At 33.7% G+C, this 61380-nt stretch overlaps 8 protein-coding genes across 19 annotated transcripts; 4 read left to right on the forward strand and 4 right to left on the reverse strand.

The window, feature by feature from the left end:
* The first annotated feature begins 1355 nt into the window (after window positions 1-1355).
* Window positions 1356-5533, forward strand: LOC101210042 (root phototropism protein 2). 3 transcript variants are annotated; one of them, XM_004147682.3, is made up of 7 exons: window positions 1356-1559; window positions 1764-1822; window positions 2694-2801; window positions 2891-2960; window positions 3455-3832; window positions 3986-4729; window positions 4814-5533. In XM_004147682.3, exons 3-7 carry the CDS (start codon window positions 2740-2742, stop codon window positions 5306-5308), a joined length of 1749 nt encoding a protein of 582 aa, XP_004147730.1. In that variant the 5' UTR covers window positions 1356-1559; window positions 1764-1822; window positions 2694-2739; the 3' UTR covers window positions 5309-5533. The 3 variants fall into 3 exon arrangements, with proteins under 3 accessions (XP_004147730.1, XP_031740221.1, XP_011653251.1); XM_031884361.1 differs by having other exon boundaries at window positions 2703-2801; window positions 4814-5308; XM_011654949.2 differs by having other exon boundaries at window positions 2728-2801; window positions 4814-5308.
* Window positions 5534-6440: 907 nt separating this feature from the next.
* On the forward strand, window positions 6441-13182 carry LOC101210292 (cytochrome P450 97B2, chloroplastic). 2 transcript variants are annotated; one of them, XM_004147683.3, is made up of 15 exons: window positions 6442-6730; window positions 6837-7012; window positions 7559-7739; window positions 7913-8020; window positions 8479-8563; window positions 8671-8909; window positions 9548-9721; window positions 10546-10593; window positions 10720-10779; window positions 11052-11138; window positions 11247-11335; window positions 11786-11877; window positions 12293-12354; window positions 12568-12717; window positions 12807-13182. In XM_004147683.3, exons 2-15 carry the CDS (start codon window positions 6870-6872, stop codon window positions 13029-13031), a joined length of 1743 nt encoding a protein of 580 aa, XP_004147731.1. In that variant the 5' UTR covers window positions 6442-6730; window positions 6837-6869; the 3' UTR covers window positions 13032-13182. The 2 variants fall into 2 exon arrangements, with proteins under 2 accessions (XP_031740614.1, XP_004147731.1); XM_031884754.1 differs by having other exon boundaries at window positions 6441-7012; window positions 7486-7739.
* An 853-nt stretch (window positions 13183-14035) lies between these two features.
* Window positions 14036-18767, reverse strand: LOC101210541 (protein FAR-RED IMPAIRED RESPONSE 1). 4 transcript variants are annotated; one of them, XM_004147684.3, is made up of 9 exons: window positions 18433-18766; window positions 15462-17651; window positions 15278-15334; window positions 15119-15187; window positions 14950-15021; window positions 14783-14854; window positions 14649-14690; window positions 14466-14546; window positions 14036-14320 (listed from the first exon to the last, which is right to left on the reverse strand). In XM_004147684.3, the coding sequence occupies exons 2-8, from the start codon at window positions 17517-17519 to the stop codon at window positions 14490-14492; spliced, it is 2427 nt and encodes an 808-aa protein (XP_004147732.1). In that variant the 5' UTR covers window positions 17520-17651; window positions 18433-18766; the 3' UTR covers window positions 14036-14320; window positions 14466-14489. The 4 variants fall into 4 exon arrangements, 3 of the variants coding, with proteins under 3 accessions (XP_004147732.1, XP_011653253.1, XP_031740613.1); XM_011654951.2 differs by having other exon boundaries at window positions 14036-14546; XM_031884753.1 differs by lacking the exon at window positions 18433-18766 and having other exon boundaries at window positions 14036-14546; window positions 15462-17673.
* Window positions 18768-19769: 1002 nt separating this feature from the next.
* On the reverse strand, window positions 19770-26730 carry LOC101210784 (protein FAR-RED ELONGATED HYPOCOTYL 3). Of its 2 annotated transcripts, none has more exons than XM_004147685.3 (9): window positions 26562-26730; window positions 22806-25012; window positions 22670-22726; window positions 21389-21457; window positions 21237-21305; window positions 21046-21114; window positions 20909-20959; window positions 20176-20823; window positions 19770-20031 (listed from the first exon to the last, which is right to left on the reverse strand). In XM_004147685.3, the coding sequence occupies exons 2-8, from the start codon at window positions 24972-24974 to the stop codon at window positions 20767-20769; spliced, it is 2541 nt and encodes an 846-aa protein (XP_004147733.1). In that variant the 5' UTR covers window positions 24975-25012; window positions 26562-26730; the 3' UTR covers window positions 19770-20031; window positions 20176-20766. The 2 variants fall into 2 exon arrangements, with proteins under 2 accessions (XP_004147733.1, XP_011653256.1); XM_011654954.2 differs by lacking the exon at window positions 26562-26730 and adding an exon at window positions 25088-26555.
* Window positions 26731-30870: 4140 nt separating this feature from the next.
* Window positions 30871-37058, forward strand: LOC101211028 (probable protein S-acyltransferase 19). Its single transcript, XM_004147686.3, has 9 exons — window positions 30871-31169; window positions 31807-31920; window positions 32368-32775; window positions 33942-34010; window positions 34111-34182; window positions 34271-34399; window positions 34523-34603; window positions 34826-35026; window positions 35558-37058. The coding sequence occupies exons 1-9, from the start codon at window positions 31125-31127 to the stop codon at window positions 36647-36649; spliced, it is 2211 nt and encodes a 736-aa protein (XP_004147734.1). The 5' UTR covers window positions 30871-31124; the 3' UTR covers window positions 36650-37058.
* Window positions 37059-39860: 2802 nt separating this feature from the next.
* Window positions 39861-41979, reverse strand: LOC101211279. 2 transcript variants are annotated; one of them, XM_004147687.3, is made up of 3 exons: window positions 41738-41969; window positions 41518-41638; window positions 39861-40365 (listed from the first exon to the last, which is right to left on the reverse strand). In XM_004147687.3, the coding sequence occupies exons 1-2, from the start codon at window positions 41831-41833 to the stop codon at window positions 41525-41527; spliced, it is 210 nt and encodes a 69-aa protein (XP_004147735.1). In that variant the 5' UTR covers window positions 41834-41969; the 3' UTR covers window positions 39861-40365; window positions 41518-41524. The 2 variants fall into 2 exon arrangements, with proteins under 2 accessions (XP_004147735.1, XP_011653258.1); XM_011654956.2 differs by lacking the exon at window positions 39861-40365 and adding an exon at window positions 41151-41427 and having other exon boundaries at window positions 41738-41979.
* A 4336-nt stretch (window positions 41980-46315) lies between these two features.
* Window positions 46316-54119, forward strand: LOC101211530 (gamma aminobutyrate transaminase 1, mitochondrial). Of its 3 annotated transcripts, XR_004216101.1 has the most exons (21): window positions 46316-46564; window positions 47373-47494; window positions 47662-47746; window positions 47885-47957; window positions 48478-48575; window positions 48762-48854; window positions 49215-49288; window positions 49382-49420; window positions 49497-49585; window positions 49669-49745; window positions 49829-49903; window positions 50567-50614; window positions 50712-50795; window positions 50876-50963; window positions 51059-51137; window positions 51424-51514; window positions 51597-51675; window positions 51768-51883; window positions 51970-52171; window positions 53542-53855; window positions 53951-54119. XR_004216101.1 is itself a non-coding variant. In XM_004147688.3 (19 exons), exons 1-19 carry the CDS (start codon window positions 46523-46525, stop codon window positions 52039-52041), a joined length of 1524 nt encoding a protein of 507 aa, XP_004147736.1. In that variant the 5' UTR covers window positions 46316-46522; the 3' UTR covers window positions 52042-52396. The 3 variants fall into 3 exon arrangements, 1 of the variants encoding a protein (XP_004147736.1); XR_004216100.1 differs by having other exon boundaries at window positions 53542-54119; XM_004147688.3 differs by lacking the exons at window positions 53542-53855; window positions 53951-54119 and having other exon boundaries at window positions 51970-52396.
* LOC101220932 (gamma aminobutyrate transaminase 2) lies at window positions 53667-61349 on the reverse strand. Of its 2 annotated transcripts, none has more exons than XM_031884307.1 (20): window positions 61247-61349; window positions 58676-58797; window positions 58517-58601; window positions 58359-58431; window positions 57968-58065; window positions 57299-57391; window positions 57074-57147; window positions 56948-56986; window positions 56652-56740; window positions 56485-56561; window positions 56319-56393; window positions 56118-56165; window positions 55937-56020; window positions 55747-55834; window positions 55574-55652; window positions 55264-55354; window positions 55102-55180; window positions 54456-54571; window positions 54250-54356; window positions 53667-53879 (listed from the first exon to the last, which is right to left on the reverse strand). In XM_031884307.1, exons 1-19 carry the CDS (start codon window positions 61295-61297, stop codon window positions 54285-54287), a joined length of 1533 nt encoding a protein of 510 aa, XP_031740167.1. In that variant the 5' UTR covers window positions 61298-61349; the 3' UTR covers window positions 53667-53879; window positions 54250-54284. The 2 variants fall into 2 exon arrangements, with proteins under 2 accessions (XP_031740167.1, XP_004147774.1); XM_004147726.3 differs by having other exon boundaries at window positions 53667-53994.
* Between the last annotated feature and the right edge of the window lie 31 nt (window positions 61350-61380).

A 61380-nucleotide genomic window follows, 5' to 3' on the forward strand; every position in this document is an offset into this window, starting at 1 on the left:
TTGGGGTGTCCATTGGTTTGGAGCGTTTGCCCTCATCCATACTAAGTTAGATTATTTGAAAATAATAGTGTAAGGAAGAGATGGGGGAAGTTGAGACTGTCTCTTTCCCATTTTGTCTAAAGGCATTGATAATGAAAGGGAAAGATAAAGAGAATAAGGCAAAAGCTTTCTTAATCATATTTAACAATGGGGGACTCATTCATATGCCTAAACTTTTTCATTGGTTGTTTTAAATTTTTATTTGGACTGGAATGTCTAAATGGATATATATAATTGGTTTTAGTTACTTCTTTCTTTTATCCTTCAAATTGAAAAGGACCAATTGCCTTTCTATGTCTCCATGAAAATTTTGGTATATACTCTCGTGGATAATGCTAACTCTACCCTACCTCGTATGGATCACAATGCTCTCTTAGATTATTTGTCTATATTCTATACGTACTTGTAATTTTTCACTAAAAAATTATTTTTCGTTAATGTTGGTTCATTAAAATATAATAAAATATCAATAAGTGGTGAACATTGTCTATCACGATCTATCATTGATAGTGTCTATCACAATTTCTATCCACATTTTGCTATGATATTTCATGTCATTAAGGACAATTACTCTATTAATACTAATAATTAAATGCAAGTATTTAGTAAAATTGAATTAAAAAGGTGAATTTTAAAAAACGTATGAAACTAAATTAAAACAAAACTTAGACTATAACATTTTGAAATTTATAATTTGTGTTAAAGTCAAACTCAAAACTTGATGATAGAATGTGTAACATTATTTTAAATTCTAAAGTTCAAGTAATCTATAGACAAAAAAAAAGAGAAAAGAATAAAGAATAATATTTATGTAATCATCCAAATTATAAACAAATGAAATATCATACTAAAATAGATTGTTTGTAGGAATGTGTTCACCTACCACACCTAACTAATTATTAGGCAACTTTGTTTTAGAAAATTTACTAGCTATAATTATGTCAATGTATAGCAAATTTTAAGAAAAATTGTAAATATAACAAAATTTATCAATTAGTTATAAAATTTATAGCAACGATAAGAAGGTAGAAGTAGAAGTAGAAGTAGAAAACTAAATGTAAATATATAGAATAGATGGTGGGATGTTCGATAGGAAAGAGGAGGAAGAGTATGCATATGGTATTATTGTAGGCCAAGTTGGTAATGAGTTTAGAGTCATTGTCAGTGAAGAATTTAGAGAATGAGATGAGGTGGCAAAGGAATGGCCAAGATGTAGAGGTCCCAGAGGTGGATGAAACTCAGCCACTTGTTTTAGTGGTCTTGAATGTTTACAAACTGGAAAAAGGTCCACATTTCTCCATCATGTCTCCAGCAATCATATCCAATTCTCTTTTTCTTCATATCAATTCTCTCTGTTATTCTATATATCCCCCCCACATCCTCCTCCCCGCGGCGGCCCCCCTCACTCTCCCACGCCGCGCCAACACCAACATCTTCCCTCCCACATCCACCCTCGTTGCTACTTCTTCCATTACCTTCGGATCTCCCACTTCGGATACTTTCCAACCCCAACCACCAAGGTAACCCCTCGTTTTTTTTTAAAAGATTTAATCAGTATTGGAACTCTTGGATTAAAGTATTTTCTTTACACGTGGAAGCTTTCTATTTTGTAATTTTTGGAGTTATTTGTTAAGATTTGTTCTCAATTTTTAGTGTAGGAATATTCTACTAAACTATCTTCGTTGATTCTAACCTTAAAAAGAAAAATTATTTCTGTTTTTTAGGCTTCCAGGAGAAGTTCAAGCTTTGCTCGAGCATTCGGATTTTGGTTTGAGAACACTCAGTAAGTATATAATGATTTCATATGTTTGATTAAATGTTCAAGATTTTTTTTTACACCTTTTGTCGTTTCTTTATAAAATATCTCTATGTTTGTGGTAGTATATCATTTTTTAAATTTTGGTGAGCAATCAAAATTGAGATATGAATTGATGTGATAATAACTAAGAACGAAAGTTTCATGTTTTAGGTCGGATCATTGTTAGGTCATTTTAGTATTTTTTTTTTTCCTTTTCTGATTAGTAGTTTTAAAATTTAAAAGGAATGCTATCACTTTTAATTTCTTTTTTTAAAAAGTGTTTAATTTAAGAATGTTTGTTATAGTTGATCCCATATGTTTTGAATCTCTTGGGATGTGACAATTGTTTGAAAGTATTAAATGATAATTCATTGGAAATTGTTTGGTACGTTTTGAATAGTTTTGATAAAGGATGGTATATGATGATCTTTTTATGTAATTTAATTGATTTTGAATTGGGGTTGATTTTGCTTAAATATTATTGTGATTAATTAATTATGTTGAATTAATAGAAAAATATCAACCAAGACCAAAATTCTTATAGCGTAAAGTTTCTACTTATTGATTTTTTTTAGTTGTATGTTATATGTTTTTGTTTCAAATTTTGGTAGCAAAATTGGATCTAAATGGTTGGACCATTTGGATCTTGCTTTTCAAATCATCCTTGGTAGCAAAATATGGAAGGATTTAGATTTTTTATGAATGTTTTGAATGGAAAGGCTTGATTTGAAAATTACTTAAATCTAATAGTTCTAAATGAACTCAGATTTGAATCTAGTACATTTTTTAAGAAAGAAATGATAATTTATCTTGAATTTGTTTGTTAAATGTTATGTATTTTTAATTATTATAATAGCTATACTAGAAAAAACAAACGGGTACAATTACAGTCGAGGAGAAGCATGAGTTCGTCAATGAAGGGAAACAATAGGATGTCCATCGCCATGGAGAGAACAGGACAATGGTATGTGTTGATTGTTTTAAAATTTTAGTTAGGTATCAAAAGAAACAAACATGTTAGACATTCATATTGTTCGTCTCTATTTTTTTTAGGATTTTCTCTCAAGATATTCCAACAGATGTTGTCGTTGCTGTTGGTGAAGCACATTTTCCTCTTCACAAGGTAATGAAACAACTTCCAAATTTGTTAGTTCAATTTCTTTCCAAGTTTTCGTATAGACTTTCACTAAGGATTTAATTTTTAAGTATTAGTTTCTCATAATTGTATTTTCTATTTGTAACATTTTAGTCGCTTTTATCTTTAGTAAATAACAACTAAATAGTTACATTTTGCAACGTGTAACGATTTAGATGTATAACATTGCTAAGATCTAAGAAAATATATATATATTTTTATTGAATTTATAAGAATGTGTTTATGTAGAGTTTCAAAATGTAAAATTGTTGGATTAAAAGTTTTGAAGTAATGTTTTTTAATATCAAGTAATCATTATTTCTATATAATTTATGATACAAATGAACGATGTAACTAATGACTTGTTATTAATTTCTTAATCTTAAAATGAAAAGTTTCATAGTTTCACTCATTTATGGCTTACAAGTATGGAAATAGAAAGGATATAATATGGTTGCTTGGGTTGGATGTGGTGCGTGCAGTTCATGTTGGTAGCAAAGAGCAACTACATACGAAAATTGATAATGGAATCGACGGAGGCGGATCTAACAAGGATCGATCTGACGGACATCCCCGGCGGTGCTGAAATATTCGAGAAGGCAGCCAAGTTCTGCTATGGTGTCAACTTTGAGATCACAGTACACAATGTTGCGGCCCTACGATGTGCTGCAGAGTACTTGCAAATGACAGACAAGTATTGCGACAACAATCTCATTGGTCGGACCGAAGATTTTCTATCCCAAGTCGCTCTCTCCAGCCTTTCTGGAGCCATTGTTGTTCTTAAATCTTCCCATCTTCTCCTTCCCATGGCTGAAGATCTTTACATTGTCCACAGATGTGTGGATGTTATCAGTTCCAAGGTACACCATTTTCTCCTTTTCAAGGCCTTCTTTAGAGGTTTAAACGTTTACTTTTTGGATGTTAGGATGAAAATCTTTACTTGTATAAACTACTTTCTTTGTTTTCTTTACCTATTTTTCACAAAACTGAGTGTAAATTTCTTCCTTGCGCAGGCTTGCAATGAGGCAAACTTCCCAAGTCGATCACCACCAAATTGGTGGACAGAGGAACTAACAATAATCGACATAGAATTCTTTGCTAAAATCATCACCGCCATGAAATCTCGCGGCGCCAAAGCCTCCACTCTCTCCGCTGCATTAATCACCTACGCCGAGAGATCTCTCCGCGATCTAGTCCGCGACCACTCTGGCACAACTCTCCGATCCTCAACCACCCCCAATTACTCTGTTGACAACGATTCCGACACAAGAATCAAACAACGCCACCTTCTAGAATCTATTGTATCTCTCTTACCTTCGGACAAAGCCGCATTCCCAATCCACTTCCTCTGCTGCCTTCTCCGATCAGCAATTTACCTGAAAACCAGCACTGGGTGCAAGAACGAACTGGAGAAACGGATATCGATGGTTCTTGAACATTTGAGCGTGGATGATTTGTTGATGGTGTCGTTCACTTACGACGGAGAGAGGCTGGTGGAATTGGAAAGTATAAGGAGGATAATAATGGGGTTTGTGGAAAAGGAGAAGAGTGTGGCGGTGTTTAATGCCGGAGATTTGAAAGAGATTTGCTCTGTTCCAATGCAGAGAGTGGCGAAGACGGTGGATGCGTATTTGGGGGAAATTGCTACTTACGGTGAACTCAGTATATCAAAATTTAATGGGATTGCTAATATTATTCCCAAATTTGCTCGCAAGGTTGATGACGATCTTTATCGAGCCATTGATATATACCTCAAGGTTTGTCTTTCTTTTTTTCTTTCCATTCCATCGTATAAATTGTTGTTTGAAGATGAGTTAAATAACTCAAACGTTGATTCTCAGGCACACCCAAATCTTGATGAGATAGAACGGGAAAAGGTATGTAGTGTGATGGACCCATTAAAACTATCATACGAAGCTCGAGTGCATGCTTCACAAAACAAGCGGTTGCCTGTGCAAATAGTTCTTCATGCTCTCTACTACGACCAACTGAAGCTAAGAAGCGGCACGCCCGATGACCGGAAGAGCACCCAAGAGGACGCTGCTACCATGGCAAGGACTCAAGCTCAGGCGGACGTGTCATTAGTAAAAGAGAATGAGGCGTTGAGGTCTGAATTGATGAAGATGAAGCTCTACATATCTGATATGCAAAAGAGTTCTCAAGGAACATCTTCCATTAAAGTACCAACCTCTAGATCCAAGGGCACCTTCTTCTCCTCCGTCTCTAAAACGCTTGGGAAATTAAATCCCTTCCGTCACGGATCTAAAGACACTTCAAACATCGATGATGGCATCGACATTACCAAACCCAGGAGGAGAAGATTCTCTATATCTTAAATAAAACTTGTGTGCATTTATTTTGGGTTGTTCTTGAAACAAAAATTCGTTGTGCTTATTTGTGAGATTGATATTCTTCTTCCATTTTGCTCTCTGCTCGTTTTGTATAAAGTTGCTTTCTTTTACTCCTTTTAAAGTTGGTGTTTCAATGTTTTGTTGAAGTTGTGTTGTGAACTACACATTTTATAGCAATTAAGCATACATAATTCCTATGTTTCTTTACTATTCATTTCTCCTCTCTCAATATATATTCATACATTTATTTTAGGTTGATCTATGTTAATCATCTCTGGAGAAGATAGGAAATAATTAAGTTATTCTCAACTATGAGTTTCTGTATTTTATTTTGTGCTTTTGTTAGAGACAAGTCAAGTTTTGAAATTTATTAAATTAAGGTCCAAATTCTTTATTACATTCTATGTTTGTCTTTAACCTACTTTGAGTGACTAAGATAAAGATAATCACATTGTAATTTTCAATTTTTTTTTATATAATTTTCTCTATTTTTGTTCACTTTCACCTTTTACTTTTTTTTTTTAGCCAAATTTATATTCTTAAATTTTTAAATTTGATTTTCAAAATTTATAAATTAGAGAAAACATAAGAAGTTCATTTACCCTATTCTATGTTTGTCTAAACAATTATCACAATTCTAAGGTAATGACTATTTATTTATTATTTTCTTCATATTTCTCACTCTCTCTTTTTTCACTGTTCTCACTTATCTCTTGTATCTTCAAATATAGATTATAATAATTCAATTATAATAATCTGTACCTCAAACACAGACTATAATAACACAAACTACTATGATTCGAACTATAATAGTCACAGATTATAATAACTCACTTTACATCCCAAATACTTTGTAAAGAAAAAAGTTATTAAAAATTTCATGTCCAATTTATACTAAAGTCAGCTTTGGTAACAATTTTATTTGAACCACTTAATCAAAAACTAATAACACAATTCTTACTAAATTAAACTTTAGAAGTAAATGATCAAACTTACCCTCAAGAGAAGAGTTGGGAGCTTTTAGTTATTCTAATTGATAACACAATTCTTTAAAAAAAACAAACATACAAATTTCACACATTAAAACATTACTAAAATCTAGTAGTAGTGGACAACCTTTAATGCATCACTTGTCACTAAAATTTCAGTTCTCATCTTTCTGACCCAAAATATCATTCATCGGATAAGAATTTTCCCAGAAAGAGCTGGTGGGGGCTGCAAAAATGGCCGGAAAGTAGACTCCATGCGCACCAATTTTTGTATGCACTTCAGTACTGTGTTATATTGGGTTAGATAACACAAATCCTTGGTGGGTTTTCGCACTAAACATTAGAGAAAACAGAGGGAGCAAAAAAGTTGTTTTCTTTTTTAAGAAATAAAAAATTCTCTCCCAATCCCACCTGGACGGTTCGTTTCATATTTCTTTCACTGAATTCTTGAGTGTCCTTCGATTTCCTTTCCCCCCCTTTTTGTGCACTCAGTGATTTATTACTGATTTTGCGTCACTGCTCAGTTTGTTTATTTAAGATTGGTGTGTCACTTGGGAATGGCTATGGCGGCCACTGCCCTTTGGAACCTGCCTTCTGCTCTCTTCCATGGAAATCCACACAGAAATGAAATTGGGTTTCTGGGTATGTCGAGACAGCCCATCAAGTATCTCAAATACAATCTTAGAGCTCCGGTTGTGAGGTAAACGTTTCTATTTTTGTTCTTTGTAGATTTTTACTTCTTTTTTTAGTTGTTTTCATGAGTTTAACTGGGTCGAGGTTTATGTAAGCCTGTGTTCTCTGTTCTTTTCACTGTTTTTTCTAGAAACCAATCATGGGTTTGGGATTTCGGCTGCCTTTTCATCTCTGTTTTTTGAGTTTTAGCTTTTGGGTCTCTTTGCGGATGTTTCTTTGTTCAAATGATGTTGCAATAGAGATAATTATTGGTCTGAACTTGAAATTCTCATACCATGTATTATCTTAACTTTCTCCTGAATTTACCTCTGGAAATAGTGTGCGACTAATATCATTCCTTTTTTAACTTTCAATCTTCTTCCTTTAGTGTAGCTAGCGAATGAAATTCTTGCAGGTTTCATGTTAACTCTAGGAGCCAGAAATGGATCTTGATTCATCCAAATTTGATATAGTTTTTGCTGTTTTGTTTGGGGGTGTTAGATGAAGGGGGAAGGATGTGGTTAAGTTGTGGAACTTGTTGTTTATGGGGCAATCGTGTGAAATGTTTGTGTAGATGCCAATCAACTGACGTTGGTGAACCGAAAACAAAAAGAAATCTTCTTGACAATGCTAGCAATCTTCTTACCAATTTGTTAAGTGGTGGAAATTTGGGATCTATGCCGATAGCTGAAGGTGCAGTCTCTGATTTGTTCGGCCGCCCACTCTTCTTTGCTCTGTATGATTGGTTCTTAGAGGTATTTGCATCTTTCGTAATTCTCATCGGTTTCTTCAACTGAAATATTAGTTCCCTATGAGGACATTCACTCCCTCTTATAATGTTAATGTGATGTGCACCTTTTCATTTTTGTCTGCTCATGAGATCTAAACATCCATTTCTTTCTATTCATTTTGTTTTCTTCATTTGCAGCATGGATCTGTTTATAAACTTGCCTTTGGACCAAAAGCATTTGTTGTTGTATCAGATCCTATCGTGGCAAAATATATTCTTCGTGAAAACGCATTTTCTTATGACAAGGTAATATATTGAATCCACTTCTCTAATTCTGTTTGTTAGACAGTGTATTAGTCAGCCAGACTTCAGAGGACATGGAGCACCTATGATTTTTTTTTCTTATCTTCTTATTAAGAGCTATTTACTGTACTATCATGGTGATATTATTTCTTTCTTGAAAGGAAAATTTAAATTTGGGTTTGTCTGATTAATTGGTATATTATCAAATATCAACCACATGAAAGATTTGCTAAATGTTAGTGCTGTGATTATTAGGTGGACTTTGGGGTGAATTTGGTCATTTCCCTGTACAATAGAGGATTAGGACATGGTAGTTTTTATGAGGAGTTGTTGTCGACGTTTGTGCATGATATTCTTTGGACTAATAGCATTATTTGTGTAAAATTTCCATACTTATCAAATATAGTTTGCACTTTGTATTGTCATAACGTCTTATTGCTACAACAAATATACTCAATTAGGGAGTGCTTGCTGATATTCTAGAACCGATCATGGGCAAAGGACTTATACCAGCTGATCTTGACACTTGGAAGCAGAGGAGACGAGGTGAGTAGAATAGAAACTGGAACTTCTTTTTGGGTGATTTGATCAATATCTTGACTTCAGCTTTACAACTTGTTAGAGACGTTGATTTATTTCATTTTGAATTACAGTTATAGCTCCTGGGTTCCATACCTATTACTTGGAAGCTATGACCAAAGTGTTCGCTGATTGTTCAGAACGATCAATTCTGAAATTGGAGAAGCTTCTTGGAGAAGGTGAACTACAGAAGGATAAAACCATTGAGTTGGATATGGAAGCAGAGTTTTCGAGTTTGGCTCTTGATATCATTGGACTCGGTGTTTTCAACTATGATTTTGGTTCTGTAACCAAAGAATCTCCAGTGATTAAGGTCTAAAGAAAGGAAAACAATCTGCATTACAATCTCACACACTGAAACACTGCTCTTTTTTTCGTTGTTGAAGTTTCAGTTACCACTAAGATGAATTTTTTTGTTAATAATTTGAAATTGTGAGTTGAAATTGCTAGCCGGTTTTCCTTGTTCAGAAACATCTAATAACTCCATCTTTTTTCATTTCACAAGGAGAAAATGGTATTATTCTATCAAATCTGCATTACCAGTTTTTCTGTAGTGGGATAACAATAACTTAACGAAGTATCTGGCTTGAATGATGAGAGGTTTTCATAAAAAGGAAACCAAACTTTTATTAAGAAAAATGAAAGAATCTTAAATGGTACTTTACCCATAAATAATTATTTTCTAGACATGTTAATCTTACACATGGTGCCAAGCTCTGATTGATGATCCACTTGTCTATTTGCATTCTCTGAAGGGTTTAACCCGTTAAGAATAGACAAATATGGTGATCTTCTTATTCATGAGACTAGGATTTGGAACATTTTTATTACAGGACCGTAGGCAAGAACTTTTTGATGGAGGTTTTTCTCATTTTTAATTTAATGTCTCTTGCATACCTAAAACATGAACATCGAGCTTTCTTAATCAGCACTTTGACAAATATCTTACAGGCTGTATATGGAACCCTTTTTGAAGCAGAGCATAGATCAACTTTCTATATCCCATACTGGAAAGTACCTTTGGCAAGGTGGATAGTCCCAAGGCAGCGTAAATTCCATAGTGACCTTAAGGTTATTAATGACTGTCTTGATGGACTAATACGAAATGCAAGAGAAACCCGAGAGGTGAGCTGAGGCTTAACACTTAATTTGCAAGTTGTTTTGATGAAATAACATTTTTAAGTGAGAAATTTTGTCCTGTTGTCATTTTGTTATTATTTTCTTATTAATGGTAACTTTTAGCATGAAAAGTTTTTGCATTCTTGATAAGTTGACTCCAATGTTCAGACTGAAGTTAAATTTACTGGTCTCTCTCTACTCTGGATGACTTGTGTGAAAAGTATTGAGAATTAGTGGCTACAAAGTGAACTCCATTCCAAATGAACTCAATAATCCTAGACTCAAACTTATTCTATTCCCCCTTCTTCCAAACCAAAACCTTAACTAGAAAGCATAAAGTGCTGTGCCATAAGACTATGGAAATGTTTTCCATAGACTTGTAGGAGTTAAACTAAGTTTCGATCATGTCTGTAAAGTATCAAGGTTTTGATTTTCAAAGATTGTTTATTTCTTACTACATAAAAATAAATAAATATCTTGAACTGCCTAATCGTCTACCCATGCCTGTGCTGGAAAATAACATATTGCTTGAGAATTCTGTGTCACGAGAATTCTGTGCGTCTACACATGGTTATTGATTAGGACTTACAAGATTGATGCACGATTCTTCTTCCATCTTTTATAATTCTGTGTCACGAGAAGTAACTAACAAGCTAATTTTCCCTTTTTTTCCTTCCATGTTTAAAGCAAGGTGTAGTTTTGTACTTTGTTTTCCATGTCACAGGTGCCTTTAGGTAGTACACACCTTAGTTACTCACTGTGTAGGCTTGTCAGAACAAATTTGTTTGAAGCAACAGCCTGGACTTGACTTTGGTTGCATCTCCTAACAGGAAGCTGATGTTGAGAAATTGCAGCAAAGGGACTATTTAAATCTCAAGGTGCCTCTTCTATCTTCTGAGAAAACTATTGATTCTAAAGTTTACTTTCCCAGGTATTGGTGTTTCACTAGAGTAGACATTTCTGAAAAATCATGAACAGCTTATTGTTTATGTCATACTTTTCAGGATGCCAGTCTTTTGCGTTTCTTGGTTGATATGCGGGGAGTTGATGTCGATGATCGGCAGGTAGAGACCTACATTTTTATTTTAACAACTCCAATTATACATATCATAGTCAATGTTGATTTGGGACTTTTTGTTGGATAATAAAATGTGGTACATCGATTTTGATAAATCGCGATAGTCCAACTGTCCAAGTATATATAAGTGTATATTTGTATTAGAAATAGCTTAGTTTTTGGAAAGGAGACTGAAAATTGTTAGCGAGGGGATATAAAAATACCAGAATGATGTTTTCCTGAATCTACTTTCACATTCGTATGTGTAAATATTAACAGCTTAGGGATGATCTGATGACAATGCTTATTGCCGGGCATGAAACAACTGCTGCTGTGCTTACATGGGCTGTTTTTTTGCTTGCACAAGTAAGCATTTAGCTCTGCCTTGTTGTCATCATTTATAAAATGGTATTAATCCAAGTTCTATGATCGCCTCTTTTGTTTAAGATAAGGGTTATAATGTTGGTTTTACAGAACCCTTCAAAAATGAAAAAGGCTCAGGCAGAGATCGATTTGGTTCTTGGCAAGGGGAAGCCAACTTTTGAATTATTTAAAGAATTGAAGTAAGGAAGTCATCTATTTCCAAGTACTCTGCTTAATACTCGTCTACATTTTTCTAAGCTTAAGAGATAAAATGGAATCACATCAATTCAGTTAGTGTGGTTTACATAGATTTCTTTGCATATTTAGTTTCAGTCTCCATGCGATGATCCATTGAACCATAGCATTATATTAATATTAATACTTTAAAAGAGATTAATACATTATAAGGCTGCTGCAATTAGGGTTAGTAACGTCGGATCTTTCCTCATGCAAAGTCTACCTGTTAGTTAACGTCAGGATTTGACTTTCACTCATCAAGCTATTCTATAACTTGTACTTTTTAAAATTTTGATGACTCTATAATTAAAGATTTAACTTTATGGAAAGTATAATTATACAAAATACTCCTGAACTTTAATTCCTTCCCTTGGGTGAAGCTTGGACCTTATAGATCTGTAATTCTCTGTCAGGTACATCAGACTTATCGTCGCAGAGACTCTTCGTTTATTTCCTCAGCCACCTTTGCTAATAAGACGAGCTCTCAAACCAGATACATTGCCAGGTACTAATTGCTATTTAGATCACCATGTTCTGAATATGTTATGAGGAGGTAGATCCAGCTAAGTGTTGTGTTGTTCCAGTTAAGGTTTTGTTGATTGATGATCCGTTGTGAGTTCAAGAGAAATTCACAGGATATACAGTGAAGACATGTTTTCATGATTATACAATCATTTTTTTTTACATAGATTTAAACAAACCCGTATCCATTATTTACTTATTATATGATAAACCAAATAAAATTATAATTATAATAACAAATTTTTAAATAAATAAAAAGGCTGTAGTGTGAAATACAGATGTTATATGATTTGATAAGCATACAAAAAATTTAGTCAAATGATCCTCTCCCGCTTTGTTGACCTTGAAGATGCGAGTTCCCGATGCTGTTATCTTACACTTCAATGGTAATTATACAGGAGGATACAATGGGGACAAAAATGGATATGCAATACCTGCTGGGACTGACATCTTCATCTCTGTAAGTGGAAGGTTGCATTGGAAGTGCTTAGTTCCCAGTGTTCTTAATTGTAATGACAACTGCATTGGTTCTTTCTTTTTTGCAAAGCTAAAAGTATTTTACTAGAGGATGGTATTTTCACATTCTTCCTTTGTCTTTGGACTTCTTGTTCTGTACGTCTTCTACTTTCCTTTTATGTATATACTCTATAACGCTGTAAATGTTTTGCTATAGGTTTACAATCTCCACAGATCTCCATACTTCTGGGAGAACCCTCAAGAATTTGAACCAGAGAGATTTCAAGTAAAGAGGGCAAGTGAAGGAATTGAAGGGTGGGACGGTTTCGACCCATCGAGAAGCCCTGGAGCTCTATACCCTAATGAGGTAACTTGCCAACCATTGATCCTAATCTAAAACAGTTGCATAACAATTAATATCAGTTGACGATGGAATCATTCCGACGACTATCTCAGATTGTATCAGACTTTTCCTTCTTACCATTTGGTGGAGGACCAAGAAAATGTGTGGGTGATCAATTTGCTCTAATGGAATCAACTATAGCACTGGCTATGTTACTGCAGAAGTTTGATGTGGAACTAAGAGGAAGTCCAGAATCTGTTGAACTTGTTACTGGGGCCACTATACATACCAAAAGTGGGTTGTGGTGCAAATTGAGAAGAAGATCACAAGTGAATTGATATATGACATTCTTGTTACCCAAAGAATATGGTACACTTATCTGTGCATGTATGATAATACTTGGGAAATTGTTTCTTTCTTTTCGTAAAAAGAGATGTCAGTTCATTTATAATATGATAAAAATAACCAAAAAATTGGTTTTGAGTTCAATTGTTTTGGGTTTAGGATTCTGATTGCAGGACCAACTGCAGGATTTTCTGAATAGCTTGCAAAATTTCATGATAGGAAGAGAGCCGGAAGCAGAAATATATTTGTTAAGGACTTGTGGTTTAGAGTAAGTTTTCTGTAAATATGAGTATGTATGAGCGATAGATATGACACGAATATGGCGACCTGTAAAATTTTAAATGTAGGACACAGAACACATTGGAGACATTTTTTTAATAATAGTAAATGTATATATATTAATAAACTAATACTTTAAAATATAATTCAATAGAAAAACTTATTTGAAGAATGATTGAATGGTCATTATGTAAGGATCATTTTTCTTGAGAGAACTTTAATTGTTGGGGTTTTTCGTAAGCTTTATATATGTGTTTGCTGATTCGGGATGATGAATAAGGAGTCTGAGAAGCAGGAATGGCCAATATTCATCTCAGATACAGCACATATAGAATCCAATTCTCTATTCATGTTATATTTCTCTTTCCTCTTATGTGACTTTTTAAAGCACATCTAAGTCATTGAAATACCTAGTTTAATGTAAACACGTTCAATTTACCCAACTAGCCCAACTCATCTAAATAATGATCGAGAAAAACTAGTTGAAATTCAAGGATTTGAGGCCTGTTTGGAGACAATAATAACAATTACCACCAACAAAATTCATGAAACTGAAATCAGTTTCTGATGAGCAACTTGACATTCTATACTGTATCGTCCTATTTTACTAGTATTGTCCGTTCATTAATCTAATTCACCCTGATTTAGTTGGTCAGAGAGCATGGCTAGGTTCTCAAAATTATATAGGAACTCAGCCTTGCAAACACACAGCAGAATATTTCAGAACAGAATCACTTTTGTGAGACTAGTATCAATATTGCTTTAACAAGTAAAATGTGATCATATACACAAGCAGAATTTGCCTTTCAGAACAGAATCACTTTTGTGAGACTAGTATCAATATTGCTTTAACAAGTAAAATGTGATCATATACACAAGCAGAATTTGCCTTCTTACAAGATACAACACATTTCTGCTTCTTACAAGTTACATGTTTCTGCTACAGCTATACAGCTCAAATTGTTTCCCCTTCCTCTTTCATGGGAACTGTTTTTTGGACAGCCTAAATAACGAAGTAGCTAACTTGTGAATATGCAGAACTTTTTCTATATCTGATCTTAAGAAAAAACGGAAAGAAGCTCGGGCATGAAACTACGTGGCACGAAAAAACTACAGCCTGTATATACTTTTTGAGCAAATCAACTAACCATGGAAAGCTGCTTGTTTCTTCATCAAGTATGTCTTGAGGTACTGCCATGAAGCTGCGCAGATCTCAAATGTTGCTCCTCCTGCAATTGTTCAAGAATAGTTAAAACCACCAACAAAAGACTGCAGCACAAATTCAGAAACCAGAAAGATCCTTCTCAAACACATGAAAGTGTTAAATAAACCTGTAAACTATAGCTATAACTAGTCGTTGGCCGATAATCCACCTGTATGTAAACACAACCAAGAAAAATATAAAATCAGTTATTGGTTGGAGAAAATGTCCGCCAAGCATATTTATAGTAATAATGCCACATACCAGTGTATGAATGCTATTATGCTGCACCCCAAAAAATCCATCATGATTGGCTGCAATTGTATTTAACTGTCCCTGCAAAAGTAATAAATTGAATTTGAATCAAAATGAATTAAGAAACCTTAATAATCATTGAATATGCTACATTAACATAACCATAGCAGACTAACCAGCCCTTGAATGCTCTGTTGGCTGACATAGTACGACGCATCATGAGGTGGCTCCATCAAGTTCAATTGTACCTGCAATCAGCAGTAGCTTAACAAAAGCACCTATGAAGTCCCGAGTAACAATTCCAATCAATCTCTTATCCACTGAAAAGCTAATAAAATATCCTACCAATCCTTGAACATTCTGTTGGGTTCCATAATATCCGGTCAGGTTCATACTATCCGAGGTTAAACTGTCCTGCAAGTAGAAAGACCCAACAAGAATAAAAATCCTTAATTATGATGAGAAATGCACAATGCTGACAAAGTACATAGTAGGAGATTCAACCATTGGCTGCAAGTTGTCCTGTGCTTCAACAAGTATCATATCTGTTTCAGTTTGTACCTGCAAAGGTATTATTGAATCAAAAGCACTCTTCAGGAATCTTTGGCGAACAAAAGACGTGACTGCCATGTTTAACTTACTCACTACATAATTATAAAAGCTTATCAAATGCTAACTGGAAACCAACCTTTCGTTTTCGGTTTGTACTCTTCTTCTTGTTTGCTTTAGCAGTTATGCTTCCTTGATTTTCCTCTTCCTCACGTAGACCATGAGCATGAACGCAAGAGTCTGCTGGAGCACTTTTTGAGTTGTTAATATTAACACAGTTCTTTAGAGCTTCTACTAATGTGCGTATGGCAATATTATAACACTCCTCAGAGTGTGATCCTTCTTCACTCAATTCAATTGCCTTTTTACACAAATCATTGTAACGTTGCACTCTATTCTGTCTAAATTCTGTTTCTTCAGTAACTGGTTGCCTACTCTTTGCATCTTTTGTCCACCTCTTTAAAATATATTGAGACGGGATGCTCCGAAAATCAAGCATTTGTAACACGATCAATGCGTGTCTACAAAGGAAACCTTTATATTCAAACAAACGGCAGAAACAAGAAACTTCAGAGTTCAATTTATGCCACCTTACTAAAAAATGCTCATCTTTCTCACAGTCTTGGACTCTGAATGTAGTAATGGTACCATCTTCAATTTCTTTTCTCATACGACAACCAACTACACCCAAAACTTCAACTTGGAATTTCTTAAATATTGTGTGTGTGTAAAGTGTAGACATTTGTTTCTCCCAGGGAGAAGGAGATTTTAAGGCTGGCTGTTTATGCAATGTATCAAAATCTGCTATCACTTCCTCTTCATACCTGTTTTGCAGAATGATTCCATACTGTCTCAAAAACTCTTTCAGTGTAATTTTCTTGTGAATGTATTTGTCGAAGAAAGCATTCATACTATCAGAACGTTGAGTAGTTGACATTCCAGCCAAGAAAATATCCTCCATATAAGTTGGCACCCATTTTTTACGATCGCCATACAATGATTGAATCCATTCATCATCTTGAAGTTCAAATCTAGTAACCATCTTCCACCATCTCATATCAAACTGCTCGTCTGACCACGACTTAAAAATGCACTTGTTAAATTTTGCCAAGAAGTTTTCGTGCCGTTTGATTACATGAGCAAGAGTTTCAGGTATCTTTTCCAATATATGCCAGAGAGCAAAGCAATGGCGGGTATTTGGGAACACTTCTTCAATCGCTAATTTCAAGGCTTTGTCTTGATCGGTAATAATAACTTTGGGAGCTTTCCCACCCATTGCTCTAAGCCATGTCTTCAGCAACCATGCAAATGTTGGTTTTGTCCAATCTGCAGCCAGTGCACAACCAAGCACCATTGACTGTGCATGATGGTTTGCCCCAATAAAAGGAGCAAAGGGAAGTTTATCGTTGGTTTTAATGTATGAGATATCAAAAGAAACAACATCAGAGAAACTAACGTAGTCATTTCTACTTTTGGCATCAACCCAAAATAAGTTCCTCAAACGCTGCTCTTCATTTAAGTCTATAGCATAGAAAAAGTAGGGATTCTCCTTTTGGACGCGTTTAAAGTATTCAAGCAACATTTGGGCATCCCCCTCATCGAGAGCTAGATACCGGCCTTTGTCAAACTGATAGGTCGTGTCGATTTGTGGGAAACTGAAATTTCTGTACCCACCACATTGTTTCGACATCTCAACATACATCCTTCGTGTTCTTTCACTAACAGCATGCAAAATGTCGATGTTATTCTTCTCTGCCAGCTTTACATTCCTATGGATACGAAAATGATATGCAAGAGCAGGTAAAAGCTCATGATTATGATCTTTTATGAATTCATGAATAATCCATCTTCCATCTGGCCTTCTCTTCACATGCATGCTGGCTTTACAGTCCGTCTTTTTCACACTCGGCCTTCGGCTATTTCCACTCTCAGATTCAGGAGTGACTCCATATCTTGAACAAGCAAACTTTGCATCAATAAATTCTTTTGATTTCTTTGAGCGTCGACTATTCTTGATTGAGGTGGTGAATCCCATTGATTTGGCATATTCTTGATAAAATGTGTACGCGGCTTCATGGGATTCAAATTCAATTCCAGTGTGTGGCTCGAAATCTACATCCCCTTCAAAAAGGATGTCCTTTTTTGGTAAACTAACAATCCCACCTCTATCTTGCATTTCAGCCACAACGTCAACCATTTGTTCAGCACAAAAAGGGTACAGTCTTCACATTTCACCTAGATGCTGCCACATGATTCATTCCTTTTCATCATAGCACAATTTACAATACGTTGCTTTGACTGAATTCCCCTGTTGGTCATTTTCGTAATCCTGAAATTATAGAGGGATCACCCTTCAATAAACTTTCAAATTCATTATTATGAAGATTGCCAATATATGATTGTTTACAGCTTGCATTTTTAAAATCATGGCCAATAAATAATTAAATCCCAACATTCACATGATCGAAGACTTCAAAACTAACAGCTGGCCGGCAAACAAACCGGATGGAAACTTTTAAAGTAACTCCACTCGATCATAAACAAATACTCAGACATCAAATATTTAAAAGTATACAGCTACATAAGTTGCACTGCATAATCTACATCTCGTAAAGCTGTATAAAAACTGCAAATGTTTGTTTCCTAGAAATCCTATGTTCAAAGGAAAGTAAAAGAAGTACTAAAGAATACAAAACTCGTTTTTTTCTTATAACCTTAATGACTTATAAAGGTTCCCACTTTACACGAGTAAAGCGCCAACGAGACAAAACTGTAGAAGTGATTATCGACAGAATCCCAAATCAAGAAGTCAAGAGAATTCAAAAGGCTCCTTTTCATCAAATTAACTAAAGTCAGGAGGAGGGCAAGAAGAAGAAGAAGAAGAAGAAGAAGAAGAAACAACAAGACAATAGAATGGCACATTTCCCAAATTCTATCGAGTATACTACACATAGAGAAACAATTATCCAACGGCACAGTGAAAACAACCAAACAGACATAAAATGGAAAAACCCAAAAGAAATCAAATGAAAACAGCATAAAGATCGCAGAAAAGTAAGAGAGAAACCCAGAAATGAATATTAAAACAAAGAGAGAAAAGAGAGAGAGACCTGAAGAAGAAGAAGTAGAAGAATGTTTTTGTTTTTCATGGGAATGATCCGAGAAGGGAAGAAGGAGTTGAAGGAAGAAAAGGCGAGTGGAGGAATTGCAATTGCGCGAGTGGTTGTTCGATTGAGAAATTAGGGTTTGAAACTCACTCGCCGATGGAGAACTGTGGGGGAAGGAATCGGGTCAAATTTTGGATTCCAAATTCAAGATTTCACCTTCACTCGCCTTTTGTTTTTCATATTTCTTCCCACGCTCACCTCTCTCGCCTCTCTAAACTCACCAACAAACAACAAACAACAAACAACAAACCTTCTCTACCTCTCCCTTCACACACACACACACACACACATAAATACATATATAAAACTTTCCACTTTCCAATAGCGTCTTTGGAACTTCATCATTTTCAAATTTTCCATTTTATCACCAATTTCAAATACATTTTTACTTTTGTTATGGTAGAAAAATAAAATGATTTCCAAATTAGAAGTGATTTTAATTTCTATTTTATACTTTCTTAACTATAACCTTCAAAATTTCACAACATTTTTATAAGATTTAAAATATAGCATCTTTTAACCTTCTCTTTATAAATTATGAAAGTATAGTGGTGTATTTCATTGCATGAAACTTATAGTTATAAATTATTGTGTAACAAATTTTGATAAATTTTAATTCGAAATAAATAAATTTAAAATTTATTTAGAGTATTTGAATTAGAATTATGGAATTGGAAGTAAATAAATTAAGGTAGAAGTTAGAATAAATGATATTTGAACCATATTTTTATATTACACTAAAATTTTGGAATAATTTTAAATTCTAAGTTCCCTTCGTTTACCCTTTTTGATCATAGAAGTGTTGGAAGGATTAGAAGAAAAAGAAATTGACCAGCACTCGAAGATAATGTTCACTTTTTCCCATTTTTTTCCTAACAGCATCGAGCTAAGGTCCAAAATATGAAAAAAAATTGGTGTTTACCCAACTCCATCATCCAACCAATTCAACCATCAGAGTTAGGTCAATAATTCACAAATCTAAAATCAAAACCAACGAACAACAAAATCAATAACTAAATAACCTGCCTCAAAGATAAAAAGGAAATGGTAACAAAATCCAGAAAGAAGCCAAATAGGTGAAGTAACAAGATAATTTTTCTATCTTGAATGGCAAAAAAATTATCGAATAATTATAGATGGTCTTAATTTAATTCAGTAAGTCTGAGTTTGACTGTCAACACTTGTCTCCTCCAAAATCTTTTAACCATGAAAGACGAACGATACGTTGTATAACTATTATTTTACAAAATGACAGTCATTTTGGTATAGACATTTTGAAAAACAACTAAACGGATGAAAATTATCTATAAATATAATACAATGTTATTGTCTATTAGTGATAGACATGTTAGACCCCAATAAACTACTATCATCTATCCTTGATAGAGATTGATAGTCAAAATCTATTGACCGTATTTATAAATATTTAAATTCATTTTCCTGTATTTAAAAACCGTCATTCTTCGAGTGCCATTCATGTGACTGTCCAAGGTTTGCCATGAGCTTCAGGACATCTCCTACATAGCTGCATAAGTATCAATTCTGCACCAAACGATTGAACAAAAATATTTTTTTAATAAATAAAATGAAATAGAATGACAATTGAGACAACTATATTGATGAACTTGGAATACTCGATTTAAATGAGATAAAAGGCTGAAACGTGAAGGATGTGGCTCAACTAACCAAACAAAAACTCAGTTTTTAAGTCGGATTGTGCTCCTATCCAAAGTGATGCTGAGTTCCTCCGCAGGGTCAAGCGATGTCCCTTGTACCCGACTGAGTGGAATAATGTCCTGTCAAACAAAATAGTTCTTTTTTTTCCAATAAGAAGCAAAACTTTTCGGCTTCTTGGAACTGTGCCTACAGACCAAGTGTTCCAACCGTAAACAAGAAACTAACACTTCATAACAACTAGCATTGGAATAAGTCTTGTTTCCAACTAATACTATTTGAGTCAAAAGAATCGAACGTATAGGCTGAATTGGTATTACGTTATCATCTTTCAATAAGAACCATGTAAAATAAATGACAATGATGGGGACATCATTTTTTTATGATACAATCACTTACGAGGACCAACATTTAGTATATCTCCAGCCACTAACTTGGAAAGTACATTCTATTTTTACAGACTAGAAGAATGCGTTGTTTCCTGCACCTGCAAAATTATCGTTATAATTTGCTCTTCATGTGCAAAGTTCATTTTATGGCTAAATACAAATAGATACATTTATTTCCACTTGTGAACCACCTTCTCTATGATTAGGGGTTAAATCAGGCATGTCTTGATGCATCATCATGCAACTGAGTAGTTCGTACATTGGGATCGTCCTGCCACAAGGAAATGTATTGAATGTGAATGACATATAAATTGCATAACGCAGTGCAAGATATCCATCATCTTCAGTATACTAACCCGAATGCCATAGGTGAAACCAGCTGCTGTTCGGAAAAAATCCATTTGTCCCTGCAGGAACAAACAGCTTCTGTAAAATCTGGTGACTAGAACACACATATATAGGCTGACATACACAATCTCAAAATGTAACATACCAGTCCATGAATACTCTGTTGAGCAGCGTAATAGCCATCATGGCTGGGTGCTATTGAGTTTAATTGGCCCTATAAATAAAAGAACCCAAATTTTCCAATAATTACCAACAAATGAGAATGGGATATAAAAATCATATGTTTTATTCCAAGTTTGAACCAACACAGATTTTTTATGTAAGCATAAAGCTTACCAGCCCCTGGATGGCCTGTTGATTTCCATAATAATTATCACGGGTAGGTGCCATTAAGTTAAGTTGTACCTGAGGAAATAAGAGTGCGTGGAACTAAAGACTTTGCCAGTTAACTAATTAAGATACCAAAGAGAGACTCCAAAAATTCATACCATTCCTTGCACACTGGGCTGTGCGCCAAAATAGCCATCAAGGGTTACTGCTCTTGAGCTTAATTTGTCCTGAGAAAGAGGGGGGAAAGAATCATCTATATATATTTATATATTTTTTTATAATAAACATTTTGTTGATAAATGAAATAATCTAAAGAGGGCTGTCGTCTAGATATTTACAATGGTTTGTAGTTTACTTTACCTTTATGTAGAACAATTTTTAAAAAACATTTAATCAATTATATTGCCCCAAGTTCTTTCTATTTCCAAAAATAAATTTGAACATTGACAAAGTTCCAAAGGAGATGCTAGCACAAGAATCAAATAAGTGAACCCTGAAAGATTCCTGGAATTTGGAAGTTAGAAAGTATTTCCAAAAAGCAGAAGCGGAAGATTGAATCAACTTCAATCACAAGGGTTTTGGGAATTCCTGAGATCGAGGGTTTTGAGAACAATGTTTCCTCAAAATCTGACTTTGCACCTCATTAATACAGAGAAAAAGCTTCAAATGACCTTTACAACACGGTTTTAGAAACAGGAAAAAATTGTGTGGGAAAAATCTCCTGTTGGTCCTTGGTTCTCAGTAAAAAGTACCAACACTAGAAATTGAGGGTCATCCCTCTCCTCCCAGATATTTTCGCCCACAAATGAGATGGAGGAAACAATTAATCACCTTTTCTCCCTTTTCCTAGTTTTTGCTCTCTAGACTCATCTCCTTAAAACTGCCCCTCCCCATCTCCTTTGTGATATAATAAGTCTAATCAGTAATCACTGAAGCTAATCGTGTTTGGTGGTTTGAAACTGGAAAAGCAAAATCTTACTATGAAATAAGATTAAATCAACTTTGTTGATTTAAATTCACATAAAAATTGTTTGAAAACAAATAAAATTTACTTTTATTTTGGGATTCAAGGTGCTCATATAAATCCTGAGGCCTAAGTTGGGAAGATGTGTCCCCAACTCTTGTGGAATTACTTCTCTACGGAATGATATTTTATTCTTCATTTCTATCTACTTCTTAAAAGGAAAAAAATCACGGTACTTCATTTCAATATCTCATATAGATTGCTACAAGATATTTTGAATTGACCTTAGTTTATTAACTAACTTCAACAGTCAACCTTTGGGGTTAATTATAGTTCCCCACAGACCTATGAATTCAGATAATGATATACTTTATAATGTTTCACAAATGAAAAGGATCAATATAAGAAAAAGTTAAAAACTGACGTGCATTATTTTATAATGATAATAATAATGGTGACAGATTGTTAGACAAACCATCTGCTGCAAGCTATCTTGAGCCCCAACAGTCATGACATCTGGCTCGCAATTCACCTGCAATTAAAAAAGCCTCATTTTCAACAGTCAACAAGAAGTACTTGAAACATAACAACCCAAACTGCAAATAACTAACCTTCCTTTTCTTCGTTGGATTCTTTTTCTTGTTTGTTTTGCCTATGCTTCTAATGTGACTATCTTCTTCAATGCAGAGTAGACCATGAGCTGCCGATGTACCAGCTTCTAAAAATGTTCTATTAGAATTATTAACACTAATACAATTCCCAAGAGTTTCCTCGAGTGCGTGTACTGCAATACTGTAACTCTCTTGGGACATAGATCCCTCTTCAATCAATCTCAATGCTCGCTGGCATAGATCGTTGTACCGTTGCACCCGAGATTGTACTGGCTCAAGTTCTTCTCCCATTAATTGTCGGCTCTTAGCATCTTTTGTCCACCGCTTCAAAATATATTGAGCTGGAATAGTAGAAAGTTCACACTTTTGAAGAACAACCATAGCATGTCTACAAAGGTAACCTTTATACTCATACAACCGGCAAAGACAAGAAACTTCAGACTTCAATCCATTCCATACAACAACAAATTCTAGATCTTTTTCCAAATCTTGAACTTTATAGGTAATGTTTTTCTCATCTTCTTTGACCTTCCTAGGAAAGCAAGCAACAGCACCTAAGACCTCAACTTGAAACTTCTTAAATACCGCATGTGTGTACAGTCCCGAAACACTCTTCTCAAATGGTGAAGGAGATCTTAAAGTAGGTTGTTTGTTCCATGTATCAGAATCAGCTTTTGCTTCCTCTTCATACCTATCCTGTAAAATTGTTTCATACTGTTTCACAAATTCTTGCACGCTAGTCTTCTTGTGCAAATACTTATCAAGGAAGGAGTTTACACTTTCAGATCGCTGTGGCATGGACATTCCAGCCAAAAATACATCTTTCATATATGTCGGTGCCCAGTGTCTTTGATCTTCACATAAGGACTGAACCAATTCATCTTCTTTGAGTTCAAATCTATCAACCAGTTTCAACCACCTTTTCTCAAACTCTTCAATTGTCCACGACTTGTAGATGCATTTTTCAAATTTTGCCATAAAATTCTCATGTCGTTTAATTATATTGCCAAGGTTTTCAGAAAATTTTCCTAATATGTGCCACAAAGTGAAGTGATGATACGCGTTTGGAAGCACCTCTTGAACAGCTGTTTTGAGTACTTTATCATGGTCAGTGATAATAACCTTTGGAGCTTGTCCACCAATTGCTTTCAACCATATGTGCAATAGCCAAGCATACGTTGTTGGAGTTTCATCTGATAGTAAAGCACATCCAAGCAACATAAATTGATAGTGTTGATTCACTCCAACAAAGAAAGCAAGGGGCAACTTATATTTATTTCTGATGTAGGTAGTATCAAGAGAAACTACATCATTAAAATAACTATAGTCATGCCTACTTTTTGCATCAATCCAAAATAAATTCCTTAGTCGGTGATCATCACCAATATCTACAGCATAAAAAAAGTTAGAGTTCAAATTCTGCATCTGAGTAAGGAAGTCAAGTAAAATCTTTGCATCTGCAGCATCAAAAGCCAAATTGCGAACTTTGTCAAATGGATTCTTGGGGTCGTTCTTGAGTCCTACTACATTTTTGTATTCAGCAAATTGCCTAGCCATTGCAGCATACATCTTTCTTGTTTGTTCACTGACGGCTTGAGCTGGTAAAAGCTCATGGTTATGCTCCTTAACAAAACTATGTATAACCCATTTACCATCTGCCCTTCTCTTCACATGCATGCTAGCTTTGCAGTCTGTCTTTGCACATGCTCTTCGACCAGTTGAATTTTCACTTTCTTGCTTAGTTTGCCTTACACGTGGACGATTGAAGGATTTGTCATACTCTCTCTTCATGCCATAACGGGAACAAGCAAATTTTGCATCAATAAATTCTCTTGATGTCTTTGAACGGCGGCTATTTTGTATTGCCGTGTTGAATCCCATAGAGCGAGCATATTCCTGATAAAAGGAATATGCTTCACTGTGTGATTCAAATTCCATGCCAGGAAGTGGTTCCAAATTTGTGTCCTCTTTAAACATTACCATGTCTAACATGGGGGAATTTAAATTTCCACCATCTTCGACGTGCATCCCATTTGTAGCATCAACCATATCTCCACTCTCAATAACTCCATTGTGAAGCTTTTCTTCCACATCCAACATATTATTGATTCCATTTGGTTCTTCTTCTTTGTCATGCTCACCAGAAGGTAGCCTAAGATCTATATCCATGGTGAGAAGTGTCAGGGGCTAATGAATTTCACAGATACCTGAAATGTACACATAAACAGGGTCATCTAAACTGTTAAAAAGAAATAACAACCTCTAAGTTATAAGGTCTATACCTACTATGCCCACAACTACTGGAGTAGGTTATTGCTGCTTGCTTGCCTAACTCTACAACATCATTTCAGAAAACCAAAGACCGTTTGCATGGAGAGGAACTAAAATTTAATATCTTGAGATAACAACGGTGCATTTTCCATTCTTATATTTTTATCTCAACAATAATATTTTGAACTCTCTGTTACTGAGATTACAAACTTTCACAATGAACCAAAAAAAACCTGCAAAAAATTGTCAATTTCATCTATGTATCGAAACCTGAACAACATAACTTTCCCAATGACGCTGCATGAAATGTCTCGTAAAGTTATTCTCCTCACAGTGGTAAATTTAAAAAATAATAATTGAGAACGAAAATAGAACAAACTGTAATTTGCAAAGGTAGAAATGGAAAAAGGGAACTACAAATACAGGCTTAATCATCTATCCCATAAAGCAAATTTATTAAATGCCATTGTATCTTCAAAACTTCATTCCAATTTCCATTGGTACTTTAGATCCATATTTCCTGAACCGATATCATAAGGATCAGATCCGTTGACTCTTCCCCTGTCAGCAAAAGCATTCCTCTTGAGTATTCGACTGAACAGTGAAAATGACACAATGCTAAGGTAGTTCAATTTTCAACTTCACGTCCTACTGGATACTAGGCACTAAAGTGGTATCACCGGTTCATTCATGCCGGAACACTTGGCAAACTGTCGGTACCCCAATTGGTCATAATGCCCTCTAGCTGTAAGACAAAAACTAAAAGATTTACATGTTGGGTTTGAGATGGCACATCAGTTGAAGATTTACATCCAAAGTGGCCAATTTATATTTGATACTGACAAATTGACCAAACTAGGTATAATTTTGGAAATCTTAGGCCGTTGAATTAGAGAGTTGAAGAAGCATTCATGGAGACCGGCACCATATAATATAGTTTGCCCCCGAATTGAAACGGACGTCACAGTAATTTCGTAGCATTCCTCTAGGTGTTGAAGTCTACCATTTGCCAGTGGAGATTGATCGCAGTAAGGCAGGAAGCAGAAATTGAATTGTCAAGAAACCGGCATACACTTCCATCCAGCAGCTAAAAATTTCCACAACATCGACATACACAACACTTTTCCAATCCTTAGAACTTCCAAAATTCATTTTCATTAACTTCCCATCATCGACGATCCTTCCAATTCTAACTTTCCCAACAACAACCACCCCCCCCCCCCCCAAAAAAAAACAAAAAACAAAAAACAAAACGAAAACAAACACAAAACAGCCCATTCTTCAGAAACAATTGTTACAAACGATAATAGCTCCACCCCATTAAAAAACTGCATAATACACCAAACCCAACAATGTTTAACAGAGGAAAAATCTCAAGCAAATCACAGAGTTAACAATAGAACCAAAAAAAAAAGTGAAAGAAAAAGCATGAAAGAAGCAGTTCGTAATGGAGGTTTGAAGAGGGAAAGAAAAAAGAAGTTGGACCTGAAGTGCAGGGCATATAGAGAATCTGTGGGAGGGTGAAGAAGCCGAAAGAAAGAGGTGAGCGAGTGGGGGATGTCGCCGCGAGTGGGGCAAAGAGTTTGAGAAATTTTGGGAAATTAGGGTTTGTAAACCACTCGCCGCTGTCTGAAGAGGATAAACCGTCACTCGCTTTTTCTCTCACTCGCTTTCAACTTCGTTTTTCCTTCATGGACTCTTTTACCCTTTTCGCGCGTTCCCTATTTTCCCTTTTTTAAATATATTTTATTTCCCCCTTCATATATATAATATATCTTTGACTTTTTAATTTCTGTGTATTTTCAAAAACCATATTTTAGTCTTTACATTCATTTTCTTCCTAATTAATTAATAGGGTCATAGCATCACTTTTATTTTCAATACACGTCTATTATTATCTATTAAATGTCTACCTCTACTCTAAGTTTTATTCCTTTCTTTTCAAATTTTCTAAAAATCATTAATTACAATTATACGTAAATGTATTGGTTATTATTTGCACATCTAGAGTCTAATTTTAACACTTTTAAAAATTTATTATTGTTATCGAAAGTGTGAAGATGTAATAGAAACTACCGTTCGATGTATTACCAATGACGAAGACCTAATTCAACCAAATAAAACTTTTGAGTGATGTTTGACGTCCACTCCTATTCTTAAGATTATAGATTCCATATATACTGTTATTGAATTTTGAATTCAAGATTGATGATGTTTTAGTTAAAGAAAAACGACAATAGATTATCACTTTTCTAATTCTTTGATTAAAAAAAGAGTTGGAGATAGATATGATACATACGTCCACATTTGAAGAATAAAGTTTCTTAAACATTCTAACATTCTTCTAAAACTTGTGTTTAAAAAATATGACACAGTTCGCTTATTCAATCAAGCATGTGCATTCACTAAAAAGAGAATTAAATGACCAAATGTACGAATTAAGATTGAACTACGTCACATCAAAAGAACATAATACAAAGTTCGATTTCATTAAACATATTTCTTCATAAACCTTGTTCATACAAAAACAGTTAAGTCAGTACTTACGAATGCATGTTTATGGTATATATTGTATATGAATTTGCCAACTAAGTTTAAGGACGAGCTATTTGACAACCAGTTTTATCTACATGCAAAAGCTTTCAATTTTGGGGAATTTGTATATCATATGCATCAACAAGCTAAGTTACAAAAAATAATTTGATTTTTGGAGATGGAGTAATGCTTATTTATTAGGAGATAAATTAAAATAAAACTAACAATTTATATAAAAAAAAATCAAATTTCAAGAAATAACTATCTACCGTTTAAAATGGATAAACAAGACTTTCAGCTAAATAAATAAATAAATATATATATATGGATCAAAGAGTTTTGGAAATTTTTTTAAATAGTTTCCCTTTGTTACTATATTTAAAAATATATTTTTTTTAAATATCACACACGATCGAAATATTTACAATTTATCATGATGTAAAGAATTGTGTGAATATTTTAACATTAAGAAAGTACTAACAAGGTCAAAAGTTTTTATAATTAATTGATTTAATAGACGTATAAAGACTATAATCTTATATCTTTATTTTATATGTGATAAGATCTATAAATTTAAAAAAATTCAAATTTAAGAATTATAAAACTTGTTGTTACAAAAAAATATTTTATTGAGTACAAATTGGGTAGGGTTATTTAAACTTTCACTTTTTCGTCATCAAATACATATATGTGTCACTTATATACTATTGTTTTGTTGGCAAACAAACAAATATTTGCTCATTACTTTTGGTTTCATGCAAATTTGAGATAAAGGAAAAATGTAACAGAAAAAGAAACATTTGACAAAATATTCATCTACATAGGAATATGGAATATACTGAATTTTGTTTTTTGTGGTTTTGTTTCATGAGGGGTAAACTTTTATAAAACAAAATTTGAAAACGTGGCACATAACTTACTGCAAAAGAAAGAAAAACAAGTCCACATCGTGAAATGTAAAAAAAAAAAAGTAAATATACATGATATACTATATATTTCACACACTAAAAAGTGTCATGTGTGCAAAATGAAAAATGTGTGTAACAATGTGTGAATATTGTTGGAATTTTTTGTCCTAAAACTCGTAGTTTGTAAATCATATTCTATTCAATAAAGTTGTTATTGAGAAATTAAATATTATAATCTTAAATCCAATAAATCAAAGTTCCAAGGCTATTTTTTGAATAAACTTGAACTTTATGTGTAAACATAAACGTGGATCAAGTTCGAGTATATAGCCTAAATAGTCTATAGTGTATGAAATAAAGGTTGGGCGCCTTATTTAGAGAAACTATGGATGCGGCCCACTTTGTAGTACAAACGAGGTGATCCTAATCGTTCATGTAGAGACATGAAAGTGGGGGCATCCTATGTAAAATGTTTACATAAGACTGAACCATGAAATAGTCATTTTTACGTTATAACACCGTTTACTGTTTAAAACTGACTATCTCAATTATTGATGACCTAGGTAACTTAGTCTTAATCCTGAGTTAACTATGAACTCCTGTTCATACGAGATTATCCTTAGATCTGCATAGGTGAGGGCAGCTCATCAGCGTTGGCCCAATAAGCCTCCCATTTCAGGGGTAAGATCGGGTGGATAGCTGGGAACATAGGGTACAAGATGGAATTCACTCCTACCCGCTTTAGGGTTAGTAGATAGGTTGCTCTCTTAAGCACTGAATCCAAGTCTTGAACAAGGGGCCCCACCCTCTCACTGGCCCGAGAGGGATTAAGTTTATAGGTTGAACCTTAAACCAATTGTTCAATAGTGGATTAGTGGGACTTAAGGAGCAAGATGTAATCTTGGGGGTAAAACGGTATTTTGACCCAGCCAAGGTTACGAGCAACCTGTGAAGGATTAACTTACTGATTATGGTTTTATCAAATGGACACAAATATATCTATAGTGAGGGGAGTGCAACTACGGGACTTTAGTGGAATGACCCGTTAGTTAACGAATGTTGATTAACTCGGTTTAAAAGAGTTTAGCTAGTTAATCTTGAATCGTTGGAGCCCATGATCTATAGGTCCATTAGGTTCCTCTGCTAGCTCATATGGATTAAACTTAGAACAGTGTGATGAAATAAGTCGAATTGTTCGAATAGGGAGAAGAAAGGAAAACCGACATATACAGTGATATAATCGTCGGTCTTCTAATTAGAAATAGAGCTTTATGTTTTACATACTATAAATATGAATGCAGATTCATACTAAGAAGCTCGGAATTGGTCAAAAATAGTAAAAAAGTCAAAATGTTGACTTTTGACTTTGAAAAGTCAAACTTTGACCGGCCTTATATTCAAATGTGATTTGAATTTTGGAAAAATGAATGCGGATTCATGCTCGGGAGGTTGGAATTAGTCAAGATGGACAAAATGGAAAAAAGTCAAAATATTGACTTTTGACTTAGAAAAGTCAAAGTTTGACTTTTGACTAGAAAAATCTAATGACCATTTTACCCTTGGACTAAGTTAGTGGGAAAATCCAACATTTTGTTGGATAATCCCACTAACTCTTAGTGGGATATGTGGCTATATGAGATATAGACACCTAGCCCACTAAGTTCCACTAATTGTTAGTGGAATATTAGGTGTTGAGATTTGGCAATTGAATTGCATGCATTTTTGCATTAGGCTATAAATAGAGATGTTTTCAAATGTTGAAGGACTTTTGCCTCTTTTATCATTTTCATAATCTCAACAAAAGAAAAAAGAAAGCTTCCAATCTCATTTTATCTCCATTACTTTCTACACCAAAATTGGGTCCCACAACCCGGTTCTTTGTCTAGAGGATAGCAGTTGAGTACTAGTGGTGGTCTCGGGTAGAATTGGTAAGAAGACATCAAACCTTTTGAAAGCTTCAAAGGTAATACTTCTTAAAACCCTAATTTGATTAGTTTATGGTTAGATGTTAATTGTGGCAATTAGGGTAGAAATTCGATTCTTTTTCCGCTGTGCATGACTTAGTTCTATCAAATATAACATTTATATTACTGACATAAAAGTTAGATTTTCGATTCATTCACCTCATATATGATAAAATAATAATAATAATAAATAGTTCTAAACCAATAATTAACTAAAATGTGGATAGATCCAATTTTGTGACTATGGTAAAAAAAGAACTAATATCACTGTGTAGAGTATATGAATGTTAAAACAAGTATTTAGCATTTGTATTTGTATTTGTAGTAAGTAAAAATGAAAAGGAGGGGTTAACTAAAGAAATAAAAGATGGGCACTCATATTCATCAGATTCTTTGTCAACGCTCGTCTTGACGCCCTTCTCTTCCATCTGCCGTTCATTTCCCCTACTTCGCCGCTTCCATTTTGATCCTCTCTTTCCAGGAATCGCTTTCAGCTTCTAAATATACTAACCTTTTTCTTTTATCTCTCTCTCTTTCGATTTCCTTTCTTTCCTTTCTTCTGCTCCCCGGCCCCCCCATCCGGAGTGTGAGAGTGGGTTTCTTCTTACTTCCCTACTGTGTGGTGTTTCGATTGTGGAGTTATGGTGAGGAAACATGGATGGCAACTGCCTGCTCATACTTTTCAGGTACTCTTCTTCTATGCGATCCTCTTCACTTTCTTTCTTCCTGCTCTTCTGGGTTTTTGCTTTTACAGTTTTAGGGTTTTGTTCTACCAATGTGTGCTCTCTCTCTCGGGAAATGTCTGAATTGGGATGGGTTGTTTCTTTGAAATTTGGTTTTCTTATGGCGTTTGCTTTTTGCTGATGTATGGGGCTTTATTCTCAGTCTCTTCCGAGTGACGATGTCCAGATTATTATTTTTTTCCCACTGTCGCGTTCAGTAGTTAAGACTGGGATTTGGTCTGATAGGCTACACGTAGAAGCGAGAGTAATGTTGTTGTGATACTGTAGCTTTTAAGCTCATTAAGTCTAAACTAGTCAATTATCGTCACTGTGTCCTTGAGTTGGTGGCAAGGGATAGGGGTATTTGATAACTGGTAGCAAGTTTTCTTGGGCAAATCTATGTGGGATCATTTATACAAAGTTGGAGAACGATTTGTTTTCTGGCAGGGAAATATGAGGGGTTTTGTGTCATTTATTTTACGTATATCGAGTTATTGTCATTTGTTTGTTTCATAAAAAAAAATAAAAATTGTCACTTCGTTCTCGGTAGTTTTTTGCCTGGTTTGAGTTTGTTTCTAACAGTTTTTTGCTTAAAATATAGGTTGTTGCAATCACAGTGTTTTGCTTACTAGTGGTGGCGTTTTATGCTTTCTTTGCTCCCTTCCTCGGTGGCCATGTCTGGGAGTACATATTGGTTGGCGTTTATTCACCAGTGGTATGCAATATTATTTACATTTACACTCTTCTTGGAGACTAATTTTCCAGCTTGTAGATCCCGAAAAATTAATATATTTTTCTTCCGACCTTGATTTCTGGGCATTTCACCTTTTTCAATGGTGTTTTCCCCAAAAACTATTCACTTACAACACTCACGAATTTTTGAATAAGAAAATTTATTGCACTATCATTTTTGTGGTGACACAAGTTGTTTCTACCATAATTATAAAAAAAAAAACTATAAGTTTTTGACGGTGGTAGGTCCGGAGTATTGAGGGGTGGATTAGTTATCCCTGTAAACCAGATCCCCCTTTAGATTGATCATGCCTGTAATTGCAAAGTGGAATATGTTCCAAACCATACTGTCATCAGAGCATTTTGTGTTCCACTTAAATTATGGGAAATCACTTTCTTTCATTCTCTCAATCTTTCCATGGGATTGCAGGCACTCCTTGTATTCATTCTTTACGTAAGATGCACTGCTATTAATCCAGCCGACCCTGGTATTATGTCTAAATTTGATAATCGGGTAACAGCCCCCAACAATAATCAGGGTTTATCATCAAAGGGTTTACCACATAATTTAGATGAAATTGTCAATGGAAGACATTCCTCCGCATCATCAGCTTCCAGAAGTTCCATCTCAGGAGCTAATATGAGTAAGAAAGGTTCTGTAGGAGAACTTGGTGGAGTAGACAATCAAGTGGAACAGCCAACAGTTCGAAGTGCTGATAACATTGGACTAATTTGTTGCGCACTATTTGTACACGAGGATTGTCGAAAAAGGGATGGAGCGGCGGACCCTCTTAGTGCTGCTGAGGATGCTTTATTTTGCACATTGTGCAATGCTGAGGTATTGGTTTGGATGTGCTATTGTAGTTCTGAAGTAAAAATTATAGTATCATAGTCCGTCAGAATATTTTACTTTCAGAAAACAATCACAATCAGAAATAAATTTTATGATTCCCGTATTGGCATTGATTTTTTCTCCTTATCAAGATTGTTCCAAATTTTTATTGAATGCAGAGAACGATACTGTTCCTGGAAACTTATATTTTGAAGAAAAACTACATTTCCTTGAAACTTGTGATTATGTAAAATTACTTTACGTATTAGCCATTAGTTTTGAGATGTAAACTACTATCCAAGTACCATGAGCACTCTACTAGATATGACTTTATCTTTACCACAAGAAGCACGAACACAGATACGGGATATGACACGTTAGGATACGGACACGGCAGCTCGGCAGTTTTTTTAAAAAGTTGGACACAGACACGTTTTTTGAATATAAAATAGATGTGTGTATATTGATATACTAACACTTCTTTATAGATAAAAATGTGTTGACCTAAAAACAGAACATACTTCATTAAAACCATACAAAATTATGTCCGGTAACGATATTTGAAACCTTAGAAAATCTAAAAAGATTTAGTTGCTACGACTAGATAATGTCATCTTAATATCTTAGGATTGATCAATACATAAAGACTCAATCTATAATAGAATTTTTTTGCTTAAATACTTTGGAGATCTGTGTCCAACCTGTTCCCGAAATTTGGAAATGAAATCTCCAGAGCCTGAAGTGTGGCCAGATGTATCCATTTCTGACATCCAAAATGAAGTGTCTATGCTTATAAATTTAAAACTATAATCCTAAGGCATCACTAGAGCTTCTGGTTCTTAGATTCTTCTTCTTCGTTTTTTTTTCTCGAATTGAAATGATACTTGACATTATACAGTTTTGTTCACACTTTACAAGGATACTCATTTTGTCTGTCAAGTCCATGTTGTTCAATGAGTTTAAAGGAGTAAAGGTACTGAACTTGTAAAGAAGACCCATAATATCTTTTAGCAACAGATTTTTGAACCATGAATTTTTGGATTGACATACCTTTCCCCTTCCCCCAAGATTTACTTGGAATCTTGGATACTTATTCTAAAATTGGTCGCATGCAACTATGATCACATAACTTTTTATTTTGATTTTATGACGTTTGAATTTTTGTGTTCCAGGTCCGCAAGTTCAGCAAACATTGTAGAAGTTGCGATAAATGTGTTGATGGCTTTGATCACCATTGCCGGGTATATTTTTCGTTTTTTGTAAAATGATTTAGTTTTTTTTCGACTTTCATTTTCTTAAGGTTTTTATTTGGAGATTGACTGTTTTGCATCGTGGTTGCAGTGGCTCAATAATTGCGTGGGGCAGAAAAATTACATCACATTTATTTCTCTTATGGCCGTAAGTCTTGTTTGGGTAAGCACTAAAACCTGGATAGTATTCTATGACATCATAGCATACCCTTTCTTTTTGCTACTGATTACTATTTACCTTTGTGGTTTAGCTTGTTGTTGAAGCTGGAGTTGGTATTGCTGTTTTAGTGCGTTGTTTCGTAAATAAAAAAGGCATGGAAGCTGAAATTATCGATCGACTTGGAAATGGTTTTTCTCGTGCCCCTTTTGCGACGGTTGTGGTAAGGAAAAATTAAGTAATTTTGTCTGGTAACAAAAGCAAAGTTTTTGTAGCTTTGCATGTGACTTTGTCAAAAAAAATTATGTCAAGTGCTAATTGCTAATTTGAATTTGGTTTTATCTAGGCTATATGTACAGCAGTTTCCATGCTAGCCTGTATCCCTTTGGGTGAACTTTTCTTCTTCCACATGATATTGATTAAAAAGGTCAGTGGTGAGAGCTCAAATTGCCTTTAAATTTTTCATCTTCTCCTTCATAGAGAAATAGTGGTATTGGCTAAATAGTCCAATAAAACAGCGCTACATTTACAATCAAAATAGTCTATCCGTATCTTTGATCAATTTTGAAATCTAATGGATCATGGATTATACTGTTCACTTGGTGCTTGAATTTCCTCATTAGTTATTTTACTACATGTGTTGAAATAGGGTATTACAACCTATGAATATGTTGTTGCAATGAGGGCTACAAGCGAGGCCCCTGCTGGAGCTTCTGTTGACGAGGAATTGCCAAACATAATGTACTCTCCATCAGGATCTGCTACCACTGGTTTGAGTGGTGGAAGTTCTCTTGGTTTACAGTACAAAGGGGCATGGTGTACACCTCCAAGAGTTTTTGTTGATTATCAGGTATTGTCATTAGTTATGGATTATGCTATTTGTTTCAGTTTTTCTATAAGGCGCAAAAATTTTCTTTATGTAACGTGACAGCTGATAGTTTATTTATTTAGTTCTTAAGCATAGGTTGATAGTCATTTTTCAGTTGCTCCTGTTTATGTCTAAATTGAAAAAGGGAAAAATTGAAATACGGCTTTGGTAAATTAGAGCATAATGAACCAGTGTAACTAAATTTGAAGAAGGTTTTTATAAAATATGAAACAATAAAATTTTAATATGCTTTTTAATGCTATAATGTATTAGTGTGAAGCCATAGAACAATAACAAGGTATTGTTCAAGGTCTTTCATTATTAATTTTTCTGTAACCCTGCTTTTGGAAATGAATAAACCAACACTGAGGTTGACATTTTGTTTCGAGGCAATCATATTTCTATTTTATCCACGGGGAAATTGTGCATGCTTTACCCACTTCACAAGCTTCTTTCTACTTCAATAAAAAAAGACTGCTTCTTTCTATTAACGAAGCTCACTTAATGCATTAGGATGAAGTGGTGCCTCACCTGGAGCCAGGAATGGTACCATCTACTGTGGACCCAGATGCAGCCGGAGCTTCAGAAAGAGGTCCAAAAGCACCCAAAAGAGCCATTCGTCTTAGTGCTTGGAAACTTGCAAAACTGGACTCTAATGAGGCCATGAAGGCAGCAGCCAAAGCTAGGGCATCATCATCTGTTCTGAGGCCTCTTGATAACCGCCGTTTCCCAGATACTGAATTGAGCTCCAGTGGCAACGTGAGTGTTAGAAGTAGTGTGAGCACCGATACTGGTGTAAATAAAGAGATTAAGAACGATCTTAGACTTTCTCCCATAAGAAATTCTTTGGCTCCAAGTCAAGCTAGTCGGGATGATTATGAAACTGGAACACAGAGTGTGAGTAGCTTCAGTAGTCCAAGCCATGTGCATGAGACAGTCACTCTGAGTCCTCTTCCACATGGTAATGGTTTGGGTCGTTTTAGTGCTGCTTCGTCACTTCCCAGTCTAGTTCCTGAACGCCCGTATGCTTCCAAAGGATCCTACCCTATTGTCACTGACTCAAGATCACATACCTCTGGGTTTGATGATAAGGTTGCTCAGAGGGGGAACACTACTGATCCATTACTGCTTTCAGCTCCGACTACTTCTCTTCTCAGAGATGTCAGAAAGACATCAGTTGTCTGGGACCAAGAAGCCGGGAGGTATGTCTCAGTTCCTGTATCAGCTTCAGAAACTCGTCCTCCTCGATCATCTGTGCAGATAGGTTTGCCAAATATAAATGCAGAAACAAGCAACAATGCTAGAAAGCCGATTGCTCCATTGCAAGCTACATCATCTTCAAACACAAAAGCTCCATTGCAGCAAGCAGAGAAGTTAATGTACACAGGAGAATCCATTTTCTTCGGTGGTCCTCTAGTGAATGTCCCTTCTCGGGATAGTCTGAGAAATGAAAGAGTCTCGACTTCAAGAGAGAGTCAAGACAGAATGGCGATGAATCTATCCCGTGAATCAAGATTTAAAAGAGACTCGGCTTCAAACCAACTTCCTGTTTTTGTACCTGGTGGTTATGAGCAAAGCCGTCCATCTGGTTCTCGTTTAAGGTAGGTAGGCACATAGGTTGGTCGATCTCGAAGCATATGATTTGGCTGCCCGAAAGGTGTAATTAGAAAACATTCTCCTGTCTGCAAGTTGGAAACAAAAGCCAAAAAAGATGGAATCTAATGTTGGCCCTGAAATCTTGCAACCTGGCATTGTTGGCAAACGCAATTGGTTGGTACATGTGAAGCAGTTTCCTCAAGAATGCATTTTGATTAACACGGCTTTAGGTGTAATTTGTAATTGAGGTGGGAATCGCTCCTTTTTCTCCATCTCAAAATTGTAGCCAAAAGGATATTCCTAGTTTTTAATTCTTAGCCTTCGAACTTCATTGAGGCAATCCATGGAATTAGTTATCTAGTTTGCTTCCCCAATATTTTTTCTAATCATTAATTGACACCATCATTTTCCACTCTCATCTTGGATTTAAATACTCGTAATATTCTTGTGTCGAAACCTTTTCTTTCCTCTCAATCTCACAGGTTATTTGGGCAAAAATCAAGTCTGGTAGAGTTCCAGTCCTTTACTTCTGAAAGGAGTGGAGGATTCTTTTTAAGAGAATGTATCTTTTTCACATGTGACGTTGACTTTTCTAGCTTTTAGGGGCTGAGACATTATTTGTTATATTTTGGCACTTGTTGGACGTGTTGAAATATTGTCTATTGTTTAAAAGGACTTTTGGCCAACATTTTGTTTAATGTTAGTGTAAGAAATTCATACAATCTTAACCAGATATGGTTTACTTGTTACTCATTCATCTTGGGATGGGATGAAACTCCATATTATTAATGCTTTTATAGTTAAAAACTTGACAAAGGTGCTTTGAGTAGAAGTAGTAGTTGGATATTTGGTACGAAGCTGTTAAAAGATATTTTATTTTAATATTTGGCAATTTTCATATTATGAATCTTCTTTTGTGTAGAGATGGGAATAAGTTTCATTTTCATATTATGAATCTTCTTTTGTGTAGAGATGGGAATAAGTTTCATATTATGAATCTTCTTTTGTGTAGAGATGGGAATGAATGATATTTAAGGTACTAACTGTTGTAAATGACGTGGATGGAATATTTAAATTTAAAATGTATCAAAATTTTAGATTCTGTTAATTTATTATATTTTATATATTTATTTTGTTATATTTGAAGATGTTTTGAAAAATTATATTAAATGACAAAGATTTTAAAAAATATTTATAAATATAGCAAAATATCGTTCATCGTACATAAAGTGTAATACTTTGCTATATCGTGTAAAAATTGGTTTATTTTACTATATTTAAAAACAATGTAACTAATAATTATGCATTGAGGTAATTTACATAGCAAATGTTATCTCGTTATTATAAAGATAAGCGAACGAATTAGGGTACCTTGAAATTTTAGATTTGAACTTAACTATTTGCTTAATAAATACGAAAACCATTCTAAGAAAATTAATCTTAAAAATTTGTCGACTAAAAAAAACCATTCATGAAAAGTAATAACAATAAACAAACTAAATCGTGCATCACTCAACTAGAAAACAAAAAAAAGTTAAAAGAAAGAAAAATTATCATCTCTTTCTCACTTTTAAAATTGGAAAGAGAACTTTTTATTTATTTATTAACTTTCATCATTATCACACTTGATAAAGTAAAGCTTACACAAAGAGATATGCTCATCCCTTCTTCTCACTTTTATCACTAATTTTCCTTTAGAGATAATTTACTTAAAATTTAATTAAAATGTGACTTTAAAGCTTACAACACTCTTAATCTTTTCTAAATATTTTTGTTTAAATTTATGAAAATAGCTAACAAAACAAAACATTTAGCTAACTTGAATTAAGTGAAGATAAACTATCAAATTCAATTATTAAAAAAATAAATTTCGAATATTACAAGTCGATCTATTATTTATTGAAAATTCACATTCTTATTTGAATTGAAGTTTTATTGAGTCTTTCTTACGTTTCATTTGGGATGACATTTGCAATCATATTATATTAGGATTATATACGGTAACTTTTACCTTTTAGCTTCCTAAACAGTTTTCAAATTCAGCATAGTGTTTACAATTCTCAAAAGATGCAAATAAACCAAAAACCTACCCAACCAAATAAAAACCAATTAATTGATTTTGTTCTTCTTATATTGGATATTGGTTTTGCTTCCATTCTTTATAAAAACTAATCAATTTGGTTCCCTTTTTGCCTTTTAATTGGGTTGAAAAACGATAAAATTGACGTGACTTTTCATCGGAAGATAAGCTATCTAATCTTGACTTCTTTTTCTTTCTATTTACAATAAACTAATTGATCCCTCTAACTTACTTTTCATTACTTTCACTCTCTTCTTCTCCTTCTCCCATATAAATAACAGGCTCTGGCGGAGGAACTTCTTGAAATGTTTACAGCTAGAAAAATGGGGAAAGTCTTCTTTACAAATAGTGGTTCAGAAGCCAATGAAGAGAAGAAAATTATTGAACAAACAAAATCCAACCAATTGATTCATTTTGTGTTTAAAAACATATATAATAGGTCAAGTTGTTGTTCTTTTCAAATAATTCTCTTCCCAAAAAGACCTAAAAAAGTTACCCCATATTGAATAGTTAATTAAACTTGGTTTATCTCCTACATTCAATTAATTGAGTTGAGCGGAGTTTTGAATGAAAAAGTTAAGTGTATTTGTGTTTTGTTACCTTTTTCTAATACATGGGGTTGAAGTGAAAATGATACATAAAGTGTCAAATAAATTGAGTTGTTTCACCATCTCCCATATCCAAGCAAGACTAGCAATGTTGGTTGATTAGTCGAGTTACTTAATTAAATTTTTTTCCTTTAAAACACAATCTCAATTTACTTTACATTGTCAACTCAACAACGCGGGCGAGTACTTGGAGGATTGGCCCCGGCGGGCTAAATGGAATCACTAACCCTTATAGTCACTTCAATAATAATTTTTCTTATGTTGCAGGTCCAAGCTGTGCTAAGGAAGTATGATAAACTTTTTATTGCTGATGGGGCTCATTGCTAATGAAATTTTTTGTCTTCATCATTTTACTTTGTTTACAAGAATGGTTTGATCAGTATAAATCACCTGGTTTTGCCTTCAATATTTCTTTCTGATCTATAGCTTATATGTGGCTTTGGAAGACTAGTGACAATGTATGGATGCGATAAATACAATATTAAAACAGGCCTTGTTTCCCTTGCAAAGGTGAAGTTAACTTAAACAAATATCTTGCTTAGTTTAGGCTTTTCATTGTTTCTATCAAGCCTAATAGTCTACTGCACACTGTAGACACTATCATCGGCTTACCTTCCTGATCATTAACCCTGAAATCTTTGATGTGGTATTACTCCCATAGCAACGAGCTAGGTATACTGCTTATACAATAAACTAGTCAATTACTGTTAATATAAAATCTCCAACTCCAGTAGCTGATAGCCTATTTTCTTTATCCAACAATATTACTTCCAGGTTCCTTTTCTCATGGATTTACTTATTCTGGACATCCGGTCTCACTTGAAACACTCAAGATCTACAAGTACGTTCATACCCCTGTTCTTTTCGAATTTTACTTTCATTGTTCAGAATGACAGAGAAACCTTAAAAGTGGACAAACATTTCAAAGATCCAATGATTTGTTGGTACAATAAAACTGCTATAATCCATCAAGGAGGACTGGACCTACTTTTCCATTTGAATCAGTCGGCGTCCTTGTTTAAGGATGTAAACACGATCTGAAGTAAAAAAAGAATAAATGTAGTAGTTATGAATTATGATACAAACTCACATACAGAAGCAATATGTTTAAAATGTGTTGAAAAATATGTGAGAATGTCGAATAAATACTAAATTGTTGTGTCGTGCCATGACGAACTACTACCCTGAAAGCAAATATGGCCAACTGTGGTGCTAATCCTGTTATCGGTTGCCCCCAAGACTAACACAGCTTTATTCTAATGTACACTCGTCAGAACAAGGAATAGAAACAAAACCGTTTTTAAGCTCGGGACTTGAAAGTATAAAGAGAGAGTTGGAATGGAATTGATGTTTGAGTGATCATCACAAATGGGAAATGACTCCAAATGATCCATTCCCTCCCCTCCAGAATGGGATATGTTTTATCTTTATGTAATTCTCATCGGTATATATACATCTTAATCGCTTATATCAAGAAAACACCTTGGTTTCATCGCCAAGCCTAATGTCGTGAAAAGAAAGAGTATATGATTTGAATCAAATAATTATAGCCTAAAAAAATAGCATAGTAGTTTATAAATCTTGATATTTCTGAACCAGCTTAACCTCAAGATAACAAATCTCTAGAAATGCGGTGGATCTTGATTTACCAGGTCATACTTATGCTTATAGGTTGTTATCTGTTTTATATAAACAGGAGTTGGTAAATATTTTGGAGCTGAATGTCGAAAAAATGGTTTGATAATAAGAACTGGAGGGGATACTATAACGCTGTCTCCATCATTTATGATCTCTCCTCAAGAAGTTGATGGGGTATCTGAAAAAGACTAATAATAACATGATTGAGTAATGAGTATCAATTCTCTACATGTTTTCTAAGAATTTGATCCGCCGTTTCTTGATTCCAGTTAATGAGCAAATACGAAAAAGCACTGAAAGCCATTGAAGAGAGTGAAGGAATTGAAGGCTCAGAAAAAGAAGCGGCAAATAGTTACAATGAATGGCTTGAAGGAACAGAATCATGTCTACACTCAAGGAACGTATAAATCCTTCTGCATCTTGGATGTTGTGAATATGATGTTTGATATAGATTTCAAAGCCTTCTTGAAATAAAAGCTCCTATTAGAATCTTTAACAGACATTACAAAAAAAGAAATGAAAAGACTTGTAAAAGAGGCAAATTATCTTACAAAATGATCATCTTTTAGCTTCCTTTTCAGCCTTCCTTCTTGCTCGCCTTTCTCTAGAACTTGAAGTCATCTGAAACCCTCCTTTCTGATCCTCCAATTCATCCAAATCTTTGAATGATTTCTTAGCGATCCCCCAATTTAAGAACCCATTAATTGGTTTATAATTTGAAGTAAAAAAATGTGTAAAAATTGGAAAAAAAGAAGGAAGACAGAAAGGTACCTCTCGAAGCTCTGAAAAGCTTACAGCGTAGAAGGTAATGGCGGCAGCAGCAACAATCCCAAGCATTGGAATCCCCATTTCCTGCAATCCATCCATTTTCCCCTTCCTTCTTCCTTCTAAACTAAATCTGTACTGGAGAGTGGATGCTTCGGTGACTTGAAGCTATGCTTTTGTGAAGACGGATAAGATGACGTAATCAAGATAACGTCTTCTTTTTGTTTATTTGAAATAAGAGATTCAATATGAAAAACTATTTTATGTTTTCACACTTATATTTGATTCTAAAATTAGATTCTACTAACAAAAAAATGTTTAAATTTGTTTCATGTTATATAAAATTAGTTTTACATTTACTAGATATGAAGTTACAAATATTTTATTTATGATATTTAAAAAAGAAAAATTGCATCTAATCATATAAACATTTACAAAAAAAATAGTTTAAACAATTTTTTTTCGTATTGTAAATATGACAAAATTAGTGATATCAGACGGTCAGTAAATCGACTTTTAAATTTGATACTTTTACAGTTTAGAAAATTGAGTGACATACATCCTATTATCGTAAACTTTTTTACTACTTTTTAAGGGCTCCTTTACAAAGTTAGTTAAATTGCAATTCTTTTAAAAGAAAATTAGATGACAAAATTTGCTATTTTTTTTAAGAAAAAGGAAATTGCGTTAGATGACAAAATTAGGTTAAGAAAAAGGAAATTGTATTAGATGACAAAAAAAAAAAAACTCATAATATCTATTTTTTTTTTTTGTATATTATAGGGTAAACTCTGACGATAACTTTTTTTTAAATTTGCTATTTCTGTAATTTTGAAGATTGTAAGTGACATCAATTTATTATCATAATTTCTTTTTAATATTTTTGCAAACTTCTCCTAACCAAATGGTTCTAAATGAAAAATGCTCCCAATATAACAAAGTTTGGATGAAATCCTAAAAATTTGTTGTTCTCTAAATGCTTAATTTAGATACTTATTATTACCTAGATGAGTTTTATTACAGAGAAGATGAGTTTTATTATAGAGAAAAACATTCTCAGCAACCCATTGTCAAAGATCAAGTTGAAAAATCTTGATAACAAACAATTTCACCTATGAATTTAAAGTTTATCAAGATGTTCTATTTTTAATTATAAAGATCACAATAGTAAATAATTTTAAAAATTCATCAAGATGTTTTAATTGTAATTGAATTTTATCACTATCTACTTTGTTATCTTGGATAGACGACACTAATAGAGTTTTATCGCTTCCTATCCAAAGTAGGCAATGCAAAGTTCTATCTACGTTCCTCTTCTTTTTCTTTTTCTTCTTCTATTTCAACTTTTTCATCATCTTGAACTTCAATTTCTTCTGTCGCAAGCATATAATGGAAAGTAAGAATTTTTAAAAGCTTGTATAGTAATTTGGGACAAGAAAGTAATAGAAGACTATCATTTTTTTTTATTCCAAACAGACAGTTGTAGGTAATAAAAATAGAGAACTATCACCGTCTATCACATATAGAGATAAACCACTATTCATCCCAAATAGATAGTGATAGATATGTAGTTTAAAAGAAATTCAAACCTCAGCCAACAATTGTCTTTTGGGTGTTTCTAAATTTGTGGTTTTCCAATTATCTCAAATCATCTTCAACTTCATCTATCTACAAGCATATAATGGAAAGCAACAACTTTAAAAAACTTGATGTACAATTACGATAGTTTGAGATAAGAAAGTGATAGATCACTATCATGATTTATTCCAGATAGATAGAGATAAATCTATAATTTAGATAATAATTTATTTATTTTTATTTAAAGAAAAGAACATTTTTGTAGTTGTACATGACTGGACTGTACTTGTTGTTGTGCTTTTAAAATGTTCAATACAATGTAAATATTTTACTAAATTGTTATATTTTTGAAAAGAATAACAAATAATTGAGTTGATAAGAAAGATGACAAAAAGAATTATATAGGAAGATTGTAGTTTGATCGAGTTTAGATTGAAAATAACAAAAATACCAAATAATAAACTATCTAATTGTAATTAAGTACAGAATAGTAACAATTATAATAATTCATACTATCTAATTGTCCCACTAAATTATTGGTGAGTCGGCGGTGACCCCAATGCCTTCTAACCCACCCATGACAATTGGAGAGGTTGGTTGCAAAGAGTGATATGTATTATTAGAGGATGTGACAACACAAACAAATATCATTTTTATTATATTGTGATGGTCCACAAGATAGAAAGAAAAATGAAGTAGATCATATCATGAAATGAGAAAAGTATAGAGTATAGAAGTTTGGGAGGTATTTGATAAAGGAAATGACGTCTTGGAGTGGTCAAATTTAATGTTTATTTTATTATAATATGACCAAAAAAATTTTAAAAAAATTGGGGGAAAGAAGAAAAGAAGAATTTTAGTTCTTAATGGTGGGCGACAAAAAAGAATACTAATAATAATGATAACATTAAAACTGACGTGTAATATGATAATGCTAGGAAAGGGTCAATTAGGGTGGCGTGACCTCTAAGTCGTAGAGTTTAGGTTATTGTAAAAAGTGGTTCTAAAACAATATTTTCTAATACACTCAAATAATAATATTTATTAAGTATAATTTCTTTTACTTACATATATCTTTATTCTCTGTTATTATTAAGTGATACAATGTTATTCTTTTTTATTGAAGACAATAACATTTTTATAAACGTAAATAGTTCAATATTTTTTTTGTCATTTATTTTTTCAACTGTTACGATAGAAATTGTGTCTACTCTAAGAAAAATGTAAATAGTTTATTGTTGGTGTGACTATTGACATTCAAAAAATTGATCTGAATGAATTGATACTTGACGGTCGATTTAAGGAAGAGATTTTTAAAAAATCGAACCAACTCAACAAATGGTCCTACCCTCTCTATGGCACGATATAAATATGCATAAGAAAAACAATTTTTTTTAATCAATTAAACCTATGTTTTTCTCTTAAAAAATTTCTCATGTTAATTGGTTCCCACAAACCTTCTGACCAGTGGTGTTCAGTTTTAGTAGATTCAAAGTGTCAAAATAAGTTTTCTTTCTTTAATCTATAATTAGAAAGTATGCTTAACCACAAACAAGACTTGATATTTGGGCATTATAACCACAAAGAAGACTTTTCGGATTTTGATTCTTTCGTATCTTCATACAAAAAATGGAATCATAGCATTAAGAAGTTTTAAACTTTTTAGTACACATATCCGTTACGAGCGGTATTTGGGTGTTTCTGTTTGAGCCGTACGAGACGAAATTCTCATATACGGTTCTCAGAGGGGGGTCCCCTTGGTTTACCTATCTCAATAAAGTGTATGATTGGTTCGAAGAACGTCTTGAAATTCAGGCGATTGCGGATGATATAACTAGTAAATACGTTCCTCCTCATGTCAACATATTTTATTGTCTAGGAGGAATTACGCTTACTTGTTTTTTAGTACAAGTAGCTACCGGGTTTGCTATGACTTTTTACTACCGTCCGACCGTTACTGAGGCTTTTGCTTCTGTTCAATATATAATGACGGAAGCAAATTTTGGTTGGTTAATCCGATCAGTTCATAGATGGTCGGCAAGTATGATGGTCTTAATGATGATCCTGCACGTATTTCGCGTGTATCTTACTGGTGGATTTAAAAAACCTCGTGAATTGACTTGGGTTACAGGTGTGGTTCTGGCTGTATTGACCGCATCCTTTGGTGTAACTGGTTATTCCTTACCTCGGGACCAAATTGGTTATTGGGCAGTCAAAATTGTAACAGGTGTACCGGAAGCTATTCCAGTAATAGGGTCGCCTTTGGTAGAGTTATTACGCGGAAGTGCTAGTGTGGGACAATCTACCTTGACTCGTTTTTATAGTTTACACACTTTTGTATTACCTCTTCTTACTGCCGTATTTATGTTAATGCACTTTCCAATGATACATAAGCAAGACATCTCTAGTCCTTTATAGATAATAGAAATTAGAAATCATAGATTTGTAATTAGTAATTTATGATTACTCAAGGGAAGAAGAGTATTTCATTGCTGCAAATATGGATTATTGAAAAATAAGACATGTATTTGGATATTTCCCTTCAACTCCGTTATAATATAAGAAAGTTAGTTTAGATATTATTTTAATAATGTATTGGTATTTTATAATAAAATTAGTTTAGATATTATTTTAACAATGTATTGGTATTTTAGGATTTTCAATTTAAATTGAGTAATGGTTGTATTCCCTGTAAAATCAACCATAGATTTTAAATGAAAATTATAAAATATAGCGAAATAAATTAAAATCATTTACAAAATATTTCCACTTTCCTTTTAGGCGTACTTCAGTTTTTTTATTTGGTAAATAGTTTTAATTTTGGAATTTTAATAATTATTTTTTAAATAAAGGGTTATGAAAAGGTCAAACACACCATTTTAATTGAATTATAATAAAACAAAACAAAACAAAATATTAAGAGTGAATAATTTTGATTTACATCAATCAACTTTGTTATTTGAAAATGCCCCAAAAATTAGCCGTATGATTGAATAATTTATATACATTTCCGACCATATTAACGCAGCTGGTGGAAGATAAGAACTAAGGATACCCATGAGCAGCTGATTTTGATTCTTCAAAATCTTCCTTAAAATCTACCCCATATTAATTATATACAAAATACGAATCAACTTGTCATTCTCGTCTCCTTTCTCTGCATCCATTTCAGTTTCATTCTTCTTCTTCTCTCTCGAATTCATCTCACCAACAATGGCTATCAATCAACTCCTTCGTTCCACTCTCAGGTCTCAGGTACGTACGCAATTCAATCGTCCTCTTTTCATTTCTATCTTCTGTATTTCCCGATTGCTGATTTGGGTTCTTCATCATTTTCTGGAATTCTATTCACTACCCTTTTCTTTCCTTCTTACCCTTTACTTTTCTTTCTCTGATCGCATCATCACCATCATGATCGTTATTTTTGTTTTCTGCGTGCTCCTCTGGGGGAAAAACGCATCATAGAAGCCTAATTGATGTGGGTTTTCAGTCCTTTTTGTTTTTTTCTTCTCCCCAACTGAGGGGGTTTCTGCTTCTACGATTCCTTCCTTCTTGGGGATATTATTCTTTAATAATAGATTACAGAGTTCTTATCTGGAATCAATAACAAACGTATCTTGGAACTGAAATGTTGGGACTTTTCCCTTGATTATTTTGTTGTTTGTGAAGTTGGTTGTTCGAGTGACGTTCGTTGACTTACTACCAAAAATTTCAGCACCTTAAATCTTATCAATTGATATTCTACCATGAGTTCAAGGGAAATCTTGCTGTCCTTGATTTATAAAGTGATCAAACTGAACTGCTGACTTAAATTCATTCTTTATGGCCCACCTTCTTATATATATTCCTACTTTTCTTTTACCCAAAAAAGTTGAACTACTTTACTTTTATCCCATATTTTATATTGTATTGTCTATCATTTGATATAAACTATGCCAATTACGAACCTGCTTATTGGAATAGTCCAGAAGTTTTTCCTTTATATTTTATGATGGCTCTTTCTTTCGCTTTTAATTTATAAAACATATGATATGACCTTTTATTTTCTTTTTTCTTTTTGCAGTTAGGTACCTTTGCAAAAACCGTTATTTCTTCTGGAAGAGCTTCACAGGAACATGCCATCTTGGCTCCTTTCTTGTCCCGCTTACACAGTACTCAGGCTTCAGCACAAAAAGAGGATTCAGGGTACATTGTGTTAAATTCTAAGTTTTTAGCCCTTACATTATTTATTATGTCCTTGTGTCTTCAAGCATGATTTGTTATAGCAATGCTTCCTTGAATTGCACTTCGTCTACAATAGAACAAAAATTCAATTGAGTTTCTCATTGACCACAAACATGCTTTAAATCCAGGTTTAAGGGGCATGATATGCTTGCGCCTTTTACTGCAGGATGGCAGACCACTGATGTTAATCCACTAATTATAGAAAGATCGGAGGTACCCTTTATGTGTGTTAGAAGCATAATGATTTCTCACAACCCCAATGGATGATAAAAGAGAAGATATGTTCATTAACTAAAAGAACCTTTATTATTATTATTTTTTCATTCTACTTTGAATTCCATGGTGATACAGGGTTCATATGTATATGACATTGATGGAAGGAAGTACCTTGATTCTCTTGCTGGTCTATGGTGCACATCTTTAGGTACCACAAAATAGTTTCATTACCATTGTTGTATCCTACTGGCTGTATGTTCTTATTCTTTAAGAAAATATTTTACTTTAGATTTTTTTCTTTGGTGAGGTACAATAAATGTAGTATGTGCCCTACTAATTGAAACTCTTGGAAACTCTTGTTTTGGATATATTAAAGTTGTGTTTTGACATAGTTCCTCATTGTACATTTTATTATGTTGGGAGTTTAGAAGATATACACTACACTGATATGTAGTACTCAAGACTCATTTGGAATGCTTTAGAACTCTTTAGGTTAAAAAAGTAATTATAATAATAGAAGGATGAAGACTGAGTTCATTAGTTTGACAACCTAAAAGTTTCTTTACTTTTAATTCTCTAAATGATAATCTGCAGTTTGAATCTGGCAAACGTAAAAAGATTGGAGAATTTCTAGGCATAAAATAAACTGAAATTTTAGTATGATCCAACCTTTTCTCCCCATGAATTCTTTGATTTTCTGTCAGTTAAGCGAATTATGGATTTTGTAGGGGGAAATGAATCACGACTTGTGGCAGCTGCAATGAAACAATTAAATACCTTGCCATTTTACCACTCCTTTTGGAATCGTACTACTAGGCCTTCTTTGGTACGCTATGTAACCTTAACTTCTTTTGCTTTCTTTTTACGATAAGAAAATTGACATTTTACCACTCTATTAGAATCATGGTACTGGATCTCCTTTGGCTTCTTTTATAGTCATAAACTTTTTTGCCTTTTTTGTCAATACAAAAACTCGGCTTTTCAATAGTTTGATTCCCTTCATATGTGACAGGATCTGGCAAAGGATCTACTTGAAATGTTTACAGCTAGAAAAATGGGAAAAGTATTTTTTGTGAACAGTGGTTCAGAAGCCAATGATACCCAGGTTCTTTCTACTCCAAACAAGAACTCTATGTTATGCCTTTACTGTCATAACATCTATGTGAGAATTTAAAAATACAACTTTGAGAACATAGTAATATATTTAGGTGCTCAAATTACAGAGAGGAGTTAAGTTATATCCACTAAATTCCTAGTGTATTTAGAAAAAACCTTCATCGTCTTCTTTCACTCCCTAACTTTTTCTCATAATTCAATTTTGATTCATAAATAGAACAAATAAAGGAAGAAAAAAACTACTAAACTGACGTGACTATCAAGGTTTATTTGCTGTTACAGCATTCCTTCGTAAGCTCTATAAGGAAGCAACCAATTAATTCATTTTGTGCTTAAATACATGTAATAGGTCAAGCTGGTGTGGTACTATAACAATGCACTTGGAAGACCTGATAAAAAAAAGTTCATTGCTCGCTCAAAGTCGTAAGCTCCAATCACTTGGTTAATGTTGATTTGTGTCATTTCCTTTGTTCTGTTCAATTAATTTTCCTTTCATTGGATTCTTCTATTCAACAGTTATCATGGTTCAACATTGATATCAGCTAGTCTTACTGGGTAAGTTAAATGAAAAGGAAATATACCTTATATCTCTTGTCAAAAGAAACAGTCTCTCAAATATGTTTTTCCACAGCCTTCCAGCTTTGCACCAGAAGTTTGACATTCCAGCTCCATTTGTTCTGCACACTGATTGTCCACATTACTGGCGTTTCCATCTTCCAGGTTACTACCTATTCTTGGATGTACATTTAGCTCACTTTTTTATTTTTCTTCCTGCCATTAACTTGAGAACCTGCTTATGTCAGGTGAGACAGAGGAAGAGTTCTCAACCAGACTAGCCAAAAACTTAGAAGACCTTATAATCAAGGAGGGACCGGAGACGGTAAAACTTGAATAGTGTACTTCAAGTTAGAATGTGATACCATAATTGACCCTTTCTCACCTTTGTCTGGTTTTTCACTTCAGATTGCTGCATTCATAGCTGAACCTGTCATGGGGGCCGGTGGTGTGATTCCTCCACCAGCTACTTATTTTGAAAAGGTAAAATTCTGGAAGTAAAAGCATGCAGCAGTAAGACTTTCCTTGTTTAGCTGCCTATTCTTTTTTTGTTTTTTTTTTCTAATTATGTTCTTGTATTTCTTTTTTTTTTGTCTTTTTATATTTAGGTTGCTCTAGTTGTTTGTTTTGATTTTCCTTTGATAAGATGATTACATAAATATTGAAGGAGCGTCAGTGAGATGTCAAAATTAGAATAGTATTCTTTGACTAATAATAAGAAGGAACAAAAAAGAAAGAAGAAAACTCTAAACTGTGAAGATATTTAGGAAAAAGTTAATTTATTAACACTTGCATTAATCTTAATTATGAGGATTGGCTTATTGAGGTGATTACTTGAATAAATTCCATCAACTTCACTATCTTACGGTACAGTAGGCTTATGCACTGTTCATTTCCTTGCGGTGTTATGATGGTAAACCTTCACAATGGCCGTGCAAGTCAGTTTTTATAATACCTGAAAGGAAAAGTAAAAGGCATACAGAGTACCCAAAAGTCATTAAAGATTAGCACTTAAAGATGGACTGACGGATGAATTAACATTGTCTAAATATGATTAATGTTTTGATTATTGATGTAAATTCTTTCCAATAATACTAATAAGGAAAATATCAAGGGAAGATTGAAGTATTTTTTTTTGATATGTAGATCCAAGCTGTGGTCAAGAAGTACGATATACTTTTTATTGCCGATGAGGTACTTGCTAATTGCAATTTTTGTCTTCACCATCTCACTTTAATTACAGTAATGGTTTCAATATAAACCAGGATCTGTCTTCAACATTTTTTTATAGGTCATATGTGCCTTTGGAAGACTAGGGACAATGTTTGGATGCGATAAATACAATATTAAACCAGATCTTGTATCTCTTGCAAAGGTAAAGTTCGACTATATTCAACTTTAGCAGATATCTTATTTAGTCTAGGCTTTTCACTGATAGTGGATTGGACTTCGTAGGCACTTTCCTCGGGTTACATGCCTATTGGAGCTGTTATTGTGAGCCCCGAAATCTCTGATGTGATTCACTCTCAAAGCAACAAGCTAGGTATATTGCTTTTACTAGAAACTAGTTAATCATTGTTAATTATCTTCCACTCCAATGACTTACCTATTTTTTTTGCTCAATAATTTTACTTCTAGGTTCCTTTTCTCATGGATTTACTTATTCTGGACACCCGGTGGCATGTGCTGTTGCAATTGAAACACTCAAGATTTATAAGTACGTTCCTACTCCTGGGCTTGAGTTTTACTTTTTATTGACTGAGAAATCTTAAAAGTGGACAAACCTTTCAAAGATCTAGCATTTTATAATACAAGAAAACTACAAGTTCATCAAGATGGTCTTATTTTCTATTGATTCAATTGATGTTCTTGTTCGAGGATGAAATCATGTTTTAAAATAGAGAACATATTAAACTTTTATGATAAAATCCACATGTAGGATTCAATGCATATATTTTAAACTACCATATTATTGGTGCTCAGTTCGTTGCGTTGCCTTGTAGGGAAAGGAATATTGTGGAGAAAGTAAATAGCATCTCCTCAAGATTTCAAGATGGTCTAAAAGCTTTCTCTGATAGCCCTATTGTTGGAGAGGTAAAGAGAGTTGCTCTTTGTAATTAAGTTTGACTTGAGAATTTGAGGCATCGTTAGTTCTTCAACCACTATTACTTTGCAGATACGGGGGACTGGCTTGATCTTAGGCACAGAGTTTGTAGACAATAAATCACCAAATGATCCATTCCCTCCTGAATGGGGTACGTTTTATGTAATTCTCATTGTTAGTGATGCATGTTGATGACTTATATAACACATATATTTATGTGTTATTTCTTGTTATGTGCAACAGGAGTTGGGGCATATTTTGGAGCCGAATGTCAGAAAAATGGTATGCTAGTACGTGTTTCAGGGGACACTATAATGATGTCTCCACCATTTATCATCTCTCCTCAAGAAGTTGATGAGGTATCACTGAAAGCTAATAATGTCACGATTGAGAAGTTTCAATACAAATCTTTTGTTGGAATTTGATCCACTGTTTTTGTTTCCAGTTAATCAGCATTTATGGGAAGGCACTGAAGGCTACTGAAGAAAGAGTGAAGGAATTGAAGGCTCAGAGGTAGCTCCAAATACTTCACAACAAATGGCCTGAGGGAACCAAGTCTCGAGGAACAAAGAAGACGTCCTTGTCCCTGATGGCCAAATGCTTGATGGTGGCGAAAAGTTAATGAGCTTGTGTCTAAGACATGAGCGGTACGTTTGCAATCTCTCCCCCACCCCCACCCCCCCCCCCCCCCCCCCCCCCCCCCGTTTAGATTTGTGAGTCAACTACTTAATTCTTTAGATAGTTTTGAATAAATTATAAAAGCAGCTTGATATGGATTTCAATGTAAAAATTGTTCTTTTTCAGATATATTTCTTATAATACAAGCTCTTAAGATATTGAATGAAATACCCATGAGAAGTGTTGGTTTCAAATGTTTATGTTTATACATACTTTGGAAAAAGCAATCTGGGATTATGTTTATCAAACTGGAAGAAAAATAATTATGGAAGGCACAGCAATAGTCAGTTGTTATTGAGTCTGAAGGAAAAATGATAAACAAAATTTTCATATGGATAAAGAAACACAGTGAAATTGTAGAACTCCATAACAAGTTTCTTAGTTGTTTGTGGAACAAACTCATCTTCAAGGTACAACTTGAATGGTGAAAATATCTTAGTATTTATCATAGATATCACTGTGAAACACGGCCAACAATTTGTAACAAACTGTAAATGGTAAAATGTTTGATTTTGTTGACCTAGGCTTGTTGAATGTTTCAACCACAATCTTGGATTTAGGTTGAGTTTTAATTAAAACCGAGCTAAATGACCCTGCTTGACCATATTTTTAAAATTATCTGATGTCTTTGAAATTTAGAAATTAGTTTTTACTTGATTTATGAACTTCTAGTATTGTCTTCATCACGTTCATATACTTTAGGAGTTTGTAATAAATGGTTAAATTTTCAATTTTGTATTACAAACACCACCAACCAAGTTCTTTTTCTTTTATGATTTACTTACTACTATTATTATTTTAACTTAAATATTTGAGTGGGTCGATGGAGATGATTGATAGAGTTGGTCACCTAGATGTCGAAAGTGATCAATGGAGTTGATTGTTGGAGATAGTTTTAGAGGTGGTTGTCAAATTGTCATCACAGTGACTATTGTTGGAATTGGTGTTCGAGATGGTTACTGGAGATGATTGTCAGAGTCGGCCACTAGAGGTAGCTGTCAGAGAATGTCACGGAAGATGATTACAATTAGTTGTCGGCGGTGACCAAATATTGAAGGAAGGATGAAAGATAAACATGGAAAGATGAAGTTTATCGATTAAGGTGCAAACAATTGAGTTATTTAACTTCCAACTTGTGAAGTTGGTAGGTCCTCTTGCCAATGCTCCACCCTCTTAGTCTTCTTTTTGCCCTATTCCTCTTTCCCCAATTGCGAAGGTGTAATTGGCCATACTTTCACTAGAGTGGTCGTGGGGTGTCAAAAAGGGATCGGAGTGTCGGGTGTGTGTGAACGTTGCAGAGTGATTGAACAGTGTCAAAAGGTTTTTTTTTTTTTTGCAGAGGGGTCGCAGGCTCATCGGCGAGAGAGAGGAGATCGAGTGAGAATCAAGAACGAGATGCTCAATTTATATGCACGATGTTCCGTTTTGGTTATTTCACCCAAATAAGCGAAAGAGCAAAAATACTTGAAAATTTAAAAAGTAGTAGGTCATAGAAACTTAAAATCAAAGCATCGAGTCTCCAATACAGATTTAGTGAGAAAGAGGAAGGAAGGGAAATTGGATGAACCGCAGGAAAAGAGGTTTCCAATGCTGGGGATTGTTGCAGCTGCAGCCATCACTTTTTACGCCATAAGCTTTTTAAAGCTTCGACAGGTACACCTTTCTTCAACTTCATCCCTATTTTCATTTTTCATACCTTTTAGATCGGGAGAATGTAAAGAAATCGTTCAAAGATTTGAATGAATCAGAGAATCAAAAGGGAGGGTGTCTGATGATTTCGCAAGATGGAAGGCTGAAAAGGGAAAAGGAAGCTTTAAAGACGATAATTTTCTGTGAGATAATTTGCCTCTTTTACAAACCTTTCATTTCTTATTTTGCTATGTCTGTTAAGGATTCAATAAAGGTTGCTTTTATTCATATCAAGCTGCTTTTATTCACCATACCATCATTATCTTAAGAATCTAGCAATGTAGAGTGACATTTTCTCAACTACATCCAAGGCTTTTTTTTCTTTAAGACACAAGTTGATCCAACTATTGACCAATACCTTCAAGTCCTTGCTTGTCTTTTAACTATTGGCAGCTACTTCTGAGCCTTCAATTGCTTCACTCTTTCTTCTGTAGCCTTCAGAGCTTTCCCAAATGTGCTGATTATCTGCAAATTACAAAAAGAGTCGGATATTAAATTCCTACAAACCATGTGGAATTGATACTCAATATAAACATGTTATTCTTAGCTTTCATTTCATGATACCTCATCAACTTCTTCAGGAGATATTATCAGTGGCGGAGCCATTGATATATTATCCCCTCCAGCTCGTACTATCAAACCATTTTTCCGACATTCAGCTCCAAAATATTTGCCGAGTCCTGTTTATATCATTCACATAACAGGCTATAAGCACAAGTATGACTCTGTTAAATCAAGATATATCTACTATTTTCCTAGATTTGTAATTTTGAGATTCAGCTGATTCAAAATTATCTAGATTCGTAAGCTGCAGGCAGTGTTGAGATCCCACATTGGAAAAAACCAGGGTCTTCACACTCCTTATGTAATATATGAGTTATTCTTCTTATTATCAAATGGTTTTGGGATGAAATCCCATGCTATATGGAATTTGATTCAAGAATTGTGAACCCAGGAGGCACCATCTTGAAGGACATATCGAAGATCCCATGCTGGAAAAATCAAGAGGATATCACTCTTCACAAGATATATAGGTCATTCCTTTTAATACCAGTTGGTTGATATTGAACTTTTTATCTCTTTTTTTTTTCAGGCCAGGATTATTTGACCTAAATTATCATATATATATATATATATATTTCAAGACATACTCTATTAAGATATAAAACATAAGATGAATTACTAACAATGTGAACTACACAAAACATACCCCATTCAGGAGGGAAGGGGTTATTTGCTGATTTATTTTCTGCCAAATCTATGCCTGACACCAAGCCAGTCCCCCTTATCTGCAAAATCAAAATTGTTGAGGAACTAAAGATGCTTCAATTTCATAAGTCATACTTATTTACTAGAACAACACTCTCTTTACCTCTCCAATGATAGGGCTATCAGAGAAAGCTTTTATTCCCTCTTGAAATCTTTGGGAGATTCTATTTACTTGCTCCACAATATTCCTTTCCCTACAAGGATCAAAATGTAATTACAAACTTACCCACATTTTATATGAGAGTTCACGTCGGAAAAATTGCGTATTTTACTTCAAGTCATGATAGTATTCTCAAACAAAGACATCCAAGGAACTAAATAGTTGGGCTGATCCAAAAAATGAATAGATCTTTGAAACCTTTGTCCACTTTAAGGTTTCTCTGTCATTCTAAACAATAAAAAGGTAGACGTACTGGTAGATCTTGAGTGTTTCAAGTGCAACAGCAGATGTGACCGGGTGTCCAGAATAAGTAAATCCATGAGAAAAGCAACCTGGAAGTAATATTAATGAAGAAAAAGAATAGGTAAGTTACTGGTCATGAAGATTATTAAATGTGATCAACAAGGTTATTGTATAAGTAGCTACCTAGCTTGCTGCTTTGAGATTGAATTACATCAGAGATTTCAGGGCTCACCAGAACAGCTCCAATAGGCATGTATGCTGATGAAAGTGCCTGAAGAGAGCAACACATTGACTTGGTTCAGGCTCAATGAAAACAATGAAAAGCTTAAACTAAGCAAGATATTTGCTAAACTTGAATATGTTGGAACTTCACCTTAGCAAGAGATACAAGGTCCGGTTTAATATTGAATTTATCACATCCAAACATTGCCCCTACTCTTCCAAACGCAGATATTACCTATACAAAAAAATATTGAAGACAACTCCTTTACATTGAAATCATTCTTGTAAACAAGGCAAAATGATGAACCCAAAAACTTTAATTACCGAAGTACCTCATCAGCAATAAAAAGTATATCATACTTCTTAAGCACAGCTTGGATCTGCAATATGAATAAGAAATACAACATTCCTCTCTTTAGATTTTGCTTATTAGAAAGAATTTACATCAAAGAATAGAAAGCTAGACAAGAATAGTCTTGTTGCTGAATGCTTATTGTGCAAATTTAAGTAGTTGATGATGCCAAAGAGCTTACCTTTTCAAAATAAGTAGCAGGCGGAATAATTGCACCACCAGCTCCCATGATAGGTTCAGCAATGAATGCAGCAATCTGAAGTGGAAAACCAACACAGGAGAGAAAGAGTTAAATAAGATATCATGTGATCATATTTTTATTCAAAGTAGAGTATTCAAGTTTTTACTGTCTCTGGTCCCTCATTAAGTATAAGGTCTTCCATGTTTTTTGCTAATCTGGTTGAGAACTCTTCCTCTGTCTCACCTGATATAACGTAAGGATGCTCTGAAGTTAATGGCTGGAAATTAAATAAAAGAAAGTGAACTATGTGTATAACCTATAATAGATTATAACCTGGAAGATGGTAACGCCAGTAATGTGGACAATCAGTGTGTAGAACGAATGAAGCTGGAACGTCGAAGTTCTCGTGCAAAAATGAAAGGCTGTGGTAAAAGCAAAATAATGTCAGTCTCATCAATAGACTCGTTGCTCAAAGGTCGGTTCAAGCCTAGCTCTGACTTGATTCTACCTTGCCCAAATTCATAATTTGACTGCATATTTGGATCAACCCGTCGAACCATGTGCAGTGAACATCAATGGGTTAGAGCCGATCCAATAAAGAGAGGTACAAGAGATGTAATTTAACTTACCCTGAAAGACTGGCTGCTATGAATGTTGTACCATGATACCTGTTGGATAGAAGGGTAGTGTAGTGAGAAAAAGAACAATTTATTAAATGGTACAGATCAACTTCATCCAAGTGAGTTAGAGTTTACCCTTTTGAGTGAGAAATGAACTTTTTCTTTTTTGGCCTTCCAAGTGCATTGTTATAGTACCATACTATCTTCACCTATTACATGTTTTGTAAACACAAAATGAATTAATTTGTTGCAAAGTTTTTAAACCCTGATGTTGATCTAATAGTGTTTTCTCTTTTTGTTTGATCTGTTTATTCCTATAGAAATCAAAACTAGAAAGTATGTGTTTGGAGTAGAACGAACCTGAGTATCATTAGCTTCTGAACCACTATTTGTAAAAAACACTTTTCCCATTTTTCTAGCTGTAAACATTTCAAGTAGTTCCTTTGCCAGATCCTATCATTTATGAGAACATGAAGAAAATACTGAGAAACAAATCAAAAGAAGTTTAAAAAGGTCAAGGTTCATAGAAAATTTGAAAACAAAAAGTTAAATGAAAACATTGAAATATGTGCTTGGTAGTATGTATAAAAATTGGATTCTAATTAAACAATGTCGATAATGTATAAAACTATTTGTACTTGCGCACACTTGTTTGTTAGGTTGATTATAAACTACTATTTATGAACATATTTCTCTTTAAACTTTTTTTTTTGTATAATTGTTATTTTGCAATATTTTACCAATTACAATACATTACATGATACGTATCTTAATTTTAATTTTCAAAATGAAACAAGTGGTTTTTTACCTGGAAAATGAGTTGAGTTTATAGCAAAAGACATTGTATTTCTAAAATTTGTCTTTTTTTTTATTATTATTAAAAATAGTTTTGTTTAAATTTAAAATTTTAAAATATATATAAGTATACTAGAAACACAAAAAGTAACAATTCTATAGGTTAGAATCTAAATTATCATATATTTACTAAACATTGTCAACCAAACTTGTCCTAAGGTTACGTTCGCATACCAAAGAAGGTTGGGTAGTATGATTCCAAAAGGAATGGTAAAATGGCAAGGTATTTAGTTGTTTAGTTGCAGCTGCCACAAGCCGAGATTCATTTCCTCCTACAAAGAAAAAAACAAGTCTATTTGATATTTTGAATGATCAAGTAAAAGTCTAGTGTTTAATCATCTTTTCAATTTTTAACTTTCAACGCTTTTAAAAAATTGCAAATATGATCAATTCTATTAATAATATTGTGATAGATATAGTCTACTGTACGAACGGGATTTGAATTATGTTAATATTGTAGTAAATATGCTAATACATTCGCTTTATGACGACTTCTTAATGCATGAGGGTGATATGAACCATATCCAAAACCGAAACAATAGTGAAATTGTTTACTGTGATATACCTAAGGCTGTGCACCATAGACCAGCAAGAGCATCAAGGTACTTCCTTCCATTATTGTCATATACATATGAACCCTATATCAACATGGAATTCAAACTATAATTTTAAACAAATCTAATGTTAACCAAAACCAAAATGAAGAGATATGTAGAAGGATACCTCAGATCTTGCCATAATCATTGGACCAACATTGTTGCTCTCCCATCCTGAAGTAAAAGGTGCAAGCATATCATGCCCTTTCACCCTGTAATTAAATCATGAGTCAAATTCTTAGCAAAATTTCAAAAACAAAACTAAAATTGGTATGAGTTGTTATACTTGGGTTCCTTTTCTTGTGCTAAGGCTTCCGTGCCGTGAAAGCGAGACAAGAAAGGAGCTAGGATGCCATGGTTCTGTGAAGCTCTTCTACACAAAGTTACCACTTTTGTGAAGGTACCCAACTGCAATAAAAAGAATAAAAGATGTGTTTCATAATTGTAATTGCATATTAAGCCACCAAAGAAGGTAATAATAGCACATAATATGCTCGTGGACGTGATTGTCATTTCAAACTTGTCTCCCTTCTTAAATTATGATGTTCATGAGTTATATATGTGATTGCATATATATATATATATATATATATAGATATATAGATATAAAACGTCCATTTGTGTAATAACTTCAACTAAAATATTTGAATTATGATGTTCATGAGTTATATATGTAATTGCATATATATATATATATAACTTCTTATTGTGTAATAACTTCAATTAAAATATTTGTATATGGGACAAATTAGATATGAGTATTTGTTTAAACATATCTCTTATTATTAGATATTATTAGATAGTGATGTTTCATATCTATAATCTTACAGGAATGAGATCTTAATTAGTAAATCTGAAATTTGCTAAAATTTAAATTTAAATTCAAGTGTATTCTTTTTTCAGTATTTTTTTTAAAAAAAGTAGAAATAAATTTTTTTAACATTATTATCCCTTAAATAAATAAATGATATTGGATGTTGAAAATAAATTTCCATTAGCAAGATCTAATATGGAGATCTTAATAAAAAAAAATATTAAGGTCTTAATTCGACACAAATTTCAATAAAAATACCAATAAAATATATGGATATTTTGTAAAAATTATAAAAGGAAAATAAGTTAAAATTAGTAAATAAATAATTTGTGATTTTTGAAAAGGAAAATATTTTATTGCTCTTTTAAGCAAGTTAACTTGATATATATAAATGACGATCACATTTTGTTGCTCATTTTATGTTTTTAAAATTTTTCTACCGTATATTATAAATATCAAATTAAATATTTTCATATGTCAATAAAATTTTAATATTATCTCTCACGAGAGAGTGAAAAAAAATGTTATCGAATTTATTTCATGACTTTTAACTTATAAATAAATGAGAAAGAAAACATAGTTACATGAACCATGGCTTATTAAAAGATAGATATATTATATTATTATAGAAATGAGGAAAATAAACCAAAGTGTTTTAACATTTTTTATGAGGATGAATATAATATTTAAAATATAAAATTATAAAGATGAAAAAGCAAACCAGTTTTGAAGTTAATTTTATAAAAATAAGAAGATTGAGATTGAGAACAAATGTTATTCAAACAACCAATTTTACAAATCTCAACAAATAAAATAAAATAATTGAAGGGAAAATATTAGCTCACAATGTTATCGTTGTAAGCTAAAGGACAAAATAATCATTATCATCAAACACGTTACTCACACGAATGTACTCGAGAAAAACAGTTGTATTAATTACAATATGTTCTTTTTAAAAACATTTTGCTATAGTTATAATTTTTCTTTTTAATATGACAATGGTAAAATGAAAGAAGAGCAATCCTTCCATCGAATTCAAGTCAATTACTACCGAGTTAAAGTGAATTTAATTTAATATTGTAATTGTAATTCTTTAACAATATAATTAATGTTATTTTATTCACACGGCTCACTTATGGTGTGAATAAATTGGAAATATTAAATCTATACGAGTAATGTGTGAACTTTGTGGTTCCTAACAAATGAAAAGGGTATTGCACTAGCATTATAAATTTATTATGTAAGTTTGTTATTACGGTACAATTAAATATATTCTCCTCGTATCTAGAGATGTTGTTTTCTTTAGGGAGAGTTGGAAACAAGAATGGAAGAAAAGGTGAGAGAGAAAGATTCTCACTAAGCAAAACATTTCTCTTGATCTATCTTGTGGACATACAAATTATAATAAGGCTAAGGGTGATTTCTTTTTCCAATAATATGTGGCGTGGAGAAAAATCAAACCTTTGATTTCAAGATTTATAGTACAAACACTATTTTAGTTTAACTATGTTGATCATTTTGTCAATATTGAGATCAAATGTTCCATTACCTATCCCACGTATTGTAAAAGAAAAAAAGGAGTATTGTCGTGAAAATCCCAAGAACTACGATATTTTCTTCATTTTTCCAACAACGAGAATACAATATCAACCACGACTACAAGAGATCATAATAGGAAAGAAAGTTAGAAAACATCAATCATGGATAACCGATTGACTTGATTCTAAACAGAACATCTGTATGACCAACCGTAACCAAACCACTTAGCTTTAGTTTCACACAACACACACAAAGTCAAAACCGAACTCCTAGCTAGACCAAACCCAACTGTGAATTTTGGTCTATTTGATCGGATGATACTTAGCTTGCACCCTAACTCAGCTATTGAAGATTGCGTTTGTTAAAAAAAGGGTTGTCAATAGATATTGAAGAAATACAAAAAAGAATGATGAAAAACATAAAGTATTGCAGCCATAAGAGAAAGGTTAAGAAGAGGGAGAAGAAGAAGAAGAAGAAGAACACTGTTTAAAATATTATAATCACCTGAGAGTTATTGAGAGTGGAATTACGAAGAAGTTGATTGAGGATTGGCATTGTGGGATAATTTTATGCTCTTCACTCATAATATCATACTTCTCTTTATATACACACAAACTTATAATTAATTATGTATATGT

This window comes from Cucumis sativus, chromosome 4 (assembly GCF_000004075.3).
Source record: "Cucumis sativus cultivar 9930 chromosome 4, Cucumber_9930_V3, whole genome shotgun sequence".
Classification (NCBI taxonomy): Eukaryota; Viridiplantae; Streptophyta; class Magnoliopsida; order Cucurbitales; family Cucurbitaceae; genus Cucumis; species Cucumis sativus.

What these genes read in the sequence shown, in the direction of transcription:
- LOC101210042 (XM_004147682.3), top strand. Translation starts at nt 2,740, where the DNA reads ATGAGTTCGTCAATGAAGGGAAACAATAGGATGTCCATCGCCATGGAG. An exon ending in CACATTTTCCTCTTCACAAG is followed by an intron (nt 2,961 to 3,454) that starts GTAATGAAACAA and finishes TGGTGCGTGCAG; the next exon opens with TTCATGTTGGTAGCAAAGAG. An exon ending in CCATTGATATATACCTCAAG is followed by an intron (nt 4,730 to 4,813) that starts GTTTGTCTTTCT and finishes GTTGATTCTCAG; the next exon opens with GCACACCCAAATCTTGATGA.
- LOC101210292 (XM_004147683.3), top strand. Translation starts at nt 6,870, where the DNA reads ATGGCTATGGCGGCCACTGCCCTTTGGAACCTGCCTTCTGCTCTCTTC. An exon ending in GGGACTATTTAAATCTCAAG is followed by an intron (nt 10,594 to 10,719) that starts GTGCCTCTTCTA and finishes CATACTTTTCAG; the next exon opens with GATGCCAGTCTTTTGCGTTT. An exon ending in CAAACCAGATACATTGCCAG is followed by an intron (nt 11,878 to 12,292) that starts GTACTAATTGCT and finishes GTAATTATACAG; the next exon opens with GAGGATACAATGGGGACAAA.
- LOC101210541 (XM_004147684.3), bottom strand. Translation starts at nt 17,519, where the DNA reads ATGGTTGACGTTGTGGCTGAAATGCAAGATAGAGGTGGGATTGTTAGT. An exon ending in AACAGAATGTTCAAGGATTG is followed by an intron (nt 15,022 to 15,118) that starts GTAGGATATTTT and finishes TGCTGATTGCAG; the next exon opens with GTACAATTGAACTTGATGGA. An exon ending in ATAATAGCATTCATACACTG is followed by an intron (nt 14,691 to 14,782) that starts GTATGTGGCATT and finishes GTTTACATACAG; the next exon opens with GTGGATTATCGGCCAACGAC.
- LOC101210784 (XM_004147685.3), bottom strand. Translation starts at nt 24,974, where the DNA reads ATGGATATAGATCTTAGGCTACCTTCTGGTGAGCATGACAAAGAAGAA. An exon ending in AGCCCAGTGTGCAAGGAATG is followed by an intron (nt 21,306 to 21,388) that starts GTATGAATTTTT and finishes TTATTTCCTCAG; the next exon opens with GTACAACTTAACTTAATGGC. An exon ending in GTTTCACCTATGGCATTCGG is followed by an intron (nt 20,824 to 20,908) that starts GTTAGTATACTG and finishes TCCTTGTGGCAG; the next exon opens with GACGATCCCAATGTACGAAC.
- LOC101211028 (XM_004147686.3), top strand. Translation starts at nt 31,125, where the DNA reads ATGGTGAGGAAACATGGATGGCAACTGCCTGCTCATACTTTTCAG. An exon ending in TTGGCGTTTATTCACCAGTG is followed by an intron (nt 31,921 to 32,367) that starts GTATGCAATATT and finishes ATGGGATTGCAG; the next exon opens with GCACTCCTTGTATTCATTCT. An exon ending in GAGTTTTTGTTGATTATCAG is followed by an intron (nt 35,027 to 35,557) that starts GTATTGTCATTA and finishes TTAATGCATTAG; the next exon opens with GATGAAGTGGTGCCTCACCT.
- LOC101211279 (XM_004147687.3), bottom strand. Translation starts at nt 41,833, where the DNA reads ATGGATGGATTGCAGGAAATGGGGATTCCAATGCTTGGGATTGTTGCT. An exon ending in GCTTTTCAGAGCTTCGAGAG is followed by an intron (nt 41,639 to 41,737) that starts GTACCTTTCTGT and finishes GGGATCGCTAAG; the next exon opens with AAATCATTCAAAGATTTGGA.
- LOC101211530 (XM_004147688.3), top strand. Translation starts at nt 46,523, where the DNA reads ATGGCTATCAATCAACTCCTTCGTTCCACTCTCAGGTCTCAG. An exon ending in TCTATGGTGCACATCTTTAG is followed by an intron (nt 47,958 to 48,477) that starts GTACCACAAAAT and finishes TGGATTTTGTAG; the next exon opens with GGGGAAATGAATCACGACTT. An exon ending in GAAACACTCAAGATTTATAA is followed by an intron (nt 51,138 to 51,423) that starts GTACGTTCCTAC and finishes GTTGCCTTGTAG; the next exon opens with GGAAAGGAATATTGTGGAGA.
- LOC101220932 (XM_031884307.1), bottom strand. Translation starts at nt 61,297, where the DNA reads ATGCCAATCCTCAATCAACTTCTTCGTAATTCCACTCTCAATAACTCT. An exon ending in CCACTCTCAATAACTCTCAG is followed by an intron (nt 58,798 to 61,246) that starts GTGATTATAATA and finishes TTTTTATTGCAG; the next exon opens with TTGGGTACCTTCACAAAAGT. An exon ending in TGATTATGGCAAGATCTGAG is followed by an intron (nt 58,432 to 58,516) that starts GTATCCTTCTAC and finishes ATGTTGATATAG; the next exon opens with GGTTCATATGTATATGACAA.